The 50,898-nt window shown below is 44.7% G+C and overlaps 2 protein-coding genes across 2 annotated transcripts; one reads left to right on the top strand and one right to left on the bottom strand.

The window, feature by feature from the left end:
• Positions 1–200: 200 nt before the first annotated feature.
• On the bottom strand, positions 201–24,062 carry LOC140913633 (histone H2B 8). Its single transcript, XM_073350360.2, has 2 exons — positions 23,970–24,062; positions 201–662 (listed from the first exon to the last, which is right to left on the bottom strand). Exons 1-2 carry the CDS (start codon positions 24,060–24,062, stop codon positions 201–203), a joined length of 555 nt encoding a protein of 184 aa, XP_073206461.2.
• A 452-nt stretch (positions 24,063–24,514) lies between these two features.
• TBPL2 (TATA-box binding protein like 2) lies at positions 24,515–47,847 on the top strand. The gene is made up of 7 exons (XM_073350746.1): positions 24,515–24,559; positions 33,076–33,494; positions 34,527–34,614; positions 36,149–36,240; positions 38,238–38,405; positions 41,854–41,948; positions 47,768–47,847. The coding sequence occupies exons 1-7, from the start codon at positions 24,515–24,517 to the stop codon at positions 47,845–47,847; spliced, it is 987 nt and encodes a 328-aa protein (XP_073206847.1).
• The last annotated feature ends 3,051 nt before the right edge of the window (positions 47,848–50,898 follow it).

A 50,898-nucleotide genomic window follows, 5' to 3' on the forward strand; every position in this document is an offset into this window, starting at 1 on the left:
AGGAATCCCACAGCCTGAGACACTCCCTACCATGTTTCCCCCAGGGAGCCCCCAGCCTGACACCCCCATAATGGGATTCCCATGCTGTGGCATATGGGGGCCCCAGTGTTCTGCAGAGCCATATCTGTGTCCACAGAATAAATGTGGTGAGACCCTCAGCTGCGGGTTGAGACGTCTCTTGCGGGGGGCACACAGAGCGGTTACTTGGAGCTGGTGTACTTGGTCACAGCCTTGGTGCCCTCAGACACGGCGTGTTTGGCCAGCCCCCCCGGCAGCAGCAGGCGCACGGCAGTCTGGATCTCCCGGGAGGTGATGGTGGAGCACTTGTTATAATGCCCCAGGCGGGACGCCTCCCCAGCAATGCGCTCGAAGATGTCATTGACAAAGGAATTCATGATGCCCATGGCCTTAGAGGAGATGCCGGTGTCGGGGTGAACCTGCTTCAGCACCTTATAGACATAAATGGAGTAACTCTCCTTCCTGGTCTTGCGGCGTTTCTTGTCCCCTTTATTCTGGGTCTTGGTCACCGCTTTCTTGGAGTCCTTCTTGGGCGCGGGAGCAGATTTCGCCGGCTCAGGTATCTCGATTGCTACTGACAGCACAGAACAGAACCAGCAATGGGTTGAGACGTCAGGCCATGTGGCTCCTGGAAGGATCTTTCCCTGACAGAGCAAGCCGTAGAGTGAGAAGGCTGGAGTTCCGAACAGTTGTTAATCATAAGCCTTCAGAAGCATATTTAAACTATTTCACTGAGCTTCAGCAGATTGAGGATGCTATTCTCTGCCATGGCCTTCTACCCTACCCAACCCAACCCAACCTCCTCCCAGGAGAGAGCATGGCTCTCAATGCTCTTTGCTTTGGCTTGTCTTCACATAGAAGTCATAATGCTTTAACTATACCAGTAAAGTTACATCCCTTCTTTTTAGTGTGGATGGCCCTATACTGGTATAATATTTATGTCCAGCTTGTATATAGCTCTTTTTATGAGTAGGTCTCAGAGTGCTATACAAAGGAGGCAAGTATCATTATCCCCATGTTACAGATGGGAAAACTGAGGCACGGAGAGGCAAAGTGACTTGCTCAAGCTCACCCAACAGGCCAGTGGCAGAGCCAATAATTGAACCTAGGGGGAGGGTGCTTGGGGCTCCAGTGGACAGGGGTAGGGGTGGGGCCTTGGGCGCAAGGGCTGGGCCACGTGGCTAACTTCCCCAAAGGGGGACTCACGTGTCACCCATGGATCTAACCAATTAGCCAGAGGTTATGCCCACTGCATATGAGCTCTGCACATTGCTACAAGACTCTAAGGCAGTGATACTCAGTGGTTCAGGAGCCAAATTAGCGATCAACATTACCCAAAAGAGCCACAGTAATGTGAATTCATTGTTTCATTTTCTATAGTACTATATATTCATATTTAAACAGTGTAACGGGGAAATATTTAGTTTGTTTTTATATATATAGCCAAGTATTATTATTTTATCAACTACAATTGGTTAATAACATAGTAAAAGCATTCTGATTGGTTAATAATTAAATCACACAGTGTTTCAATATCATGCTGCAAAGAGCCACAGGAGATATATTAAAAAGCCACTTGCAGCTTGCAAGTCTCAGCCTGAGTATCACTGCTCTAAGGTCTCATCTGCTTTAGAAGCTGATCTGTGATTCTCCTCCACCAGTGAAAGTTATAGTGTAGACAGGGCTCTGATGTTTTCCACATGTGAACCCATACAGTGCTGTCTGTCTCAGTCTGCAGCCAGCTCCAGAGCATCAGCTGTTTCCTGTAGCTTTACCAAGTAACGATTGGGTGAAATTACCAAAACCCAATTTTTTCACCGCTGTCATTCAGAATTCTGTGGTCAGCAGTGAAACAAGCAAGAATCATATAGCTGGACACAGGAGCAGCTGACATGTCCAGGGCTACAGGCTCAGGAAGCAGCTTGCCTACCAAACCTTGTATCTCTGCTCTCACAACACACAGCCAAGTGAAAGCATGCATCTTGACCCCGCTGTGAATGATGTCTCCACCCTAAAAGCCCATAACCTTCTGGAGTGCAAGGAAAGGGGAAGGAGTCAAAAACAATCAAGAAAAAAAGTCACTGAATAAAAATAAAGGAAAGAACCCAAATATAGGGGGTAGGAAGGGAAAGAGAGAATGAAGACAAAATGGGAGGGAAAAGGAAAGAATGGAGAGGAAAATGTACAGATGTGGCAACCGTGCTGAGATGTTGCGAAAGGGGCACCAACTATCAATCTGTTTCATCAATAAAAGGCAGGGTGGATAAAAATGATTTTTTTAAACAAATCAAAAAATCTGATTTTTTTAATTTAGATTGGATTTTTTTGATAAAATGCTTTTTGAGGAAAAAACCTATCTAAAGATAGATGCATTATACCTCAAAGATATCTCATCATGGAATACGGATTATAAATGCTAATTCTATAGTATGAGACAATATATTCATGTAATGTTTAAGAAAAGTTTTGTAAATGAGTTCCAATAGTTCATGGATTAGGGACCCAATTTTATGGGATTCCACAGGCTTCTGTATAGATTATTTAGGTTAATCTTTCAATCTACCCAATGGGACTCAGTGCTCAGTCTAGATAAGATCCCATCAGAGATGCTTAGTTTTGCAGTTCGCAAACTGGATTTGTGTTTCCAGAGGTAACATGCTTGTTAACAGCAAAAATGTTTTTAAATAAATAAATAATATATAGAGGTGAGAAATAACAGACCTCAACTCTATTGTCCCTCTGCAAATTTGTGTACACAGAGTCAACCCCATACCTCTCTCTAAAAGTGCAAAGTTTCAGAAAGTTCAATGAATTGAAGATTGTTGGGGGTGGAATAGATCTGGACAAGGAGAAGTCTGGAGATAAATGTGAGAAGCGAGGGACATATGCTTGTTTTGTTAAAATATACGTTTGCTGTTGAAGAAAAAAATCCAGAATACATAACGTTGTTGTTTTAGTTAAATAAAACAATTTAAATATCTGTGTAGTGATGTTCTCTTCCTAATACAGCATGGCAAGAAAATCCTCCAAATATTAATGATTAACCTGTTGAACTGGAGATAGTTCACCTCCCAATGACTTCATAAATATCTGCTTCAATTATCTTTGGGAAAATGAAATAACCAACAATCATTCATTTTCTGATATTGCTGTAAAACTAAACTGAAAAGTTTTCAAAATAAATCACTTAAAAAATGTATAGTGTGTACCTTCTAAAAATGAAACCTACATCCATCTCTGAGTTGTGAAGAATATGTATTAAGGTTATAACAACCAAGAAGAATGCATTTTTATATAGAAAACCATGATTAAATCAAGTCTTCCTGACTAGTGATTTAAATCATGATTTAAATCAAATCTATCCTGGTAAAAGGTCTGAACTGTTTGTTTAGGGACAGCACCCTAGTAGGAATCCCCGTACACTCACGTTCCTAGGAGCTGAGTGTGTAAAGCATGAACTAGGCTTCTCACACTAAGCTTGTCGACACCCACAAATTAACCATCATTGACAATGGGGGGGTCCTATTGGCCTCTGGCTAGTAGATGCCTGCTATATTATATTTGTCAGGCCCTGTCACATGTAACTAACTGTTTGTTTACTTGTTCCCAACAAAGGAGTCTTTGAGGAATGAGCAACTCAACTGCTTTAGGTATCAGCGAGGGATTTGCATAGAATCTCTCACTGAGGGCTCATTATTAGCCTATTCCCCAGCTGCATTTGTCACTGCAGGCTTCAGATGGATTTCCAGGATATCTCCAGCAAACAACAGCAACAGTGCAAGACTGACGTTCTGTGCGACTCCATGTGTTATAGGCAAGGGTAAGCAGGGCTTGAGTCAGCGTCCTAGTATGTGGGCACGTACAGTCGCAAAGCTGGTCAGCCAACTGAATGCAAGGCTCACCATCAATTGGTGAGACAGCATTTCGCTGTTCTGTTCTGGAGCTGGCCTTTTTTGCATGTCTCAGCCATCCTGCTGACCTTGTTGTGCACTCTCCCTCTGACTGAACTGTTCTTTCTTCCAAGGATATCATCAGGAATGCTGCTGCATGAGCCAACCGTTAGGGTCCATGAAAAGTGACGTAATCAGCATCATCTGCGCCACAGTGCTTAAGCATGTTATTTCCAAAATAGCACTCGGAGAGCTACAAGTTTATTGCCAGTATCTGTTCACTTTACTCACTGTGCACAGTGACTTCCGTGGGATTACTTAAGTGAGTAAGGTAGCAGTACCAAGTTTGGTCCCTAACCTGAATTTCCCACTGGCAGCTATTACCAAGCTTCCATGCCAGCTGATTGAATGGCCATTGTTTATTTTTACTCTCTTCATTGCAGAAAATCAGTTGTCAAGATTGACCCACTCTCTGCTCCCTTTATTCATTAGAATGCCACTTTAGCTGGCACGGAACCAATCCTGCTCTCACTGAAATGACTGGGAGTTTTGCTGTTGCTATCAGGGAGAGAGGGGTCGGGCCCCATCTTTTCAAGACCACGGTGGAAGAGGCCCGTTCAAACAAACAAACAAACAAAGCCAGGCTAAGCAAGTGAAGGGCTGGGTGTGAAGTGTTTTGTCAACTGCATGCCTGCATACAAAAAATATATCTTGACCCCTGATTTAATCTGTATTGATTTATCCATTCGATTGGTCTGACACAAAGTGGTCCAGTCAGTTCACCGTTTCTCCTCTTGACTAGGCAGCATGGATTTATAACCATGCTCAAGACACAATGCAGTAGTTCTGGATAAACCATCTAGCCATTGCAGGAGCTATACAATTAAATGTTCCTCTTCTACCAGGGCCTCTTGCCCAGCATTTACATGGTTGCACTGTAAAAAAACTCTGTTAGCAGCGATGCCCGTGGAAAACCCCGATCTAGAGCAGCCCCTCCTGTCAAAAACATTAATTTTTTGCCCAAAGTGATCTCTTGGGGGTGGGGGGCTGGGAAGGTAGGGGGTGTATGTGAAATCTGTCCCCACCCTCAGTGGGAACAGACAGATAGCTCAATATGCAGAACTCATGAATCTTGGGATCTCCACGGAGGCTAGGTCCATGGACACTGGCTCCAGGACCCCCTGCCTCAGCCCCTGCCATAGCACTGTGCTGTCAGGCTTATTCACTTTGAGTGGTAGGGGGATAAAAGTTATGTGCCCTACCTCAGCATTTGGGACAGGGGCAGGTGCTGTAGAAGCAGCTCACAGGGGGTCATCTATGTGAATGGATCTAGCAGGCACAATCCAGGCCCCTATCAGGATCTCACATCATCTTCTACATTTGGAACTGCAGTATGACATGAACAATTATAGTTAACACAATGTGTGATTTACCTGTGGAACTCACTGCTGCAAAACAATATTGTGATTAAATGGTTGTTTTAAAAATTATTAGATGAAAGAGCCTTTGCAGTTACATTAATTAGAACAAACATTGTAAGGGCTACAGTGCCCCAAATTTTAGGATGTATGCTGATCACTGGTTGGGATCAAGAACTTTCCCCCATAGTATAGCGACGCAGAACTAGGTGCATTATGGGAGCTTTATGCTTTCCTTTGAATGATCCAGCATTCATGACCCAGAGACAGGATGCCAGATTAAATGGTCCACTGGTTTGTTCTGATATAACAATCCCTATGGTTTAAGAAAGGAAAGAATATCTTGTCATTTAGTATGCCTTCTGCTATCTCTGGTCCTCACTAAAGTATATTATGCACTTGCCATGACCCCACAATATAGGACATCATGAAAAAGCTACTAATTAAATGAGTGCTTTTAAAATCATGCCTCATGCACCATTGTCCAATTGGAAGACAAAAAACAAATCTAAATTAAGTAGATTGTGAAGCTTTGTGAAAGAACCCTTTGAGCTTTATTGCTCCGTAGACCAGCCAGCATACCTGTAGTGCTGACACATATTTCCAAATTTATGAAGGAAAAAATGCAAAGACCCAATTAGACACATTTCATGTCAGCAATACAAGCCTGCTACTCAGGGGGTAAACTCTTTTCAAACACCGAATGGGGTCCAAAGCATCAATATCATACTTTTAGCATGGAATTCTGCTGACAAACAGTGCAGGAGTCTTTAAATCTGGGAAGCCAGAGAATCCATAGGGAGAAACGAGAAATGTGTTTAGTTTGGCTCTACTAGTCAAAACATGATCTAAGCCATGGGAGCTAATTATACATTAGTTTAAAATTATACACACCCGACGTAATATATGAGATCCTTATTAATACCAGGAAGAAATGCCCCAGTATTTTCACTGGCTTAGCCCATCTCTGATTCAGTCTCATTTAATGGTTACAAGAAAGGATTGGGGGCTTGGGGGACGTTAATTTGTTCTTATTAAGCTTTAGAAATAGTTACAAGCATGCGTTCTTCCAAAATGCAGGAATTGACTAATAATGAACATATCACACATGAAAAACTGTATCAACTGCTAGAAAAAAAAGCTGCAAAAATTAGCACCGTAGAGACAACTGGGCCTGATTCTGATCTCATCTACAGTGGTAAATCAGGAGTAATCTCACTGAAGTCTACTGAGTTACACAGGCAAGAGCAATCAGAATCAAGCCCAGGCAACTGTAAAAAGTATATTGCACACCTCTTAGCTAGCATTTGTCATAAACACAATGCATGCCATCAATTAAAAAAAATAAAACCTAAAAAAATGTGTTATAGTAAGATAAAGTATCATGAGGCATTGATGCACAACTGCATCAGGAATTTTACCATTTGTATGTAGTTCCTCTCCTAGAAGAAGTTAGTTCTGTTTTTTGTCATTAAGGTGAGACAATCAGGATAACCCTTTGCATTATCGCATTGAATATACATCTGTATACAAACAATTGATCTTCAGTTAAATGAAGTTTGGTGTGTAATAGTCCTGAAGTCCAGAAAGCCGGAGGAGAATGTGACCGGTTGGATCACAGAAAACCCCTTGGGCCTGCCAACTGATGTTCCAAGACTACTTCTGCCCCTGCTTTCCCTGCCAGCATGGGACTCCAGCACCCTGTCTTGCTGAGCCAGACACGCCAGTCTGCTTCAACACAGACCCTGGGTCTGAACTATGTGCCCCAAAGCTGCAGACTTAGCTGAAAGCAACTTAAGAAGTGTTCCTGTCTTTAATACTCAGATGTCCAACTCCCAGTGGGGTCCAAACCCCAAATAAATCCGTTTTACCCTCTATAAAGCTTATATGGAGTAAACTCATAAATTGTTCACCCTCTATAACATTGATAGAGAGATATACACAGCTATTTGCCCCCCTCCAGGTATTAATACATACTCTAGGTTAATTAATAAGTAAAAAGTGATTTTATTAAATACAGAAAGTAGGATTTAAGTAGTAACAGACAGAACAAAGTGAATTACCAAGTAAAAAAAAATATGCAAATCTAAGCCTAATACAGTAATAAAACTGAATACAGATAGGTTTCAGAGTATCAGCCGTGTTAGTCTGTATCCACAAAAAGAACAGGAGTCCTTGTGGCACCTTAGAGACTAACAAATTAATTTGAGCATAAGCTTTCATGGGCTACAGCCCACTTCATCAGATGCATAGAATGGAACATATAGTAAGAGGATATATATACATACAGAAAATATGAAAAGGTGGAAGTTGCCAGACCAACTCTAAGAGACTAATTAATTAAGATGAGCTATTATCAGCAGGAGAAAAAACTTTTGTAGTGATAATCAAGATGGCCCATTTCAGACAGTTACCAAGGCGTGTGAGGATGCTTAACATGGGGAAATAGATTCAATTAGTGTAATGACCCAGCCACTCCCAGGCTCTATTCAAGCCTGAGTTAATGGTATCTAGTTTGCAATTTTGAAACAGAAAAACTTCAAAAACAGACTCCAGCGAGCAACTGCTGGACTTGATTTGCAGGCATTAGCTAGGGGATTTCTCATAATGGCTCCCTCCTTTGTTCTGTTCCATCCACTTATATATCTTTTGCATACGGCTGGAATCCTTTGTCCCTCTCTGGGTTTCCACCCCTCCTTCTCAATGGAAAAGCACCAGGTTAAAGATGGATTCCAGTTCAGGTGACATGATCACATGTCACTGTAAGACTTCATTACCCACTTGCCAGCCCACAGGTCTACAGGAAGACTGACAAGTAAAACAGAGCCATGTACAGGTAATTGTCCTGGAGCCATCAAGATTCCAAACCACCATTAATGGGCCACATTTTGCATAACTACAATAGGACCTCAGAGTTATATTTCATATTTCTAGTTTCAGATACAAGAGTGATACATTTATACAAATAGGATGACCACACTCAGTAAATTATAAGCTTTGTAATGATACCTTACAAGAGACCTTTTGCATGAAGCATATTTAGTTACATTATATTCACACTCATCAGCATACTTTCATAAAATCATACAGAGTGCAACGTCACAGAGAGAATTCATGTGATAAAGCTAATAATATTCTGCATCTGTTATAGGTTATGTCAGAGATATCAGGAAAAACTGACATTGTATTTTTAACAAACTGCAGATTAGCTTTTCATTTCCAGATCCGGTCCATTCCACAATCTCTGTAACATGCCAATTAGAGGTATTTTGCAAAGCAGCGGATTTTTAAGGGTATCTTGTACACTTTCACTATGTTTAAAGGAGGACCAGTTGCAATCAATGAAGTAAAAACCAGGTGAAATATGATTGCAATAAGGTGAACAAGCACACTGGGCCATTAGAACACTTGGCCCCAATCCCACTAACACTTATGTACATGCTTCATTGTAAACATGAGTAGTCCCATTGACTTATTGTACATTCATGTGCATAAATCCTTGCTGGATTGGGGCCTGTTATCATTCTCTACAGAAAAATCTTTAATCTTATCATCACACTCACTGACGATTCTTTCCTACCTCTGTAGCATGCTGCTCTAAATTAGGGTTTATTTTGGAAGAGTTTAGTTTTGACTCAGATGCATCCCATTCAGCTGAAAGAGCTTGCTGCAAGGAAAACCAGTTCTAAAGGGTCGTTAGTAATGGAAAGTGGTAGAAGTTAAATCAGATTTCCAATCTGCTGATTTAGTTGGTTCTAGATCAGATCCTGTCAAAGATGACCATGGAGGGGGCAAAAGGGAATGAACATATCGTGAGCACTGCGCTGAGTGATAGTAAGATCAGGGGTAAGAAAAATTTGTCTAACATATTTTCCCCTTTCCCTTCATTGGTGGCATAATGGTGAAAAGAGGAGAATTTTTTAAAAGGAGGGTCCCTTTAAAGCTAAGAAAAATAGGAAATGCAGAAAAAAATCTTGTCTCCCTTAACAATTCTCTATGGTGGTGTAGTCATTGTATTTTGCTTCTGTGTGACATGATAAATAGCTCAAATCACTTTTCTCCTCACTTTCCACAATCTCAGTGGTTATGTAAAAAAGAGCAAAATAATCTATGAGCATCCATTTATTTAAACCAATCCCTTTGTAATGATTGCCTGTCTTCATTCAGTACCTAAACCATGAAGACATTTTCCTTTGCACAAAATGTGCATTTTTAACCAGGGAATGTTCTACCTCCTTCCTAACATGCAGCCCTAACTCACCTGAAATGCAATAAGATTACTATTAGCCAGAAACAACACACACACACACGCACAATCTAACAGATCTTCTTGTTCAAAGAGCTCTTTCAATTATCAGAGAAACGTATTCCATTTCTGAAGTAACTTAGGAGGCTGGCTCAGCATATTTGACTTTTGCCTTTGAATAAGAAGGTAATTGTGTTCCTTTAACTCCCCACCCGAGCAAGGCATCATGGGAATGACTGGGCTTCTTGTTGTAATGAATTTCTAATGAAATGTGCAGCAAATATCCTTTTAGCCTGTTCTGCTCTTTATACAAATCAAAGGTAAAACATAACTGTGAAGAGAGTGGGGAATATCCTGGCTAGCATTCAATTTAATACTATCACAGAACAAATTAACATTTAGCACTGTATCCACAGCTACCTGTGGGATGCCTACTTCGGCAGTTGTCTGTGTGCAGCCATTCTGATACACTGGGAAAATTACTTTAACTGCTCTGTGCCTCAGTTTCCCCATCTGTAATGTTGTCAGTAGCACTATAGCGGAGCAGTTACCCCACTCCTGTGAAAGGCTAGGCTGATTGGGGAAGCAGCCTCAGCTGGGGCCATGCCCCAGTCAGGCCACAGCTGGCCCTATAAAAGGGCTGTGAGCCAGGAGCTGAGTCAGTCTCTCTTTAGCTCTGGAGAGAGAAGGACCTGGTTGCTTGGGAGAGGATGGTACTTGAACTGGAGCAGTGCTGGGGAGTTCCAGCCTGGTAAAACCCCAGGCTGCAGGCCTTGTTGAAGGCCAAAGCAGGTACTGGGGTTGCAGAGGTGTAGCCCAGGGTTAAGCAGAGGCAGCTGATCCAGCCCCCTTGCAAATGATGAGTGGCCTTTACAGATTGCAGTTTGCCCCAGTGAGAGGGGGCTAGATGATGACTTGCATGGTGATGGCAAGGTGATGATGCAAGGTGGGTGTAGAGGGTTGGGGGTTCTCCTGGGAGGTGTGTAGGTACAGCTGGGGCAGAACCCCAAGGTAAAAGGGTACTGGGGTCCAGGAGGGACATGGGGTCAAAGGCAGGTGAGCTTGCTCCAAGCTGGAATTGAGCTAATTCCCAGGATAATCAGCAGAAGGCGCTGTGCCAGTGAGTCGGGGTGTTAGAGAGACAAGGTGGGTGAGGTAATATCATTTAATGGACCAACATCTGCTGGTGGAAAAGACACCCTTTCAAGCTTCACAAATGGGAAAAATTAATGAGTTTCCCAGCTAAACACAAGGTGGGACAGATTGTGATGTTGCAGGAGAGTGGTTAAAGTGAAGTGGGTAATTAACACTTCTGCGGTCTTGGGGCATAGGAGGGTTAGCGGGTTACAGATTGTTGTAATGAGAAATAAAACCAGTATTGTTGTTGAGACCTTGGTTTTTGGTGTCTAGTGGATTTAGGGCCCTAGGCCCATCTTTTCGAAGGGGTTGTGAAGGTTTGCTTTGAGGATGAAGGGGTCTAATGTGAAGTGATCATTTTGTGACAAGAGTGATAGGGTGTTTTTGACTTGTCACTTTCCTGTGAGTTCATTTGGGAATGCAATGATTGTCTGGTTTCACTCGCATGGTTGTTACTGGGGCATTTGATCCTCTGGAAGAGGTACACCGTATGTTGTGATAAGCATATGTAGGAGCCCTGGATCTTGATAGGTTTCTTCTGTGGGTTATTGATCATTGAAAAAGTGGAGATATGACTGCAGGTTTTGCATCAGTTGTTCTGGCAGGGTCTGGCACTGCTTTGGGTTGGCATGTCTGGGTCTGTGGAAAGCTTGCTTTTGATGATGATTTTGGGGGGGGGGGGCTGTTTGAAGGCCAGAAGAGGGGATTTGGGAAAGATTTCTTTCAGGATGTGGTCCCCATTAAATATGTGTTGATGTGAGGCTCTATTAAGTAATGTATGTAAAGAGCTTGATCATCATTAGCTCTAAGATGCCCCATAAATATCATAGAACATACAATAGCCATGACTGGGACCCAGGAGATCTAGGTAAAATTCCCAGCTCTGTCATACCCACAAACTCACGATGTAGCTTTGTATAAACAACAATCTCTCTGTTCCCCATCCTTTCTCCCATCTTTTGCTTGTCTTGGTAAGTAAGCTCTCTGGGGCAGGGATGGCCTCTTGCTGGGTGTGCAGTGCCCAGCACAATGAGGTGTCTATGTGCTACTGTCCTACAGATGAGTAGTACCGATATAACTTTGAGGATGAAAAGTGCAAGTTTGGTTTGAAGGGAAAATATTCAGGCAGAAAAAAAGAGAATTGAGTTGATGTTACGCAAAGGGTTAAAGGAAATCAGGAAGTCCTTGACAAATGTCAGTGAAAAGTATAGCTGTTCTCCAGGAAAAGAAGCACCCCTATTAGGTGAGGGTTGGGCTGAAATTTAATGATTAAAATGCCAGAGATGCTGAACTCTTTTTACAATCCATCTTCACAAATTAAAAAAAAAAATAAAGCCAAGAGTATGGGCAATTAGGGAGTAATTAAAGCTGTAAAAAAACCGCTATCAATAACAGTGGATAAAAGGATACTTACTAATGTGGCAATACAGAAATTAATGGATCTGTATAACATGCATCTTGTTCCAGGAAATGACTAACTCAGGACCTGCCTCTGCACACACTTACTTGGATCCTTAACTTTTCTGCACACATTTACACATGCATGTAAATTACCTGCATCCCAGTAAGTCTGCCAGCTGGAAGTAGTCTGAGCTCCTAAGTAGAGATAGGGAGGTGCATAAATGTGTGTGGGCATGTAGTCAAAATGATCAAACCCCTGAATTGTTTCTGAAAAGTCACAGACCAGTGGGATAGTACCAATGGACTGGGGGGCAAGGGGGAAGCAAATGTGATAGCTTCAAAAGCAAGAACATTATTTACTATTAATAAAAAATTGGCTGTTTGTACAGTGTTCCATCCCCCAAACAAGAGCTGAATTATCTCCTAAAATAGAAAGGACTCCTCCAGTTTTGTTGGTCCTTATTATTGCACTAATCTATCATATGGAAAACAGAGCTATATTCTACTTCTCCAACTCTTTAATATGATTTGCATAAGACTCTTCTACCTTTTTCTTTACCAAAATAATAGCATAATGCATGGAGAATTAGAATCGCTACATTTCTTTTCCAGATAAGATTCAATTATCCACATTTCAGCAAGTTCAAAGTGCAATGAGGTGCAGTTAATACTGTCTCTGTTTTATAGAGCTTTACCTGAAGCTTGAAGGAAAGTGTCTGCACTAGGCTGCTTTGGTTTACACTCACATGTGTCAAAGACAATTAGATTCAGGCAGATCATTTGACAAAAGTATAGAAAAATATATTTTACAAAATTCAGCGCACAAAGAATTTCTGACCTAAAGCGCAGGATATGTTTGTAAAACTCATGAACAGGTTCCTCTGTGAAAGCTTGTAGCTCCCAGTAATTGCTAGGTAACAATGACTTGCCCCGAGGGATCAGCCAATGACAGCTGTTTCAAGCTTGTAAGTGAGTGTGCTGCTGGGAAGGCTTTTTATGGACCTGCTCTTAAAGGTGATTAAAGTCCAATAAAAATGGACTGATGTGCTTTTTTCCCTCCATACTGCCCGCAACATGAGACTGTTCCCTTAAAGGTATTAGAGAGACAAGCTGGGTGAAGTAATATCTTTTACTGGACCAATTTCTCTTGATGAGAGAGAGAAATGGCCGAGCTACACAGAGCTCTTCTCCAGATCTGGAAGGCGTGACTGGGCCAGTGCAAGTAAATATCTCTCAAGCAAGAGAGAGAAGGTTTTAGTCTGATCCCTTTGTCTCGTGGCCACTCGCAAACAGGAAAGGGAGGTAGAATCATTGGCACCTACTCCATGGGTACTCTGGGGCTGGAGCACCCACAAGGAAAAAATGGTGGGTAAGCACCCCCGGGCAGGCCCCCATCAGTATCCCCAGCACCTCCTGCCCCCCAGCAGACCCTGCCGATCAGCACCTGTGCCTCCTGCCCGTTGCAAACAACTGTTTTACGGCATGCAGGAGGCTCTGGCTGGGAGGGGGCAGAGCGAGGATGCAGCGACCTTGGGGGAGGGGGCTGAAAGAGGCAGGGTGGGGCCTTGAGGGAAGGAATGGAGGGGGGCAGGGCCTGGGGCAGAGCCAGGGGTCAAGCCCCCCCAGCACATTGGAAAGTCATAATTTTAAATGGAATTACTTGCAGTTTGTCATTAATGGCTGCTGTAATTTCTTTAATTCCTGAGTGACACAGGGCTAGGGCCAATGTCTATTGAAATCAATGGATATTGGGTTGGGCCTGGAATGTAGCATTTTTAAAATCAAGAAAGATTTGTGGCTGCCTTCTGTCCTCAGAGCCTAGCCCATTATCTAGAGCAGAATCTGATCCCAAACATCAGGCAGGGGGCAAATTTAGAGCTAAATCAAATTGAGTGAGTCACTTTAATTCAAACATTGTTCTTATCTGCATACGTGAGAATGCACGGGGATAAATGCCTAATGGCACAAAAGCCAGCACCATGGAGTATTTGAAAGATGTAGCACTAGGAGATATCTTGGGCAGATCAGTGGCTCTCCTCTTCAGCAGGATAAATCACTGAACAGAACACCCCACCCTCTGTAGACTTGGTGTTGAACTTCAAAGTCCTACCTACACCAGAGACCACTTCTCACATGAGACAGCTGTGCTTTTCTGGGGCAAGTCAGATCTCATGAACTTTCTAAGTTTTTTCATAACAGAAGACAGCACATTCTCAGTCAAGGGTTCTTAACTGTGGACTAAACTTCTGAAGAAGATAAGACTAAGCCAAACCCTAGCCATCTTCAGAACATGAAGCAAGACCCACCTGTTTACCAAATGCTTCCAACTATAACAGAAGATGGTGGGGTGGGAGGGACAAAAACCAAGCAGAACTTCCTAAAACCTGAAGGGGGCAAAGAGCAAAATCTTCTATGGACAACACTATCCTGATCTAAACTTGATCAGTGCTTTGATCCTGTGGTGATGAGTACTATAGTAAAACCTCAGACCGATAGCAGAAGCTCCAGTTAATACATTTCTCTAACAATACTACTTGGGGGAGGGAGAGCCCCGACAGATATTGAATCACTCCATTTAAACAAGGCACAAAGCCACAGTGTTGGTCTAATCATAGACTTTCAAAATAAAATTAACTGATTGGTCATTAGGGCCACATGACAATTCATCATTATGGTAACGATGCATTTTGCATGATTCATCATCCTATTAATTGGCTTGCACCATTCACAGGGTGTGTGTAATTGTTGGCTGCAGTCGCAGCATATTTCGTGCTCTCGGCGGACAGTGGCTAGTTGTGTCTCTCCTCACCCCGTTGCTGGTGCTTGCCAAAAAGTAGGCATTAGGGACAATAGTTTAAAAAAAAAAAAAAAAAAAGTAAAGAGAGAAATAGTAGCCCTGTCTCAAAGTATTCAACGTGGGATGTCAGAAGCTGAACAGATAAGTTTCATGAGCAAGGTCAACTCCTTAGCTGTGTATTTCAAATTAATTCCTGTCCCATTCCTATTAGGATTCACAGTCTCCTGCTGAAGGAGGGGCAATATCTTGCAATAGACACAAGCAGAGGCTTTGAAGATTTGAACTCCAGGAAGTGGGGGGGGGGGGGAGAAGAGCAGCTTGCTGGGGAAAAAAGCCCCCTAGCATACCTGCCACCTCACATACCATTTCTATAGGACACACCCCTAGAACAAGTGTACTTCATAACCTGTCTATCTAGGTAAGGTAGTTATGTGCTTCCCCACCATAGCATGAGAACCTCACAATCTTTAATGTGTTTGGGCAGGGCAGGGATATTCTCCCCATTGTTCAGATGGGGACTCGGAGATGCCCAGATCCCAAAGGTACTTAAGCCCCTAAACCCCAGACACAGTCCCAGTTTTAGACACCCCTGTGATCCACAGCCCCCCTCCCCCACCACTTGGATGCTACCTAACCCAGGAGGCACCTGCATCTCACCTCGTGCCTACGTTTTCAGGGTAAACATTCCCTCTGTGCCTACGTTTCTGTTTCTGGGCATGCACGCTGCTGCTTCCCTCTAGGCGTCTGGATGTCTATCTCCTGCCTAAGCCCCAGAGTGATCCGCAAACTGGGAGGAAGACAGGCAGAGGAGCGCCTTTCTCCCCCAAGAAAGGCGTGCTCAGAAGCCATCTTGCAGATCGGGTCCTATCCAAAATCTAGCGGGAAGCAGAGGCAGTGTTTAATTTGTAATGAAAGAGGTGCCGGGGCTCAAGCAATTTCTTTACTTTCAGGCCCGGAGTTACTGGGGTTATGAACTGCCAAGCTCCAAGGTTAGACACTCACCTGGGGTGTGGGAGAGTCAGGTTCAATTGCCCCCTCTGGCAGAGGGGAAGACAGGATTTGAACAGGGATCTCTTACCTCCCAGGAGAGGGCGCCAACCACTGAGCTGTGGGAGCATCTAATCTAGGACTCCCACAATCTCCCCTGTTGAGCTGTTCTACTGTGTGTAAACAATTAAAGAATTCCTGGAGCAGGGGGACTGGACCGTGGGTCCCCCACCTGGACATCAGGCTATAGCGTCATTCCCTTGCTCCTGCTATGCCTGGCCCAAAGACTCAAGTATTTATCCAAAGTTGAATACCTTTACCAGGAGAGTGAGGGAGCCACGCCTCAGAATATCCCAGAGCTGCCTTCCATTCTTTCTCCCCATCTAACAGAGGAGGGAATTGAACCTGGCTCTCCCACATCCGAGGTGAGTTCTCTAGCCACTGGGCTACAAGTTATTAGCTGAGCACCTCCTCTTCCCGCAGTTTTGTAGGGACGAGAGACAGGTGCCTAACCCAGACTCACAAGAAACAGCTTAGGTGCCTAAGCCACCTGACTCCCTGAGAGGGATCCCTGGCTATGGACTGCTAGTTGCAATAGGTGTCTCCCTGCAGCCTGGATTTAGGTGCCTATCTCCACAAGGGGGTGGGGTTTATGACATACCCTCTGATTGGCATCTGCCACTGGCTAGTTTAGGCAGCATGCTGCCTTTTGTGATCACTTTCTGAGGGGCTTATTTCTCTGCATTCACTGTAGAGGAGGCTATGCACCTAATTCAGACTCTGTGGATCTCAGTAATTTTTCTAGGTGCCTAAAAGTTAGATGTTGCAACACAACACCTACATCCTGGTGTGGATCCAGGCCAGAGAGACTGTGATTAGCCCAAAGTCACACAGGAAATCTGTAGCACAGAGATCCCTAAAGTATGGGACATGTCCCCTGGGGGGGGGCATGGAGGAATGTCTGGGGGGCGCAGCAGCCCTGGGCCAGCCCCCACAGGGGCAGAGAGGGAGAACCACCCAGCCTCTCTCTGCCCCCAGCTGCGTCCCTGGCTCCTGGCCCTGCACCTGCCTCCAGCCTTGGCACAGCCTGGCTGTGGCTCCACTCCCACCCCTGGCCACAGCCTCAGCCCCACTCCCAGCTGTGGCTCCAGCCTTGGCCCCCTTATCCCTGTCCCCACACACACACATCTCAGAGGATCCAGGGAAGAGGGGGGCATGGACAGGGGTAAGGGAGGGGCACGACTCTCAAAAGTATGGGAACTGCTGCTCTAGCAGATCAGACAATTGAACCTAGGTTCCCTAGAGCCCAGCTTGGTGCCCTAACTACTGGATCATCCTTCTTAAAAAAAGACCTGAAGAGAAATGAAGTAGAAATAGCATTGCAGAGCCAAACCCCCCTCACCTCAGTCCCAAGGGCAGCCTCATTTACATGGGTAAAATAAGCAGGATTTGGCCTCGAATTTTTCAGAATTGCTGGGTAAAAGGAACACAATGATACTCAAGTGTTTATAAGGGTTAATGTTTATCAGTGTTGTAGTTCTGGCTCCCCCCACCCCCCTCGACATTACCCCATCTCCCCTCCCCACTACTGCATGTCCAGAAAAGTAGCTTTTAAAGAAAAAGATACCAGAACTTCAGCTGGCAAGTGCTGGCAAACATGACTGAGCAAGTAGGGCATTTTTTTTGTTTAGGAAGGTGCATTGATGTGCAGATGGCTGGAAGAGATTCAGAGCAAACCTCTGTTGATCTATGCTGCCATGAACTCAAGCATGTAAAAAATAAATAAATAAATACACAGACCTACAGATTATTTATACTCTACACTTTTAATGCAGTGTTACGCTAGGTAGTGTTGTCAGAGGGACTGATCCTCTAACCTTTCCTCAGACAAACTGTCCTGACTCTTACGAATAGTCACACTGACTGTAGGACGCCCCTCCTCCCAGTATAAAAATCTATCCCTCAGTTGACAGAAAATTATGCACAGGAATTCCTTAATTCTGACATTGCCCCCCTCAGTTGCTTTAAGCAACTCACTTCAGTTCTCTACCTCCATTTCTTCATATGTGAAATGGAGATTGACAGCAGCTGAGGATTTGATCCACAATCAGTATCACTCTTATCTCATGCTCAAATAAATTGGTTAGTCTCTAAGGTGCCACAAGTACTCCTTTTCTTTTTGCGAATACAGACTAACACGGCTGCTACTCTGAAACTCTTATCTCTGTTTGCCCTGCTTTGCACTAATGCAGAGTGTCAACACCAGGGGTTAATTACACTGGTGTAGTTTTGTGGTGTGAATTGCCTTAATGTAGGCAGGGAAAAAATATAATTGTACCCCTAAGAAGCAAGGGAATGCTCCAAACTTATCTAACCACAGCAATGAGAAATGAGCATCTGCCATTAGCACATATGCCTTCTCTTCCCCCAGGTCAGGCATTAGCGTTACTGCTGTGGTCTCTTGCCATGGTCTTTCATCACTGGGCTAAAACAAACATCTCAGCTTTATCATGCTATTCTACATCTTGTCTAAAAATGGTTACACTTTAGGTTCACCCGCTATAGAGTAGTTGCAGTGCTCTGTAGGCTTCCACAGATGTCGTGCTCAGAACACCGAGAACTCTGAGCCACGGTGTCTTAGCATGAGTGAGAGCTTTGCCGCTGCTAAGCTGGGTGTCAGCTCCCTGCCACACCAGCCTGCCTGTCTGGCCAGCAAACACTGCAAGACTTTGCCAGGCCAAACCTTGCCTTGCACGTGATCAGTGAACCTCAGAGACACCTCCCTGCAGCATCCGGTCCCTCTCACTGGACACTCACAGAAATTATTACGTTTGCCGCCTCCGAAAAGACAGAGCACACATCAGCCTGTTAGGTTATCTGAAGTCTCACGCTTCACTTTAATACACAGCATGGAGATGGTTTTGTAATAAAACACAAATAACCTTATTAGCAAAGAACAGAGATTTAAGTGATACTAAACAAGAATAAAAGAGACAGGTATGATTACAAACAAAAACAAAACACTTTCCAGTGACTAAAGTTACAATCTTTGCCTAAGCAGTTTTCTTACTTACCTCAAGTTACCAGCATCCCTAGCCCTCCAGACTAGGGCAGTGGTTCTGAAACTGTGGGTCAGGACCCCAAAGGGGTCACCAGGGCTGGCTTAGACTTGCTGGGGCTCAGGGCCTAAGCCTGAGTCCCACTACCCCGGGCCAAAGCCTGAGAGCTTCCACCCTGGGTAGCAGAGCTCAAGTTACAGGCCCCCTGCCTGGGGCTGAAGGCCTTGGGCTTCAGCTTTGGCCCCCTGCCCAGGCCAGTGGGGCTCAGGCTTTGACCACCCCACCCCACCGAGGGCAGCAGAGCTTGGGCGGGCTCAGGCTTTGGCCCCCCTCCTGAGGTCATGTCATAATTTTTTTTTGTCAGAAGGGGGTCATGGTGCAATGAAGTTTGAGAACCCCTGAACTAGGGGATCCAACTTTCACAGGCTCAAAGGGTATTGTACCCTACGTCCCCTTTGTTGTATAGCCAAAAGGTCTTTATGCTCCCTTTTTATTACTCAAAGTCCATTGTTTCTGCCTCAAGATCCAGGAAGGCTTCCTGGGCTGCAGATTCTGACCCTGGCATGACTGTTAAATAATCTTCTCCCCCCAGTTATTTAGCTTGATGGCTTTGTTTACCTTATATGTTAATGTATTTTCCACTGTACTCTGACTTACAAAGCTTGACTCAGACAGGTGAATCCACATACCTCGGTCTATGCCAAATGTGTTTATCAAGTCTGCCCCTGGAACATATTTCCAGCACAGATGCGTAACCATCCATCCATCCTTTAGTCAATGGTACTCCTGAACAGCGTGTCACCAGTTTACATGCGATACCTTATATTACACCCTTGGGATATATACTATGACAACAGTGTGTTAGGGGCAATGAGTGTGTCAGAACTTATGGGCGTTACTGTTTGGGGGGCCCTCTGCCAGTTGGCATTGTGGGGCTCCCAGGATCACAGATGCTGCCACTCTGAGTTTCCTTTCCTCCACTTCTTTGTCACTTGATTGCCTCTTTAGCTGAAACATTGTGCTCAACCCTCCGCTGACCACTCACAGGTTGTTGGGCTAGATACAGGAATTCCTATATGAAATTATATGTCTTGAATGGTCCCTTCCAGCCATAAAAATCTATGAAACACCTGGGCAAAGTGAGTCAAAGTGGATGTGAAGCGCTACCAAACCAAAATGGTAGCATGGTTCTTGGAGAAAAGGATCCTTGTGTACTCAACACAGAATATACAAAAGTATAAGTGATAGGTTCTACTGTGCCACTTGTTTCGTTTCTTGTTATCAAGAGCATTGGTTCTCAACCAGGGATACGCGTACCTCCAGGGGTACGCAGGGGTCTTCCAGGAGGTACATCACCTCATCTAGATATTCGCCTAGTTTTACAACAAGCTACCAAAAAAGCACTAGCAAAGTCAGTACAAACTAAAAATTCATACAATGACTTGTTTACACGGTGCTATGTACTATTAATTGAAATGTAAGTACTATATTTATATTCCAATCGATTTATAATTATATGGTAAAAATGAGAAAGGAAGCAATTTTTCAGTAATCGTGTGCTGTGACACTTCATCTGATTTTGTAAGCAAGTAGTTTTTAAGTGAGGTGAAACTTGGGGCTATGCAAGACAAATCAGACCCCTGGAAGGGGTACAGTAGTCTGGAAAGATTGAGAGCCATTACCACAGGCTAGTGAGCAAGAGGAACAGGCTGTTTCTCTACTAGAAGGCAAGCTGTATGCAGTGTCTCTGGCGTGTTCTTCCGAAGGATTTCTTCAGCACAGCCAGCTGTTAGTAAAATTATTTGTGTGCATTCACTGCAGAAACCAAATCTAAACTCAAAAGGCAAAGACGTCTCTGGCAAAGCGTCAGGTTTATCAATCAAATTGTTCCGCAAATGCATTATTCTATCATGCAGTACTTCCTCCACAGCATATTCCCCACCTGTGCCTTCACAGGAATCTAGGCATTAGTGTGCAGTGACCGCACAAGGAGAACAGGAACAAGTTAATAGTACCAACTTCAAGTCAAGAACTGCCCTAGCAAAGCTGGGTCTGCAGCGTCAGACTCTCTTGAGTCTCAGTTAGTATGAACAGACAACAAGTTAATCCATCTCAGAAGCATGGCAGAGTTTTTTGCACTGATCTGTTTCACACCTGCTCAGCTATTTGTACTCTCAACAATATGCATGTCGTTATTAAGGGAGACCAGGTGGATAGCGGAGGAATTCGTTCTTACATCAACATCTGCAGGGGAAACGAGCACAAAGACTAGGTGGCAAGGGCAGCAGCATTTCCAGGGCCTACTTTCCCACGGTCCTAGACACAGTGATGTCAATGGAGCCTGCTGGGTTATGAATGAGCGGTTTCTGTTCAGTGCCCCTGAGCTCGGGGGAGGGAAAGATCAGGATCCGAGGTGCACAGCTTGGGCCCTTCTTTATGTTAAATTGATAATGACCCACTGCTTGTTTGTTTTAGGGGGAGGGAAAATAAGGGGAGGTTCTATTGTTTGCTAGGAAGCAGTGGCTGGATTTAAGATGTTTTTTCCCCTTATCTTCTATATTGATTTTTTTCTGCCTAACAGAGGAAATTAATTCACCAGCAGACCTACACTAATAAACTGATCCTATGTGCAAAATATATGCCTCAAGACCACAAACACTTACACCCTGATCTAGCAAACACTAACACACATGCTTAACTTTATAGATGGGGGGAGTCCCTTGTAAGTCAAGTTAAAGACTTTGCAGGATCAAGGTCTTAAACCCCTGCTTACCTCTACTCATGTGCATAGTTCCATTGCAGAACTATACATGGGGAAAGGGAAGCAGGTGCTCAAATAAATTGGTTAGTCTCTAAGGTGCCACAAGTACTCCTTTTCTTTTTACACATTTTCAGGGTAAGTGAAGAAACATTTCAGTGTCAGGGATCTAAACAGTTGTGCTAATCAGTGAGCAGAATATGATAAACATAATCATAGCCTTTTAAATATACTTCAGTTATTCAACCTTACTTTCAGACCCAAACTTTTCCATTTCGGCTGAAAACTGGAGCACTGCTTTTCAGCTTTAGATCCATACCGTTTGACTAAGGAAGTCCAGCACTTCCCCGCTACGAGCAGAAGAGTGAACTGTTCCCTTCTCCCAAAACAATAAAAGATGATTTTTAAAACAAAAAATTGGCAGATCCTTAGTTTGGGTTGGTGTCTTTCCACATGACCAATAAATGAACTTGAACAGATAGCTATTGTGCAAATATATTTACTAGAGTCAATTAAGGCACAGACAAATGCCTATGGTCTCCGCTCCTGGAGTTATGTGGTGACTCAGGTGTAACCAACGCTGTGACATCTGCCTGAGTCTGCCAACATCATGAAACAATAACTGCAAGAGATTAACTGTCCCATACATCTCAATGGGATGGTAACGCTGAAACCTACTGCTCTTCTCCCCTGGACTGGGGAGGGCAGCTCTGCTGCAGCCGTGTCAGTAGCTCGCCCCTCCAACAGTGTTGTCTGCCTGGGTGGATAACAGTTGAGTCCTCCCTCTTCTGGATAGGCACCAGCCTGCCTGGAGGTAATGAGCAGTAGTCCAGGACATGGGAAGGGCTTAGCCTGCCCAACAAAAAGAATGAGCCAACCAACTCTTATGTAGAGGGCCCTTGATTTCAGTGAAAGTTAGGACACATTTTTATGTCTGATTTTGTAAGCAAGTAGTTTTTAAGTGAGGTGAATCTAAATACCTTCATAGACCTGGGCCCCTGTCATTCTCACATCAAATAAGGTCAGAGCCATGTGAAGAGGTGCATGGGACCCCAGCCTGCCTTAATCCAACCCTGACATTTAATGAACCAAGAATGTTGCACCCCTTAAAATCAGCAGAAGAAACTTAGGGAATCAAGGATGCATGTTTGCTTCCATTGAAATTAAATCAGCCTCAGAACTGACATATGTTGAATGGAAAAAACTAACATAGCAGGCTGTCCAGAGATTCCAACTCTGATTCAGTTCTTGAAACCCCCATAGCTATCCATGATTTATACCTGTAGACCTCAGATACTCAGTGCACCAGGATAGGTTATAAACATTGTTCCAGGAGGAGATTAAAACTCTGAATGCTAACTCAAGCCCAAAATGTCTTTGGATGCTAGGATTGCCTTGGTATTAAATTAGAGTTAAGAGAGAGCTATTTTTCATTAAGACTGACCTCTCAGTCAGCTTTACTATGAATCTGCTCTCTATTTTCTAGTCACCTCCAGCTTCCTGATAGCAATCTGCTGCTCCCAGCAACCCGGCTGAAAAGAAGGTTCTAAAACACACTGAAATACACCATTCCTGCTTGACCTGACCTTGCACTCCTAACAAACTTGTAAAGCAATTAATCAAAGCCTCATTAGAGCCCACAGTTCTGGTTAATTAACCCAGCCAGAGGGATGGTTAATTGTGGCTAATTAAACACACCTTTAATTATGCTTGTTTTCACTAGCCCTGCTTCACCTAAAGAAAATGATCTTGCAATGCCTCTGCTGAAAGCCCATCAGTGAAAGATAGGAATAACATTTTCACACTGAACTAGTTTGTAGGGATGTTGTTGTATGCAATACTAAAGGGCTACCTTTCAGTCTATACCAGCTCACCCCCATTAAGGAAACTTCATCTTCAATTTACCTTTATAATATTAATGATAACAAATATTAAGTTAAAAGCACTCAGGGTGGAAAGGTGGCCCAGATCCATTGCTGAGGGGTTCAAAGCGCCTCTTTTTGCGCCTAGCTCTATTAGGGGGACCCAGGTGGAAAGTTCAACGATGAAAACCACAGTCTGCCATGTGAACAAGACACTTTCCCTTCCACGCAAGAGGAAAGCTTTAGGTGGCCTAGGCTTGAAGAAATTCAGCCCCCTCCCCGTTCTCTAAAGAGCTGGTTGAGTGGGTGTGCAGATCAGCCTCTGGCTTGGGTTCACCGTAGTATAACAGCGTCTCCCTCAGAGGGGCAGCACCTTTACGTGCTGGGCTGCTGTACCCAGCCGTTAGCCAGCAGCTTGCGGGGGGCTGCACGGTTCAGAAGGCCGTAGCCGTGCCCGGTCCAGTTCGGGTTGCATTGTTGCATGTACATGCACGAGCCGTTTCAAGGGGCAAGCCCCCGACGGAGTGGGAAGATCTCCGGGGAAGCGTTGGCTGGGACTGGAAAGGCTGGCGAGACGGGAGCTTTTCCCCTGCAGCAGCTGGGTGCAGAACCCGGGACCGGCGGCAGGCGCTGCGATCGGGCCCCGCCGCGACACTCCAGCCTCCCTGCGCTTAGCCAAGCCGGGGGGGGGGGGACCCCCTTGCTTGCAGCTCGGGGCTCGCTCTTTCGCAGACGGGCTTCATCCCGCGGGGGGGGGGGAGAGTTTAAAGGGGACACGCCCCCTTTTCTGCACGTGCCGGCCCGGGCCCAGCTGGTCGGTTCATTCCCTCAATCAGGGCCAGGTGCGAAGGCAGCGCCCTGGATCGCGCCTGCCCGAGAGCAGCCCCCGCAATGCCCCGGCTCGGCCCGCCCCGGCAGGACGCTGCCCGCTTCGGCCCCGCATGGAGCCCTCGCTGGAGAACTACTGGGACCGGAGCCCGGGCCAGGTGGGTGCGCTCCGGCCCCACGTCCCCGCTAGAGCCCCGCGGCTGAGCCCGGTACCGCAGCTAGCTGCTGCTGGAGGGTGGGGGCCCTGGCTGGGGGCGGTGGGGCCCTGCTGCTCCCCCCCAGCTGGCTGAGAAACGGCTACCCTATTCCCCCCCCCCATCTGTCTCCTCTCCAGGCTCCCTGGAGCACCCAGGGGCTGGGCTGACCCCCCTAGCTGGCACTGAGCCATTGCAGGGTCTCCTTGCCATACAGCAGCATCTGGGGGGTGGGGGCTGTGGCTTTGGAGCCCTTTGCCCTTCCCTCCTGAGCCTGTCAGGGGACCTAGGGGGCTGCCCTTGTATTGGCGGTGGGGCTGCCTGGGCCAGCTGGGGCCTGTCCAGAGCATTCTCCTCAGGGCAGGGCCTGTCTGTTCCGTTTGTACAGCGCCTAGCACGCTGCCCTGTGACTGGGGCTCCTAGGTAACAATGCCATCCTACAGCTACAATAATCCCATTGTAGGATCGGGGCCTTTGACTGTCTCCAGCTCCTCTCTGGGCTTCAGTCAGCTCCAACAATGAAAACGAATGAGTGATTTCAGAGTAACAGCCGTGTTAGTCTGTATTCACAAAAAGAAAAGGAGGACGTGTAGCACCTTAGAGACTAACCAATTTATTTGAGCATAAGCTTTCATGAGCTACAGCTCACTTCATCGGATGCATTCTGAATGAGTGAGAGTCACTCTGACCTTCTCTGTTCCCAAAGGCTCTTCTTTAAGATTTCCTGACTGTGGAACAAGAGCCCTAGGACAGAGGAGCAGCTAGTGTCTTAATCCCTTGTCCTCCAACTCTGCCTAGGTCTCATGGAAGTGCTGGGGCCTCCAGGAGGCCTCTCATCACCACTAACACCTGTGGGACTGAACAGGTGGAAAACATCTAGGAAATCCCTTTAGGAGGAGAGAGGCCCTTTTGAAGTCTTATGCACTGTCACAGGGCTCTGCAGGTTCTTAAGGACCTGTCTGGGCTGCAGCACGGACTGTGTTTAAAAAGCTCTCCTGAAGAACTGAGCTCTGTTCAGGTAGCAGACTGAGACTGGCCTGTGCTAACAAAGCAGAGGGGCAGGTTCCATTTTTGTAATTGTGCCTGCAAAGGTTCAGAAAATACAGTGGGGAGATTTATATACACAGAGAACATGAAACAATGGGTGTTACCAGACACACTGTAGGGAGAGTGATCAGGTAAGGTGAGCTATTACCAGCAGGGGGAGGGGGTGGGGTGGGGAACCTTTTGTAGTGATAATCAAGGTGGGCCATTTCCATTACTTGATTATCGGTACAAAAGGTTCTCTTGCCCCCCACACCCCGCTCTCCTGCTGGTAATAGCTCACCTTAAGTGATCACTCATTACAGTGTGTATGGTAACACCCATTGTTTCATGTTCTCTGTGTATGGATAGCTCCCCACTGTATTTTCCACTGCATGCATCCGATGAAGTGAGCTGTAGCTCAAGAAAGTTTATGCTCAATTAAATTGGTTAGTCTCTAAGGTGCCACAAGTACTCCTTTTCTTTTTGCAGATACAGACTAATACAGCTGTGTCAAGATTCCTTCCCCGCTCTGAACTCTAGGGTACAGATGTGGGGACCTGCATGAAAAACCCCCTAAGCTTATTTTTACCAGCTTAGGTTAAAACTTCCCCAAGGTATAAACTATTTTTACCTTTTGTCCCTGGACCTTATTGCTGCCACCACCAAGCATCTAAAAAAAATAACCGGGAAAGAGCCCGCTTGGAAACGTCTTTCCCCCTGAAATCTCCCCAAGCCCTACACCCCCTTTCCTGAGGAAGGCTTGATAAAAATCCTCACCAATTTGCATAGGTGAACACAGACCCAAACCCTTGGATCTTAAGAACAAGGAAAAAGCAATCAGCTTCTTAAAAGAAGAATTTTAATGAAAGTAAAAGAATCACCTCTGTAAAATCAGGATGGTAAATACCTTATAGGGTAATCAGATTCAAAACATAGAGAATCCCTCTAGGCTAAACCTGAAGTTACAAAAAGACACAAAAACAGGAATATACATTCCATTCAGCACAACTTATTTTATCAGCCATTTAAACAAAACGGAATCTAATGCATATCTAACTAGATTGCTTATTAACTCTTTACAGGAGTTCTGACCTGCATTCCTGCTCTGGTCCTGGAAAAAGCATCACACAGACAGAGAGAACCCTTTGTTTCCTGCCCCCGCTTTGAAAGTATCTTGACTCCTCATTGGTCATTTTGGTCAGGTGCCAGCAAGGTTATCTTAGCTTCTTAACCCTTTACAGGTGAAAGGGTTTTTCCTCTGGCCAGGAGGGATTTAAAGGTGTTTACCCTTCCCTTTATATTTATCAAAGGCTGCTACTCTGAAACCTGTTCATCCACTGTTATAATAGCCCTCCCACTGCTGGCAAGTGGCTTTTGGACAGACACCTCATTGTAATGTGGAAAGGACCTAAATCTAACCCTCTAAATGAAGTAACTATGGTCATAGATAATGGGTAGGGAGCAGACCAGTAGGTGCTCTTGACTGGAGGAGGAAAAACTAAATGGCCTCGAATCACAGAGCTGGGCATATATCTACCCCATGTAATGTCTTCTGTTGTTGCTCATTCCTCCTTCTATTGTTTCTCACTAATTCATTGACTTGGCTTAAGCTAGTCCTCAATCCTCACACTGATCCATGCAGTTTGAACCCCTGCACCCTGGGACCCCTCATGCCTGTGCAGAACCCCTTTTAAATCATAAGTTTCTGCCCAGGTGCAGAGGCCCATTTGCAGAGTTGGGGGCTTTATCCTATGAACTTTCTGGCGCATGAACCAAATCTTCCTGTGTGTCTGAACAGTGCCTAACAGCTGGGACCTGATCTTGATTTTTGGCCTGTGGGTGGTACTGCTACAATACAAATGATAAACTCACAGCAGCAATTGTTTGGGGTATATTGTGGCTTTAAAAAAAAAAAACCCACTCCCAATCTGAGGTCTAAATCAGTCTTGTCCCAATTACACTGTACGTGGACAATATCCCTCTACTACCAACGAACTGCCTTAAATTGTAGTGACCTCTCGGACAGAGTATAGGTGCCAAGTTTTCATTTCTTCAGGGAGGCAATGGGAAACCCTCCAAACGTACACTGCTGATGGCAGAGACCATCATTGATCAAGTCAGCTAACCTAGAGTACATTGGGTAACACTTGGCAGCCAGTTAAGTATAAAACTTGTCTTGTGCTGCTTTTCCCACTTCTATTCCACAGCATGGGTTGTCTATTCCTGTGCTTTCAGTCTGTCTCCCCGCTTCCCCACCACAAGCCAGCTTTCTATTTAATACATCTTTAATTTTCAATCTTCTTTCCTTAAGCAGATTCAAAGAGTGAAATTCTTTTTCTCCCTAAATTGTTTTCCTTTTATTTTACCCCATTATTTTCTAGTGTCTCTGTCTCCCACCCACCCCCCTTAAAAAAGCTGCTTAATTCTTCTCCCTGGTTCTCACATTCCACCAACTTCTTTCATCCATCTAAGCCAGGTTCTCAAACTTTTGTACTAGTGACCCCTTTCACATAGCAAACCTCTGAGTGCAACACCCCCCACCCCTTATAAATTAAAAACACTTTTTAAATATATTTAACACCATTATAAATGCTGGAGTCAAAGCGGGGTTTGGCAAGGAGGCTGACAGCTCGTGACCCCCTCCCCCCGCGTAATAACCTCATGACCCCCAGTTTGAGAACCCCTGATCTAAGCCTCAGATTGACTGACTTTATTCTGAGAGCGTCTGCTTTAATTCACCTTATGGGGGAGCTGAAAGTCTCCCATGCCCTCTATAGAGAAGTAAAGAGCATTGCAAATAAAGTTCAGTGTAAAAAGAACAGAAGGACTTGTGGCACCTTACAGACTAATAAATTTATCAGAGCATAAGCTTTCGTGGGCTACAGGCCACTTCATTGGATGCATAGAATGGAACATATAGTAAGAAGATTATATATATACACACAGAGAAGGTGGAAGTTCAGTGTGTTGCTTTCCCCCCTCCAACCAGCAGCAGCTGTGGTGGTATTCATGAACTGCCACATAACTAGGTTAAGAGGAATAACTGGTTAAGAGGTATGGTGCTGTCTAACTTCTGGGGCTCATTTTGTCTGGCAGTATGTCATTTTGGGCACAACTTTGTCCCATTTGGGGGGTGGGCCTGAATGTTAGAAGCAAGTAACCAGGAAATTGTTTGTTCACTTTTGTGGAGACACAGACTTGTTCCACTAGTAAGCAGGTATTTCTTTGTGTGACCAATTCTGGGATTTTTCACAGACTTCTAGCTGGTATCACTAAAGAATGCAATCTTACTGCAGTGTGTGTCAGTCCTTTTGTAGAAGCTACCTTTCTGTTTTCAGAGTCCTCTTTATAGTGTTTGCTTAGTGTGTTGTAGCAATCTAAGACTTCCCCTCCCCCTAGTTAATATGAAACAATATGTATTTTAAATTAAGAGACACGAATGTCAAACCCGCTGGGGTTCTCCTGTGTAAATGCCTGTTTATGTTTTATTACTTTCAGATAGTTTGCATGCTGCCCAAGTCCATGATACTAAGGTGTGTTAAATACAGCTGGTCTCTGTTGCTTTAAGGCAGGACCTCAGATACAGAATGCAAAAGGACTGGTGTAATAATACCTAGACTTTTGCATGAGTTGTCAAACTCTTTGTGCAGAACCTGAATTGGGATTTTTCTCTCGAAAGGACAGTGCTAGCTACACTGTACCGAGCCCTAAATATTCATAAAGCTCTAAAAATAGTTCCGTGGCACCTTTCATGTGTGTATCACAGGTCCTGCTTGTACCTGCCAAGCTAAGAAGGGGCAACTGTCTACTTTTTTGATTGAGTAAAATTTCCAAAAAAAGGTCTAAATGACTTGGATGAGTAAGTCCCATTGACATTCAAAGTGCACAAGTTATTCTGCAGGATGTGTCATATTGGATCAGATCACTGGTCCAGTCAATCAGTATTGTCTGTCTCCCACAATTGCTAATATTAGCTGTTTCAGAGGATGGTGCAGAAGGCTGTTATTTAATAATTTGCCCCGAGAGAAAGTGTGTTCCTAGCCCTCATTAACTAGAAGCTGTTTACATGCTGAAGCAAGAGGGTTTAAATTCCTCCCCAAACTCTTGCCTTTTTTAATTTTATAAGGCATTATACATTTGTGACGCCAAGCCAAACAAATAGCGATTAAGAACAGGGCTAAAATTCAGGAATTTGTGGTTAGGAAATGCTGTAGGCCTTTACCACTTGATCTAAAGAAGAATGTTCGATATGGTAGTATTAAGGCATTTATTTCTCATAAATTAGTCATAGATTCAAATATGAGGCCAGTGGAGTCTATCAAGTACCATGTAACAGAGAGCAGTGGTACGCAAGCCAACACATTTCTCTATTCAGTTGTGAGCTGTTCAAGGAAAACCTGAAGATGGATTCCTAGATTATTATTACGTCTGCTGAATGGAGACTAGAGCTGGTCAAAAAATGCCAATTGTCTTCCGTGGAGAAACTGTGAAAAAACTTTTGGGGGAAAAACCCCAGACATATAAAAAAAACTGGAAAAGATTTGTAGAGAAACCCAGCCCAAAAATCAGAACATTTTGACCAAAATTAGAATTTTTGACCATTTTAGTTCAGTAAAAAAAAAAGCCAGTTTTCACTTAATTTATTTTTAATAAGTTGATCAGCTCTAATAGACATTAGTACATTTAAACATCTGTCTAAAGAAAGCCTCGTGAGAAGCGTCAAGGAAGAGCACCTTATTGGAAAATCGGTTCACTTATTTTTATGGGTGCTTGCGGGGCTTAGCACATGTTCAGCCTGGTTTTCGTAAGTGCTGAGAAGCTGCAGGCCCCTCTGACTTCCGCTTGTGCTGTGGTGGGTGCTTGGCACCTGTGAAAATCCGTGTCCTTGTTTCCTTAGACCCCTGATCACGAGCAAGTCTGGAAGTTTGAACAGGTGAAAAGACACTGAGTGGTTCCCTTTGATCAGTTAAAAGGTCAAGCCTGCCATCTACTGGACTCGATATGTCCTTGCAGTTCAATAAACAAAGGCTGTGTGGGACATATACAGACCCTTGCCTAGGGTCATTTTCCAAATGTGTGTAACTGAAATGATGCCGAGGAAAGACATTATTTCAGCACTCCACAGGGATTAGCTTTAAAACTTCTAGCCAAACCTCAAGCATTCAGCCCGTAGTATAGGAGTTTCTATCACTGAACTCCTAAAACTTACACAGGAAGTAGGGTGATCGGATGTTCCATTTTTTTAACGGGACAGTCCAGTATTTAAACCCCCCTGCAGGTGTCCTAACTCGTTCCTAAAAATGCCTCCCCCTACCATCAGTACCTGTGGATCCTGCTGCTGGCTGGATCCCTGCTTGCCAGGCGTCCGCCCACCAGCAGTGAGGAGGGCATGGGGTGGGGGGTCCAGTGGCAGATGATGGGCCGGGGGGGTGCAAGGCTGGTGGCGGGGAAAAGCTGCAGCACATGGGGCCAGGCTGCTCCCCCTGCTGGGCTCAGCACGGCCCCCACTGTGTGCCAGCTCTGGAGTGGAGTGGGGGAAGCGATTTGCAGCCTGTTCCCACCCTGAACCTGCAGGCTCCATAGCAGCACCCCCTTCCACCCGGGTCCTGCCACCAAGGAGCGTGGGGCTGCTCCTTCCCCTAGGCACCATCCCCTGCTGAGCCACCTCTCTGGCTGGTTCGCTGAAGCCCTTGCAGTTCCCTGGCCCTGGTGCACAATACATCCTTAGGGCTTAACCCCTTCCTGCCCACATTGTAGCAGGTGGGTGGAGGACAGGAGGTGGCTGGGTTATGTCCGTGGCCAGCAGCAGCAGCCTGGAGGTGTTAGCTGCCTTTCAACACTCTGCAAAGACATGGGCCAGGTCATCCCTCCCTGCCCCGCTCCTGCTCCCTTGCGGCTGGAAGCAGCTCCTGTGCCTTCCCTCCCCTCCTGCACAGTGCCGAAAGGCTGCTGCTGGCCACATTCTGGTGTGAATCTGATTCCTGGCAGAAATTTGCGGGAGGGGGGCCAATGTGACCCTGTGTGTGCCCCCCCCCCACACACACACACACATTGCCTCAGGAAGATGCGGTGCCAGATACCAGGAGAGGCAGCTCTATCCTGGGGGCCCAGCTGGGCCTGGAGGCAGAGAGCACCGGGCAGGGAGGGTAGGCCGCTCAGACACACACACACTCAGACACACACACTGTGTGAGAGAGGGGTACAGGTGTGTGTGTGTCACCTCTCTTGGGCTGGGTTGGGGGGGTGTCACCCCTCCCAGTGTGAACCCTAAAGTCTTAAAGATAAGAAGGTAAAAAAAGAATCCAACCACGTAGTATTTCTTTTTAATGGGCTCAGTCAACTTAATGTTAATTTGAACGTTTGTACAGCATGGTTTTGATTGCCTTTGAACTTGCTTGAATACGAGTAATTTTATCAGATGTCCCGTATTCCACATAGGGAAATGTGGTCACCCTAACAGTCAGTAAAGTCTAAGTAAAATTGACTTGCACTAGAGAAGTAAAGCAATTTACCTGGCACATGCAAACTAACCTGTGCAATAGGCAAGGTGCTAAAGACAAGTGCCAATTGAATTTTTAATTATTTTACTAATCTGGACTTTGTTTGAGATGCTGTTTGGATGCTCATTCAATAGTTTATGTGGGACTCCTAGATTTGCTCAACCCTTAAATAAGGGTCCAATCCAGTGCCCAACTGCAGTCAATGGGAGCCCTTCCAGCGGGCTTTGGATCATGCCCTAGTAGCGCAGAGTAGCAAGTTCATCTAGGTACCATGTTGCAAGAAAATGGTATTTATAAAAACAACAACAAATTCTTTAGCCAATTGTTTCCTTCATTGTTGGCAGGAAGTTTTTCTCTTTCTGTGACTGAGGCGTTGTACCTGGAGAAATGCTTCTGAATGAAATATGTCATTTGCTTATTGCTATTCACGTCTAACACACATACTGCAGTGACTTAACTTGCCATCTGAGAACTCTTCTCGAGTTTAAATCCATTGGAGAAGCTGTTTGTGGGGCGGGGGGGGGTTGAAATTTTGAAAGGCTGCTGTCCAGTGAGTGCTTTACAGCCTTGAATCTTTTGTCTTCACAATAAAATAAACGTCTTCCTCTGGCCATCTCACACAGTTCATGAATGCTGACCTATTGGTGTTATGGTGCAGCTCAATCTAGCTTGTGTAATAAGGAAACCCTTTGGGAAAACCTCTGGATCTTACACACTGACATCAGTGAGAGGAGAGGGACAGAAGTCACTCAAGTATGAGCCTGTGAAGCTATTTTTGACAGACTTTCACATTTTAACTTGAAAGTGCTCAGTGTGATAATGGAGTCGTGATGGGGAGGAATATCTAATTTGGATTCACTGAATGGAAAATGCATTTCTCGAGCACTGTCATTTGACGTAAATGGGATCTTGTCTTCTAAAAAAAAAATGCTGTAATCTTTTTTTTAAATGAAGGATGACCTTTCATCAGCTGGTCCTCAACTGTATACTCCCATGAGCCCTTTTGACACAGACCTGCCGATTCAAGCAGCTCAAAGTGCATCATTTGGTTCTCATCTTGACCAATCCAAAGAACTTTCTACAGACTTCTCTTCTGTGGATCTCAGCTTTCTTCCAGATGATCTTAACCAAGAAAATGGAGAACAAACTCATTCAGAAGATGGCCATGAAATGCAAAGAGAACAATACACGTCACAGTCGGCAGAGCAGGACAGTGGGTTCTTAAATGACAGCAATTTGTCACAACTGAGCTATGCGGACGCAACTCAGCCCTCACCTGAAACATCTGGTGCCTGTCCCCCTTTGACACCTATGACCCCTATCACCCCAATGACACCCGTTTCAGAAAGCTCTGGCATCGTTCCTCAGTTACAGTAAGTAAACTTAAGCCTAGAGCTGGGGGGGGAAGGTGGTACCATGTACATGAAGGAGGGCTAAAGACTAAAATGGAAAGGGAACTAATTGTAGAAATATAAATAGTTCATAAACAAATAGGTCAAGTGTGGTTCAGGCTTCAGTAGTGAAAGCTTCTCTAGGCAAAAGAGGCCATGTGGTCTCCATGCAAGTTGTGTCCTTGGCTTAGCATTGGGAAGACCCAAATGACCTCATCACGTGCGCTGTGCGTAACTCCTGCCTCTGAAGGAGCTGCACCCTCCTCTGCTGTGCAAACTCCTGTCAAGAAAACCACATTTTAATTTTAGTTGAATTTCCAAGGGCCCTCAGCCACTGCTGACACACTAGACTGCAGGAGCCAAAGTGACAGTACTTGAAGTAGGACCCCTTTAGCCAGACAAGTGTTCGGTACCTATTCTCACCATAGGGGTCTACAGTGCAGCCACCAGCTGGCTGGTGAGGATCCTGTCTGGTCTAACTGCTGCGGTGCTCTATTGACGGAGCTGAAATAGTCTCTCTGTGACCCCAGCAGTGGTGTGGGGAAGGAAAGGGCACAGCTGCAGAAGCAGAAAGAATCCTGACCGCTGTAGCAGCCAGACTGTTCTATCCTATTAGGCTCTCTAGGCCAGGGGGACGTGAGGGTAGTTCGCTGACTCCTTTCAGAGTGCAACAGTAACTCTGTCAACGTTCTTAGGTGAAAGACACACAAGCCTATACTGCTGTAGTACTGGAGGAAAAACTAGCATATTCAGTGGTTGCAGCAGTCGGCCACTTTTTAAAACTTCATCTTAAAATCTTTCATAGCTTTTGGCATTGGACCACTTATATTATTGACTTTCACCAAATAATTTGCTATATATGATTTTGGCGTGGACTAGTAACTGAATGGTTAGGAAAGTAATAGAAGGTAACAATTAAATGTATCATGATTTCAAACTATATCATTTTTTTTAAATAGATCACTTTGAGCTTTGGTTTTCTAAAACCATGTATCCGCTTTCTTCTTTCTTCAGGAATATAGTGTCCACTGTAAACTTGGCTTGTAAACTAGATCTGAAGAATATAGCTCTGCATGCCAGAAATGCAGAATATAATCCAAAGGTGAGATTTTAAAGAACTATTTCATTGGGGTTTTATATTTGAAGGCCCGGGATTCTAATTTACACTCTTTAATTACCTGATTGCCCCTTATTTACTAGAACTCTCAGTTCGTTAAAAAATAAATGAGTTGAATTCAAGTGAGGAAAAGCTTTTGCAGACTCTGATATATTCCGTGAAGGTCAAACAGCTTTGTCACCTTTTTTCATATCCTTGCAGTTCTTGTCTTGCTATGTGCTGAATAAAGCATTTATGGAATGATCCTGCCACAGGATGCCTGACCTTTTAAAAGGAACTGAAGGTCTGGCTTCACCTGCCCCTGATGAGCTAGGGATCAAGTTGAGTCTAAAAGTCAGCAAATGGGCCAGGTGGGGGGAGAGCTGCTAGAATCATGCAGGCTCTGGCAGGAAGCACTCGGGTCAAAGAGGAGCTCCAGTGGGGCCCTGGAGCAGGGCAGAACTGTCAGACGAGTGGCTTGTATAGTGGAAATGTGTAGGCCCCTACAGGAGACCCCAGGTTGTGGGGGAAAGGGATGACTGATGTGCTGTGCTAGTTAATGTGGAAGAAACAAAGCTCAAGGCCTGAACCGGCCTGTGGCGGGTGTTGTCACTCCTTTCTGGCTGAGGGGACAGGCTGGCGGGTTTACAGGTCCCTTGAGGCTGCTTCTTCAAGTTGTACTTTTTAGAGCTAAATAAACACATGACAGTCTCAGGCATGGATTTCTTAAAATGGTACAGTATGTTTGATAGTAGTTATAGCCATGAAAACAGCTCTTTTTCCCCATAGTGCTGGAACTAGGGATGCAGGGGGTGACTTGAAGTGGTTTCCATTATATACAGGGTTTACAGTTTGGTTCAAAGGCTCTCAGCAACCCCACTGTAAAAATTGTTCCAGCACCCCTACTTTTCCCCTATTGCAATCATGAGTAGAGACTCCACTTCCCAATAAAGAAAAAGGGCTCGATGATCAGGAACAACTCCATGTGTGGACACACTTGTTCCAGAATATAAATACTTTTGTTCCTGTTTAGCATAATTCACTGTGGGATGAGACTTTCCTATTGGGATCAAAAACGCTTTTTGCATCACTTTCTACTACAGCAGCCCATATACATGTAGTCCTAATGATTTGGGATCTAAAGCATTTCTTTGTGATGTTAAATTACACATGTAGATAAGAGAGCAGATTTATAGCAACGTTTTCCCCTGAAGTTTCAGAACGGAGACCTTAATTTGGAGGAAGGGATACTTAAGTAAATAACATACTTATTACCAAGTGTGCACCACAACAAAGAATTAAGCATAACAGCACTTGTAGTTTTCAGAGCAATGTTTGGAGCTGTCTTTGATAAAATGGGAAGGTTTAAAAAACAAAAAAAAAACTTTTTAAAGCTTGTATTATTTACTATGAAACTTGTAACCAAGCTAGTGTCAAGTTGGTACCAAGATAGTATTCTTATTTGTATTACTGTAGTACCCAGAGCCCCAGTCATGAGCCAGGACGCCACTAGTATTCTTGTTTGACTTTTAATCTCTAGAGGTTTGCTGCTGTGATAATGAGAATCAGAGAACCAAGAACAACAGCCCTTATATTCAGTTCCGGCAAAATGGTCTGCACGGGAGCAAAAAGGTAGGAAACGTTTCTTCTGTCTGGCTCTAACAGCAAATGACATTCTGGCACAAATTGTGGAATTACCGACCTGTTCCACAAAATGCAACATCCCAAGACCAAAAAGACGGGGAGTTGTCACTGAACACGTCTACCCGTCGGTAACGGGAGCTCTCGTGATTGCTAAACTGCACACTGCTGTTCTGAACTATAAATTGAGCTGAGCCACTATTAATAGAAAATCAGGAATACTGAGTAACTTCAATTTCCCACTCGTTCCAAACATTGCCTCAATGTAACCTGTGTTGCTGTCTAGTGTCTCTCAGTAGATGTACTCAAGTCTAGCTGAGGTGCTCTCATAGCACAAATATTCTGCCTGTTTTTTTGAATCCTTGCCCTCTGTAGTTCATGCTCTTGGTCCTTAAGCCCCTACCTTGTGATCCCATTCTTTCCTGAGGGGAATTGCTGGGTCTTACTTCAGAACAAGCATTGCTGTTTCCTACTTTAAACTCTAGCTCCTAACTTACACCCTCTAATATCTCTAACCATCAAGGTGCTGGACTAGTTTCCCGGAGGGCTTCCTAATCTTATTGAGCCAGATCATCAGTGCTACTCCCGCACAGAGATGGGGAAACTGGCTTAAATGGCCAACTGACTGTTCTTCCTGCACAGGGGAATCGGAGTGGCATACAGTGGAGCCCTGCACGGAACTGTTTTTTAAATCCGCTCCCACCCCACCCCACCATGCGCACTCCCATCCACTCCCACATTGTTTCTTGCATTTTTAATCCTGCTCCCACCCGCAAATCCCCCAAGAGAGACCGAATTCCCCCCCTCCCCGCAATGCTGCTTTTAAAAAGTTAGTTAATATCTGTGGATAGAAATGGAGTTCCAGCCAACATTTTTACTACTACAAGAATAAAACAAATCTTGCTAAACAATGCAAAAAATCCTTTAACTCATGTTAGAAAAATATTTGTCTATTATCCCTCACTTCACGTTAAGTATTAAAGCCTTTATTTAAAAAACACAAATATGTACTTTACATTGTCATTAACAGAATTTCAGCAAACGGATTAGATTAGAGTTTCCGCAAATGACCGGTCTTTATATTTTTTATTGCACTGACTTCAGAACTGGGTGGCCAGAGAGCGGCGGCTGGGGCCGGGCGCCCAGCTCCGAAGGCAGCGCCCGCCAGCAGCAGCCGCACAGAATTAAGGGTGGCAACACCATACCATGCCACCCTTACTTCTGCGCTGCTGACTTCAGAGCTGGGCAGCCGGAGAGTGGCGGCTGCTGACTGGGGGCCCAGCTCTGCAGGCAGAAATAAGGGCAACAATAGCACACCGGGCCATCCGTACCTCTGTGCCGCCGGTGGCTCTGCCTTCAGAGCCGGGCTCCCGGCCAGCAGCCGCCGCTCTCCAGCTGCCCAGCTCTGAAGGCAGCCCTGCCGCCAGCAGCAGCGCAGAAATAAGGGTAGCAGAACCTCCCTTACAATAACCCTTGCAACCCTCCCACGACTCCTTTTTTTGGGTCAGGACCCCTACAATTACAACACCGTGACATTTCAGATTTAAATAGCTGAAATCACAACATTTACGATTTTTTAAATTCTCCGACTGTGAAATTGACCAAAATGGACCATGAATTTGGTAGGGCCCTCCATATAACCTAGTGCTGCAGCAATGCAAGACCTTCCTTTTTACCTCTGATCCCGTTCCTGGATCTGTAGGAACTGGTTGCAACACACAATGTTCGTGGCACTTAAAACAAACACCCATGTAAATTCCAGCTGCTGGACCATAAGGCTGCTAGACCTGTTCAGAATCTTGAGTCTGGCCTGCTCTCTGAACTGAGAACACCAAACTCTCCTATAAACAAGATGGGATTGATTAAAGCCAGAATGTGACTACAGCCAACAGGGTGTGGGGGGTTTTAATTTAACTTTCAGGATAAGGCTGTACATCCAGAAACCATTAGACCTCAAATTCCTGTTTCCATCTCTGTGCTCCCTGCAGCGAAGAGCAGTCCCGGCTTGCAGCTAGGAAGTATGCACGTGTGGTGCAGAAGCTTGGGTTCCCTGCCAAGTTCCTGGACTTCAAAATACAGAATATGGTGGGCAGTTGTGATGTGAGGTTCCCCATCAGGCTGGAAGGATTGGTTCTAACTCATCAGCAGTTCAGTAGGTATGTGGGCAAGGGGGTGGTGACTGGCAGGGAGAGGTACCAGGCTCCTATTGTAGGGAGGGCTCAACTATGAATAACACGTAAGGATGAATTCATGTGTAAAAGGACGAACGTAAGAGAAGAAATGTTGATGCTGTGCTAGCATGGTAAGGTGTGTACTCCATACCAGTGAGCTATTAAATGCCATGGCATACCCTTGGTCTGCTGCACCCACTATCCCTGTGGCATCGATAGTCTGTTTCACATACGCTAGACTAGACCCATAACATTTTGATTGTCTTTTGCAGTAACGCCTATTGATAAACCTTCCGCAGCATGTTTGTTTCTCATGTGGCAAAAGTCAATATGGCTTGTGCACCAGCACGATTGATGTTGGCAGGAGCGTTCACAGCTCTGCGAGAGTGACTAAGTCAGGGAATTAGTGGCTGGCTATTTAAAAGTACGCTCCTGAGTATCTTCAGGGAGCGAAGTGTTGTGCTTGGCAGTCCTCTTGCCGTAGGAATACGGTACTAAAATATTCAACATTGTATCTTCTGTCTTTGGTTTTCTCAAAGTGTTACCAGCATGCTTTGCCCTGCTAGAGGGGTTTTTTTCTGGACTAATTTTGATATATATTCAATCCAGTTAAAATGAAGGACAGGAGAGTAGTAAACCTAAGTGTAAATAGACTTCCTGACTGTCAGGGTGGTTCAGCACTGGAATAAATTGCCCAGGGAGGTGGTGGAATCTCCATCGTTGGAGATTTTTAAGAGCAGGTTGGACAAACACCTGACAGGGATTGTCTAGATCAGTGGCTCTCAACCAGGGGTACAAGCACCCATCGGGGTACGCAGGGGCCTTCCAGGGGTACATCAACTCATCTAGATATTTCCCTAGTTATACAACAGGCTACATAAAAAACACTAGCGAAGTCCATACAAACTAAAATATCATACAGACAATGACTTGTTTATACTGCTCTAGGTACCATACCGGGGTAGCCAAACTGCAGCTTGCAAGCCGCATGCGGCTTTTTTACAGTTAAAGTGCGGCTCGTGGAGCCTCCATGCCCTCCCCCATTCTCTGCCTACCCATAGGTGCTGGAACGCGGGGTGCCGGCACACCCCCTGGCTTGAAGTGGTTTCCATCATAGACAGGGTTCGCAGTTTGGTTCAATGGCTCTCAGCATCCCCACTGTACAAAGTATTCCAGCACCGCTGGCCCACCAGCCTGGGTGGAGGGTAGTGCTCAGGGTTTCTGCCAGAGAGGACTGGTGCCTGCTGAGGGCGGGGGGGTGGGGGGGGAGGCACAAGTTTAAATTTTGAGCCCCAACGGCTTGAGTCCTTCTCTCCCCCCACCCCCGCCCATTACCCTCAGGGGCCCCTCCCTGCAGCTCCCAGGTGTTCGTTTGGTGTGGAGAGGCAACGGCAAACAGCTGGGAGCTGCAGGGAGGGGCTGCTGATTTAGCGCCACAGGGAGAGACAGCAGCAAAAGCAGCGGCTCCCCCAGTAGCTTGCCACTGCCTCTCCCCGGGGCCGCAACTCCCAGCTTGCCGGCTCCAGCAGGAGGGGGGCCCGGTGGCATCATGTGACCGAGCAGAGTCAGCAAACCCTGGCAAAAATCAGGGGGGACACGTGACTCCATGTGCCCCCCAGCGCATCACCTCTGGCTTCTGCCCAGCAGCCTCGGGCAATGTTTCCTCTAATTTTTGACAGGCCGTGTGCGTAAAAAATTTCTTCTGTGCAAATTTCTGAGCACGCAGTGTTTCGCCGTGTGCATGGGGTTTAGGATCTGGGTGCGTGCGCGCACAGCTTAGAGGGAACAGTGGTCTCTGGGCTGACGCCCCAAGACCTCCCTCCCTGCAAGGCTGGAGCCCCGATAGGTGCGCTCCGGCTCCCGAACCTCTAAAGATTGCCGTATGCGACTTAGTGGGTCAGTAATTTTGGCCACCCCTGTACTATACACTGAAATGTAAGTACAGTATTTATGTTCCAGTTGATTTACATTATAATTGTATGGCAAAAATGAGAAAGCAAGCAATTTTTCAGTAATAGTGTGCTGGGACACTCTTGATTTTTATGTCTGATATTTGTAAACAAGTAGTTTTAAAGTGAAGTGAAACTCGGGAGTACGCAAGACAAATCAGACTCCTGAAAGGGGTTCAGTAGTCTGGAAAGGTTGAGAGCCACTGGTCTAGATAATACTTAGTCCTGCCATGAGCGCAGGGGACTGGATTAGATGCCCTCTCAAGGTCCCTTCCAGTCTGATGATTCTATGATTGTTGGTTCCTTTGCTCACTGTTAGAGAAATGCTTCTCTTGAAACCGCTTTCCTGCTGATTGGGGAGCATACATGGCAAGATAATGGCAATATCCACTCAGGACTGACTCTAGGCACCAGCAAAGCAAGCACGTGCTTGGGGTGGCACAATTCCAGGGGTGGCATTCTGTCTACCCTTTTTTTTCTTTGCTCGGGCAGTTGCGCTCTCAGAGATTGGGGTGGCAAATTTTTTGCTTCGGGCAGCAAAAAACCTAGAGCCAGCCCTGTATCCAATGCTGCTGCAGTGTACTTGCTGTGTACAAAGAATTTTGACATGCCAGAGGTGTTCAGTAAGATTGAACAATCTTCATATCCAAGATAATACTGGACTGGTCTCATGTTAGCACTTGCCGCTGCCGTGTGGCATATCTCATCATAGTGAGAAATAGTGAAGGAAATACAGAACACTTCCTATTGGCGGACAAAGCCCAAGTGAAAACTTCTTGTATGCATATTCTTGTACAAGGTTATGATCTATGCTCTGGACTGTTTCAAGTTAACGTGTAATACATGTGTAACCTCATGGCTGGGTGACTGACTTATCATGTTTAACGTGTATTTGTTCAAAATTTAGTCACCACAAAGGACACCACAGGATGCTTGGAAAAAGGCTTGAATGCGACAGAAATTTAAAAGTTCAAATTGGGCCTCTGTTTGAATTAGGCTTAATTCCCTATGTATCATTATCTTGGGCCATCTTGGCTTAGTGTGTATTGTAGAACTACTTGGTTATCTCCTTATTTGCTGTATTTTTATAAATCATTTGTAACTGAAGCTTTCTGTGTTGTCCCCACAAATCCTTCCTTGGACTGTTCTAACACAGTAATGCCAGCACTTACTCAGGAACCTACCTTTAGTTACTCACATCTGAAAGTGGCCCAGATCTTAAAGGTGCCGAGTATCCACAGTCCTTACTGGCTGCAAGGAGGTGAGAGATGCTACAAGGCTTCATTAGGAGCTATGGGTGCTCAGGACATTTGAAAATTGGGCTACGTAGTCAGGGATCTAATCATAGGCAATCAAAACCATTGGCTCAACTAACACAATTCTAACATAAAGGAGCAGTTTATATTTCATAACATAAACTAGTAGTAAAAATCAAATTGCCATGCAGTGCTCCTAACCCTTTTCCCTTTTGTTTCTTCGAACAGTTATGAACCAGAACTATTTCCTGGCCTTATTTATAGGATGGTCAAACCAAGGATTGTGTTGCTTATCTTCGTGTCTGGAAAAGTTGTACTGACTGGTAAGTGGTCTCTTTATGTACAGCAGTAACTCGGAGCATTCTGTATAGTAGGATGACATTTTTAAGCTAAGCTGATGTTTCCTGCATAGTGCAAACACTACTGGCTGGCAAAATCTAGAGGCATCCCTTTCAGCAAAATGTTGAGGATACAAAAGTACCATAGTTCTGTACTATTAGAATGCTCCACAGGAGTTCGAATGACCACTCAAAAGAAATCCTACATGTTACTAAACTTGTGCATCCTGTGGGGGTTTTTTTAATTCTCCACTTGGGTCAAGGTATCAAATACATCAACGTGCTATTTTAATAACCACCACAACTAGAAGCCTATTTGTAATCTGATACTTTCAGGGAACTCAAAATCTTATTGCAACAAAACCTGGTCATGCTTTCCCTCCTCAATTAGAATTTTTTTTTTATCATTAGCATAGTAGCTGTCAATGGGAAAGGAAGGTGTCTGTCCTAATCTTGGCCCTCATTCAGAAAAGCACTTAATTTTAAGTGCTATGATGAATCAGAGCACTTGTCAATAACCTAGAATCCAAGTCTGTAAGTAAACATTAAAATTCCTGGGTGAACACTTCTGAGTGTTCTTTCTGGAACCTTTACCATCTTGGGGAAAACTTCCCCTTATTCAACTTGACTACAAAGGCAAACCGTATCTTTATCAGACACTCAGGCTGAATGGTGCCAATGTACCAACATAGGTGTAGACGGTACTTTAAAGGCAAATAAAAATTGCATGCCTTTGCCCAAAGGATCGTCCGATCGTAATTATGAATGAACTCAATTAACTGGGCATTCCGGACAGAAAGCTTAAAAACATCTCCTCCTCCTTAGGTCCCATGAAGTCATCCTGGCCATCTACACTCCACTGATGCCTCCAGAATACATTTTTGGATGTCATAACTACAAAAAAAAACCAACCCACAAACCACACAACAAAAAACACGCCTCTGCTGAGGCATACAGCAGGCCCATAAGGGCTCAGGTAAGTCCCATTTTGAAACCTGGGCCTTACTGCAATTCTAAAACAGGACTTACTGAGCTCCTATGGTCCCCTGGCTGATCCAGAAGAATTTTCTGGTGGTCCAAACATTGAAATAACATTTTGGAGCAGAGTCAATGGGTGTGTGTTGTGGGTTTTATCTTTCGATGGAGTGGGAACCTAAAAAGGTTTGAGGTATATCAAGCTGTCCTGCAGTGACTCAGGAGCATGAGTACCAACCTCAAGGCAGACTGTTGAGAACCAGGGCACAAACCTCAAATTGGCTGAGTGTTCAATACTTCGATGATTAGTTGGTGAAATCTAAGCTATGTCTACACTGGACCCTACCGTGGCACAGCTGTACCAGTGCAGCTGCGCCAATGTAAGCTATCCTGTGTAGCCGCTCTATGCCAGCAGGGGAGAGCTCTCCTGTTGGCATAATTAAACCACCCCCAATGAGCAGGTGTAGTTCTGTCGGCGGGGAAGCATCTCCCACCAACATAGGCTGTTCACCCCGGCGCTTCAGTCCGTGTATGTTGGTCGGGGGGTGTCTTCTGTTTTTCTTCACACCCCTGAGCGACAAGTTTGAGCAACAAAAGTGCTATTGTAGACATAGCCTCCGTGTAAACTCCTCAGGCACTGTTACAGCCTAAACATGGAGTCCCAGACCGCCCCCTTGGGTACTCCTATCTATCTTGTCACCTAGGCGAGTCTGGCTTTGTGGTAGATGGCCCCTTACACCAGCAGTCTCAAACACGCAGCCCGTGGGGTTATTTTCTGCGGCCCGCCAGCTCCCCTTGCCCCTTGCCCCCCCCCCCCAGCGTTTACCCAGAGCGGCTCCAGCCTAGTGTGCACCGGGGGCAGGGCAGGCTCCCTCCCTCCCTCCCTGCCCTGCCCCTGTGCTGCTCCGGGAAGTGGCCGGGACCTGGGGGGTGGGGGCCACAGGGGTCTGTGTGTTGCCCTGGCCGCGCCTCCAAGTACCTCCCCCAAAGCTCCCATTGGCTGCGGTTCCCCGCTTCTGACCAATGGGAGCTTCGGGGGAGGTACCTGGAGGAGCAGCCAGGACAACACACAGACCCCTATGGCCCCCTGCTCCCTCCCCACCAGGTCCTGGCCGCTTCCCGGAGTGGCTTGGGGGCAGGGCAGGCAGGCAGGGAGCCTGCCCTGCCCCCCGGTTTGTGCCAGGCCGGTCCCGCCCCCCGAACTCCTCCTGCAGCCAAACCCACTGTCCTGAGCCCCCACCGCACCCTGCCCCCTGCCGCACCCTGCACCCCTCCTGTACCCGCTGGGGGAAGGGACGGGGTGGAGTTGGGGTGGGGATTTCAGGGAAGGGGTTGGAATGGGGGCAGGGAAGGGGTGGGAATAGGCGGGGGCGGGGCAGGGCCTCGCAGAAGGGGTGGAGTGGGGGGGAGTCAGTGGTGCAGCCCTCGGGCCAATGTACTAGTCCTCATGTGGCCCTCGTGGTCATTTGAGTTTGAGACCCCTGCCTTACACCATGAAGCACAGCATTGTTCAGGTTACTTCCAGTCCCAAAGGACCAGGCACTTACAGTGGTGCTGGAATGAGTGGTGTTGAGGGTACGACTGCACTCCTTGGCTTGAAGTAGTAATAACAAACACCAAATACATGGCTTCCCTCATCAGCACCCCCACCATAAAAATTGTTCCAGCACCCCAGTCACTTACACAGGTCGCTTACACCTTAGGTCTCACACCAAAGACAGTGCTTGTAGCCAATCCTATAATAAACTGTATACAGATTTATTAATAGGAAACTGAACTAAGAGTTCTTTTACAAGGTTACTGTAGGTAAACATAACATCCACAAATCAGTCTTAAGTTTCAGAAGGTAAGTTTCTATAATAGGCAAGCTCTATATATCCTGTAGGGCTAACCTCGGCTAAGCAGCTGGGGAATCTCTTGCTTATGCCTAGAAACCTTGCCCCCAGAGTCCAAGCAGCAATGAAATACATTTCCTCCATTTTGTAAGGTTTTTATTTTCCCTCTTTTCTCTTCTCTTCTCCCCCGCCCCCACTTCCTGTGAGCTGCAAACACAGCTGATTGGAGGAATTCGCTTGCAAGACTCATCTTCCTGTGGGTGGAGGGGGAGAGTAAAGTTTTTTGTCCTCTTTAATGTCTGTCTAGTGTCAATGGGCCTTCCTTGTCAGGTAGGACATAACAGCTTCTGTTGGAGACCAGCATTTTACACTAGTTAATCATTGAAGATTAGGGTTGGAAGAGACCTCAAGAGGTCATCTAGTCCAACCCCCTACTCAAGGCAGGACCAACACCAACTAAATCATCCCAGCCAGGGCTTTGTCAAGCCGGGCCTTAAAAACCTCTAAGGATGGAGATTCCACCATCTCCCTAGGTAACCCCTTCCAGTGCTTCACCACCCTCCTAGTGAAATAGTGTTTCCTAATATCCAACCTAGACCGCCCTCACTGCAACTTGAGACCATTGCTCCTTGTTCTGTCATCTGCCACCATCGAGAACAGCCTAGCTCCATCCTCTTTGGAACCCCCCTTCAGGTAGTTGAAAGCTGCTATCAAATCCCACCTCATTCTTCTCTTCTGCAGACTAAACAAGCCCAGTTCCCTCAGCCTCTCCTCGTAAGTCATGTGCCCCAGTCCCCTGATCATTTTCATCTCTTTCCTGTCTGGTGACTTACACCATTACTAAGGCTTACAATGCAAATGCTCAAATACTTCCTTACAACATGGGATATGGATGTTATAAGTGAGAATAATGCCTGCAGCAACTCACAAGCACTCAAAATCTAAACACTAAGCACATTCTTAGAATTATACCTATTTTACAATTACTATCACACAGCTGAAATCAGTCTGGCTCACCTATGTATTTGTCATTATTCAGTTCAGGGAGAGGGACTTTGGTATGAGCTGGCACCTAGTCTGCCAGCATGACAAGGTGCACATGTTGGCATGTCTTAGTCTGGCTAGAGGTCCATTTCAGTGCATATTGCTTATTTTTAGTGTTTGCTGGTTGCTCCTCCATGCTAATGTTACTAATGTCGGCAACAAATGTTCTTGGCCTCCATGGTTTTGTTAATTAAAAAGTTAGCATGGTAGTGGGGATGTCACTGGGATGATTTTATATGAATGATGCAAGAGACAATAACTTAATCGAGGCACTGAGAGGCAGGAGAAATGCTCTAGAGTTGGGAAACGTAACTGCTGGTCAATATTCATAATACTGAGTGCTGGAATGAAAAACCAGAGGAGATTAACCCCGCCTACCCTCTTATTTTGTTCCATTTTTGACTCTAACTAGCATGTCCCATTAACCTGTCAACACTGGACTTATCTTGATCAGTCTCTTCCTAAAATTATTCTCATGAATGTTGACAAATGCAAAGTAATGCACTCTGGAAAACACATTTCCAACTATCCATACAAAATAATGGGATATAAATTAGCTGTTACACTCATGGAAGAGATCTTGGAATCATTGTGGATGGTTCTCTGAGCAGATGTTTTCACTGTGCAGTGGCAATCCAAAAAAGCTCAGAATGTTAGGAACCATTAGGAAAGGGAAAGATAAGACAGAAAATATGTCCGTATATAAATACATGGCATACCCACACCTTGAATAGTGAGTGCCATTCTGCTTGCCCTGTCTCAAAACAGATATATTAGAAATGGAAAGATACGGAGACGGGCAACAAAAATTATTAGGGGTGTGGAACAGCTTCCGTATAAGGAGAGATTAAAACGATTGGGACTATTCGGCTTGGGAAAGAGACAACTAAGGGGGCATATGATAGAGGTTTATAAAATCATGAACAATATGGAGAAAGTGAATAAGAAGTGGCATTTACCCTTCCACATAACACAAGAACCAGACGTCATCCAATGAAACTAATAGGCAGCAGGTTTAAAACAAAGAAAAGGAAGTACTTCTTCACACCTGGCAGTCAACCTGTGGAACTCGTTGCCAGGGGACGTTGTGAAGGCCAAAAGTATAACTGGATTAAAAAAAAATTAAATTCATGAATGACAGGTCCATCAATGGCTATTAGCCAAGATGGTCAGGGACACAACCTCAGGCTCTGGGGGTCCCTAAGCCTCTGACTGCCAGATGCTGTGAGTGGACAATGGGATGGATCACTTGATAATTGACCTATTCTTTTCATTCCCTTTGAAGCATCTGGCATTGGCCACTGTTGGAAGACCAGATACGGGGCTAGATGGACCATTAGTCTGACCCACTATGGCTGTTCTTTTAAATGTTTCATAACATAACTGAGCATTAATTGCTGACTAATTAGTCAGTCCTACAACTAATACTGATGGGGACGTTGCATCCAAATTTGATCTGAAAAATTATGGGATTCATACACTCTTCTATAAAAACTAAAACTAATTCTAACTAATAGAAACAATTCCAGGGAATTTTAAAAATCTCCCAGGGGCACTGTATTCTCTCTTTTGAAAAATGTAGTGTGATATAAGCAACTCAAAAAATCACAGCAGTATTCCACCGCAAGAACCCAAAATGAAAGATCAGATACTGACTAGTCTAGCTTTGTTTTTTCAAGATGAGAACAAGCTAAAAATAAACCTACTGTTTTAATAATATAAGGTGGGGATAGTATCATGGAAAGGAATCTTGCTTCTTAAATTATCTAATTTTGACTATGCTCCTGAAAGAGATTTAAATAATAACCTTGTTTTTTCTCATCTTTGGGAATGCTTTTATTCGCTATTATCCTAGCACTTATTGATGTTGACTTAATGGTAATGAATGCAACCTTATGAGCCATCTTTAATATTGTCTTAGTTCTTAAACTGTTTTTAACTGTTTAATAGGTGCCAAAGAACGTTCTGAAATCTATGAGGCATTTGAAAACATCTATCCTATTCTAAAGGGTTTCAAGAAAGCATCTTAAAAGTTCTTTCCAAAAAAATCAAGAGGAATATATAGGTTTGTATGTTTATGCATAGAACCAATGCAACAGTATTCCAATACCTAAATACAGAATTGTGGATTACTAGGCATATAAAGCCATTTTGAACACACTGTAAACTATGACTAGATAGATGCACACTTTTGTAAGTAGCATGAAACAATTTTGCTGTAAAACTTGATGTTTCTAATGAGTTCAGTCATTGTATCAAGTTCTGTTAAAGAATTCACAATAAGCAAAAGTACATTTACTTTTGAACAGGAATGTAAATTAGGACCGTTATTGCACTATAAAATATTTTACAGTACAATTAATGGAAATTGGTTTTTCTGCAGTAGAATGGACGTATCAATGGAGGTTAGTCCATAGATCAGTCTTGTTAAAATCCGTAAGATTTTGATCAATATCTTGTAGCACTGACAGCTAATTTCATGTTAATTCAGACCTTACTTTTGTGTATAATATATCTTACAAAATTTAATGCGAGCCTTTTTACTGTCAAACATCCAGACACATGAGTTCACAAATGATCTTTGTATCATTCTCTGGCTCAGAGAATGATACAAGATTAGGTGAATTATGCCATATGGTGCTGTTGACACTCCTCTTATTGACAATGAAGTGAAGAGCGTTGGTGGCACTGGGTTAGGGTAAAGTTGTCAATGAGGGCTAGCAAGAGTGGCAGCTGAAAACTGACAAGCTACCTATTATCTCCCCCCACCCCCACCCCAAAAAAAAAAATCACTAGCCATAGAGGGGACAGGTTCTACAAAGTATCTGGGGTTGGGTTTGGACAAGTAAAGGGTAACCTACAATCTGATGTTTCCATTTGCATTATCACAGCCCTCTCGAAGTGCAGGGTATGTAAGTACAATCAGGTCTGAACCAACAAAACTTCTCAACTTAGTTTAGAAAGCTACTTTAAAATACTGACTTTACCAGCTTACTTTAAATCATAGGAAAAATACAAACTTTATTAGGACTTTAAAAAAAAAAAAAAGTAGCTAGAGAATTAGTCGAGGCTTAGCCAGAGCGGAGATCCCACCACCATCCTCGGGACATTCGATAACTTCAACATCAAACGCGCATAGTCTGCTCAAGATCACTGCACCAGGCAGTGTGACCACAGCGGATGGCATTGCGCTGGTATTGGATAGTGAAGCTCCCAGATTTGGTTTAATCCTGCAAATCCACAAATCTGTGGCATGGGCCTGCAGTGGTATCAAGTCGGGCCAGGGGGCGCTCTCCTTTGTGTGTCGCTAGAGGCTCTAAGAGCACAGTCTGCTGAGTTGGTTTTGTCCATCCTGGCAACATGGCCAAAGAGCCTGCAACACTGCTTTTAAATTTAATGAGTGACTGAAGGAAGGCCCAATCTCTGCGAGACTGACATTTCACACACAGTCAAACGACCTTTTGCTCACGATTCAATAACTTCCCAAGTAGTTAATCTATTTTATGCCCCATTCTTTCCTCTTCTGTCACTGTTTTATTAAGTATTACTACTTTTTGTTTCAGGCAAATTTGCAAGTCTTGTCCCCATACAAACTGGCAACACTCATTCATGAGGAATGGTGAAGCAGCATTGTCAAAGTGTAAAAGACAATTCCCTTGTCTATATGTCAGAGGTAAATGCAATATAGCAATGCTCTCCTCAGGGCTTCAGAGACTGGAGTTTTATCAGTTTTTCATTTAACTGCAACTAGGATAAACCCCACCATCTCTAGTTGCAAAGAGAATAAAGCTTGTGCTGGTATTAGCTTTCACTCTACTGAGCCACTAGAGGTCACTGTTGAGTGCCTTCTTGTGAAATGAAGACAAGCACAACCCATTGCCAAGAAGCTTTCTCTACCCTTCCCTGTGTGAGTGTGTGTGTCCACTCCTTGTATCAGACAGCAGATGCAGTATATCAAGCCTCTGCCCATGATAAGATTTAACAATCGTGTCTGGGAGTTTTATCTCCCATTTCAACTTTGTCTATTTTGGATTGTGTCAAGTTGCCATACAGTCCAATACTATTTCTGAAGCCTTTCCTATCTCCTAGAGTCATGCATAGTTTGTTGTTGTTTTTTTCATCGCTAATGGAAAAATCATCTCATTCCTGATAACTTGATGAGATCTTTTTTCCATTCCCATTCTCTACTCTAGGAGCAATATTTGAATTGTGAATTTCTATACTTTAAATGTTCTCCAGTTTAACCTTAGCTTACAATTTCCTGGCTCTCTAATAATAACCTTTAAAACTCTTGGCCTGATTCTTGGTTACATTAAATCCAGTTTGTGAATTTCTGGTAGCTTTAAAGTAGTTGCAAATTAGTTTGCATTGGGAGAAGCATTCTGAGTTTGAAAGTGAAAAGCAGCCTCAGTCCTTGTCTATATTTAAAGTTTTATTCCAACAGTTATACCAGCAACACTTTCATATCTGTATAACTATCTACATGATGGTGTGTTCACTGCTTTAACTATGGCAGTATAGTTAAGGCAGCAAAACTTTAAGGTGTAGACAAGGTACCTCATAAATTAGAATTAGGCCTAATTGGTATGTTGTTTTCTTTAAGTTCTTGATATTGTCCAGCTTTTGTCTTTAAAAAAAATAAAAACTTAAGTTTCTCTTGGTTCTACCTATTTTGTTTTTATGAAGCAGTATACTAGTGTCCAGGTTCTGTTAGGGATTTGTAGCAATTCAACTGCTTTATTTTTCCCCTCCAAATGCCTTGTACACTGAACTTTATTTAAGCTCTGTCTTGGGGATGGTCTTTCTTTAATTCAGAGCGGATTATATTTTCTCTTTTTGGTTTAGTTCTTAGTCTTAATGTTTTGTGGAGGAGGAAATGTACATGGATTTTGACTGAGATTATTACTATGGATCACTATTTGCATGCTGGCTATGACCGTAGCTATGGGTGGGAAGTCGTGCAGTGTCATGTGAAATGGTAAAACTTTTTGTGGCCCTGACTTATGTCCTGTAACCGGAGCAAGGAAATATGCTTTCAAGAATGCCTATAAATAGTGCAACAAAATTGCAGGAAGAGGAGT

Source organism: Lepidochelys kempii, chromosome 6, assembly GCF_965140285.1.
Source record: "Lepidochelys kempii isolate rLepKem1 chromosome 6, rLepKem1.hap1, whole genome shotgun sequence".
NCBI lineage: Eukaryota > Metazoa > Chordata > Testudines > Cheloniidae > Lepidochelys > Lepidochelys kempii.

What these genes read in the sequence shown, in the direction of transcription:
- LOC140913633 (XM_073350360.2), bottom strand. Translation starts at nt 24,062, where the DNA reads ATGTACATGCAACAATGCAACCCGAACTGGACCGGGCACGGCTACGGC. An exon ending in AGCTGCTGGCTAACGGCTGG is followed by an intron (nt 663 to 23,969) that starts GTACAGCAGCCC and finishes TTGCTCTGTCAG; the next exon opens with GGAAAGATCCTTCCAGGAGC.
- TBPL2 (XM_073350746.1), top strand. Translation starts at nt 24,515, where the DNA reads ATGGAGCCCTCGCTGGAGAACTACTGGGACCGGAGCCCGGGCCAG. An exon ending in GGCATCGTTCCTCAGTTACA is followed by an intron (nt 33,495 to 34,526) that starts GTAAGTAAACTT and finishes TTCTTTCTTCAG; the next exon opens with GAATATAGTGTCCACTGTAA. An exon ending in TGGAAAAGTTGTACTGACTG is followed by an intron (nt 41,949 to 47,767) that starts GTAAGTGGTCTC and finishes ACTGTTTAATAG; the next exon opens with GTGCCAAAGAACGTTCTGAA.